This window comes from Rosa rugosa, chromosome 7 (genome assembly GCF_958449725.1).
Source record: "Rosa rugosa chromosome 7, drRosRugo1.1, whole genome shotgun sequence".
Classification (NCBI taxonomy): Eukaryota; Viridiplantae; Streptophyta; class Magnoliopsida; order Rosales; family Rosaceae; genus Rosa; species Rosa rugosa.
In genome coordinates, this window is record NC_084826.1 from 29,205,225 (window position 1) to 29,275,926 (window position 70,702).

Consider the following 70,702-nt stretch of genomic DNA (forward strand, 5'->3'; position numbering starts at 1 on the left):
GAAAGAAGAACGTGTATCACCAAATTTATTAACTTATTCAACATTGATCGATGTGTATTCAAAAGGTGGTTTGTATGTGGAGGCAATGAAAGTTTTCAGAGAGTTTAAGCAGGCAGGGCTGAAGGCTGATGTTGTGCTCTATAGTGAACTTATTAATGCTTTGTGCAAAAATGGGCTGGTGGAATCTGCTGTTTCATTGCTTGATGAGATGACCAAGGAAGGCATCCGACCTAATGTTGTCACTTATAATTGTATAATTGATGCCTTTGGTAGGCCAGCGACAACAGAGTGTGCAGTTGGTACTGGTGCTGGAGGCATTGTGCTACACAATGAATCTCCATCTTCAATTTCTGAAAGGGATGTTGACATTTCTGAAGAGAATGTTCAAATTCAGGTGAGAGATATGGAGGATACCAGAATTATAAAGATGTTCGGGCAGCTTGCAGCTGATAAAGCTGGTTATGCAAAGAAAGATAGGAAGGTTAGACAAGAAATCTTGTGCATTTTGGGTGTTGTTCAGAAGATGCATGAGCTAGACATCAAACCGAATGTTGTCACATTTTCAGCCATTCTAAATGCTTGCAGGTAATCAATCTCTTATCTCCATCTTTTAAGCTTTATTGTACTGAAGATCGTTTTTGTTGAAGATTTGTTTAGTACTTTGCATTGCTAGTTATTTAGATTCATTTGTGGCCTCCCTACATAAGTGTTTCAGTTTCACTCACTTCGGTTGTATGCCTTACATGTCGTGTTATGTGTAAGGCTTTCAAGTGCCTCTGACAATCGTGGCATGCATCTTAAAAGTTTGGATATGGCTCTATGGAGAAGTTGAGCTGTGTATGAATGCTTCTTGTGGGTTGTGAGTGATGTGCTGACTTTCAGTAAATTTTTCAATTTCTGCTTTGACAAAATTTTGATATCAGAAGGTGACTCAAGCTGTAGTAGGGCCTTTGATTGTTGTATTACCAAAGATCACATCCAGTGGAAGATTGAGTAACAGATGAGCACAGGATCCTAGGTCTAGGAAGTTTTCAAGGTGTAGGTGCAGTAGAATAGGCAGACATGAATTTATTGAATATAATGGATTTTATGTGGCTGTTTACTTGTGTATGGTTGTTAGTCCTGGAAAAAAAGCAACTAAAACAGATGATACTCTACCTGCTTAACATCACCTCCAGTAGATTAAGCTGTGAAAGGTGAAAAATGACTATTGCTCCATGGAATGTCATTGTGGCTTTCTCTTCAATGCCTATGATTAGTTGGTTGGTTTCAAAATATAATGTTGAGTACAGTTGAACCTTTATCTCTGCTGCCTTCCCATAATCTTTTGTTTTTCTTTATAATACAGTGTAATAGCCTCAGAATGTTAAGCTAATCTCTGCTTCATTGGCCTTTGAATGCAGCCGCTGTAATTCATTTGAAGATGCTTCCATGTTATTGGAGGAATTGCGGTTGTTTGATAACCAGGTTTATGGTGTTGCCCATGGACTTCTTATGGGCTACAGGGGTAATGTATGGGTGAAAGCTCAGTCCCTGTTTGATGAAGTTAAGCAGATGGACTGTTCAACTGCATCTGCATTCTACAATGCTCTTACCGACATGCTATGGCACTTTGGACAGGTAAGTTTTAGCAATTGTACCCTTTTTCTTCTTTCAGTGTACATGTTCTTCGCTTTTGCCCATACAATTCAATTTCGAAGTGTTCTGTGAGGTTTTTTTTGTTTTTTATATTTTTCATTTATTCTTTCCTGTTTAAATTAATAGGTTAATAATTTTATTTTTATTTTACATATAGAAACAAGGGGCGCAACTGGTTGTGCTTGAAGGGAAGCGCCGAAATGTATGGGAGAATGCATGGGAGAATTCACAGTTAGATTTGCATTTGATGTCTTCTGGGGCTGCCCGAGCAATGGTTCATGCATGGTTGCTCAATATACACTCTATAGTGTATAAAGGCCAACAATTGCCAAACCTATTAAGGTTTGCCCTTTTGTCCCACCAGTAACTTTTTTATTTCTAAAATCATCGTTTTGATAAGAAAGTGGAGTTATACGCTCTTTCTGTACAGCATTTTGACAGGATGGGGCAAGCACAGCAAAGTAGTAGGTGACAGTGCCTTAAGACGAGCAATCGAGGCACTTCTTACCAGCATGGGTGCACCCTTTCAGGTTGCCAAGCCTAACATAGGTAGGTTTATTTCAACGGGATCTGTGGCTGCTGCATGGTTAAAAGAATCTGGCACACTGGAGGTGCTCAAGCTTCATGATGATAGGGCTGATCCAAATAGTGCAAATTTTGGCCAAATATCCAATTTACGAGCGCTCACTTTGTAGCCTTTGTATATTGTATCTTAACATGTTTATAAAGTGTACCATATGTATTATTATTTGAAATTACACTACGACTCTTCCCTGTCCACAGAACTCCCCTTTGTAGTTTTTGAGTTTAATGCAACAAGGTTGAATCGTTATTATTATGTGATTTTTTTTAATCAAGGTATTTCATTCATAAGTTGACAAACTTACAATTAAGGAGTATATAGTGATCTCATTAAATTCAAGCAATGGACTAGCATAGGGAAGAGTACCACAGTCCGGCCCAGTTTGGGATTGATTCCCAACCTGCTTTTGAGCCTAAAAGTGATTTTGGGCCTAAATTTACCAAACACCATGTATGTCCTAAAGCTGATTTTGACGGAATCAATTCTCCGAAAAGCTAGTTTCTGAGAAGCAGCAAATTGCTGCTTTGCAAAATTGCTTCTGCGGAACCTCTCCGAAAAAACACGGAGGGTTTAAATGAAACTTTTGAACTGTCTATTTTGTCCTCATTCTTTCCTAAAAATCACACTGAACCCAGCAGCCTTATCTCTTCCTTTCATTGCAGATGCGATTGTTCCCTCTCTATCGTTCTCCTCTGCTGCTCCTTTCTTTGCCGTCAAATCCCTAACCCTAATCCTCATCGGCACAAATTGGGAGACAAGCCCTCTACTTCTCCTCCCTTCGTCTCTGAGCAGCATCATCAGAAATACGAGAGGAGCTATTTCTGATTGTCTTCCCATCCTTCCCTCTCTACGGTCAACTATTCAAGCATTCTTCTGGTCTTCTTCAAAAACTTGGTAGTGCAGCATCGTTCTCCAATTCTAAAAGGTAAAACCTCATACCAACTCTTTTACAGAACTATCTTTATCTGGTTTTAGATTTGAGATTTTTGTTCTTAGATCTGTTTGGTAGATTTTGGGCGTATGCTCTGATCTATTGAAAACCATTGTTCTTCGATCTCTTGATGCATGTTTTGAATTATTAGATTGTCATAAATCATTTTGCTACGATCCCCATGTGTCAAAAACTGGATATGGATGCTCCAAACCATTTATCAGATTGGTGGTTGTCTGTGTGTCACTTTGGTTGCATCTTACCTTTCTCAAAAGCACGTTTCATTTTTATTTTTTAATTCAACTTAGATGGAATGAGGCTGTGTCATAATCTGAGTGCTATTTGATAAGGCCAATTTCTGCACAAGGAAGATCTTCATCTTATTGTCACTGACGCATTGACATTTTGATTCAAAAAGCAATGATGGGGTCCTTATTAGGAGGAAGCCTTTCCCTTTTTGGCTGGGAGTCAGTTTGAACCAGATTGTATATATGTGTTTGTTTCATGTGAACCACTACTAGAATACCAGATGAAAGAAACGATTACAAATAGAGAAAGAATATTAATTTATTAGTCTTTTGATTACTTTCATTTTGTAGGCCATTTGAGCTTGACTATTGTTCTCACAATCAATGATCTTTCTCACGATATGAGCTCGACAAAGACACAACACATGAATGCATGGCACGAGTATGAACATATATATGCCACAATTTGTGTAAACCTTAAAAGCAAAGCAATAGAGTATTTCAAAGACCATTCCGAATAACAGTTTCATAAATAAAAATTAATCCGATCAATTAATATTTAGTTAACTTTTCTATATTTGTTTTTATAAAGTTGTAAGAAAAATACATTAAAATTTGCAGATTCGTACCATCATTTTTGGGGTTTACCATTATCTTTTTGGCTAACTGGGATACCATCATTTTTGAACTGAAGAATATATAGCTTTCCCCATTTTTGTGTTTACTGCTGTTTCTTCTGTGGGGTGGGTTTCTATTTTTGGCTTGTTGTAATCAATAATCATGAAATCAAACTGGTAAACCACTAATGGCTCTGTTAAAATGAGTAATGGCTATGTTATTTTTTTTTTTTTCTTTTTTTGGTTACCTTGCTAGCAATGAATAGTCTGTATTTGGAGTCTAATGTTTACTTTGTATGTTAATTTTTAGCAGGCAGTACTCGGGTGTAATATATTGATCTCTGTGTCATTGGATTGGTTTGGAATGTTCTTCTTTCATCACAGATTGATATGTATATTGGGACTGATGTTGTTTTCCTATATAATATCAGGTCATGCTGAAGATCAAGTCTGATATATGATAGTGCAGCAATTTGAGAGTTTGAAGAGGAGGCAGTAGTGTGTACTTTTTAGTTCTCATTTGGTTCCCTTTAAGATATGTTTACAGTACTTTTGTAAAACGGTAAATCATGAAGTTTGTAGTTTTTCATAATTGAGACCTTAATCCATGTGCCTTGTGCTATTATTTTTTTTTCCCTTGTATTGCTTGGTTCTCATATCTATGGTTGTTCAGGTGCTCTTTGACCAATAAAGAGCAGCAGAGATGGTAATGGGAAAATAATAAACCTTCAAATGTGATAGAAGGGCTGCTGAATTGGAAAAATTTACATACATTAAAGAAATGTTGTTTTGATTACTAAGCTATGTTGACTGACCTAAACATAGGAAATGGCTATTATGTGCAGTTAAAATCACTGTTGTTTTCAAGTCATCTAAGAGAAAATGATGTGCATTTGCTAGATCATTTGCAGTAACATATAATGAAGGTACATAACAATGATCATAACTTGATTACACAGAACTGTTGAACTATGGTAGGGAAATTAATCCAAATATTCTAGACTTATTTTGTGTAATAGTAAAACATAAAATGCATATTGAAGGGTTTAAAGTAAATCTTTTATTCGGTCCAACCAAGGGTAGAAGAATAATACATGAGAATTTTTTTTATTTGATATGGTTACATAATCAAAAAACAAAATTATGTATTTTAGTAGCATATCTTAGCATGTATGCCCATTTTGGTAATTATACCCAGCCAAAACACTTTTGCCTTGCAACTTACCAAACACCTAGAAATTGCTTTTCGTTCTCACAGCACTTTTCAAAACAGTTTACCAAACACCTCAACTGCTTCTTCTCACAGCAAATTTGGAAGTGCTCCCTCTCACAGCAAGTTCAAAAGTGATTCTCCTCACAGCACAGCAATCCCAAACTAAGCCTCCATTTGATAAACTCAATAACGTCTCTCACTCTTAATGGTTGGCTTGAGCCGGTCTGACGTCAATTGCCAACAAAAAAAGTGAAAGATAACTTCAATGCGGCTTTAGCCACATGATGGGCTGTCTTATTACAAATTCTAGGGGCATATTGCCAATGACAAACCTGAAAATAACTAACAAGCTGTGTAATGACCATTTTGACATGCGTATTTATGAAATTCATGTTTATTTTTTGAATAAAAAAACGGTAACTAAGACACGTACATAACATACAAATATTAAACAACAAGTTTTTGGAGATACATTACTGAAACTCATAATCTTTTGTTATTTTACTCAATATCTCTTGTTTCATTTCAATTACCGCTTCAAATACCCGAATATAAACATATATTTTGAAAAACTCAGTGAAACTTAAATCCTTCAACAACAAAATCTATTAGACGTTTCTGCCATTGATTTTGTAGAGACTAAGTTTTTGATGTCTATTTAGTAGTAACAATTCATGAATTAGATATTAGAGTGGGCTTAATTCAATATTTCAATAATAACTCATCATGTGGTTCTGGGGCTTTCCGCTCCTTAAGAATTCTAGTTCTCTTCAATGCATTCAAGAAAGCAGGTTATGTTAGACTTTTCTTAAGTCGCAAGAACTAACATCTGTGTATCTAGTTCTTAACTTATACTGCTATTTGCTAATAACAGATGAGTGGATAGACAATCTTGTACTTGGGGTACCTACTTAAGGGGGAACACTAGTTAGTAAGAAAACGCCTACTAACTAGATCTACTGCTTAAAAATTAACAACAAACTGAAACAATGGCTCTATACAACTTAAAGTAAAATGTACCGAGATTATTTTAGGAGACTAGTTGGCACATGTTTTGTTGGGTAGGGTATAAAGAAGGTATTCATTATTACACAAGAATTATGTGGGCCGTTGCAAAACAACTAGGTCATGTTATGGTATAACATGCATCCCACCATCTTGAAGCATCTTGGATTAAGAACTCATTCTTGTGCTTGTAAAACTTCTCCTTGAGGTAACAAGTAGGAGTTTAATTTCGAGGGCTGCGAATTGAGCAAACATGCGGTTTTGAAAGGTTTCGAGGGAATGGTGCAGGTCTTCATTCTGGTTTTGGAGGAATTCAATGGTGTTTTGGAAGTTGAGGGCTTGGGTCTCGGATGCGGAGGTGAAGAAGAGGGTTGGTCTAACGAAGGTGAGGTTGGCGGTGGTGGGTCGACGAGGGAGGAGGAGAAGGGGATGGATGGGGTGGGGTTTTGCAGGCCACGGAGGGTCATGCATGGCTCTGGATACCAGATGTTGGGGCTCCACTGTGAAGAACACGAGAAATGCAGAAAAATAGAAATGTAGAGAGAGAAGGAATTCAAAACATATTCATTTCATTCATAACTGCCTCAATGGCTTGGTTCTCATACATATCCTAATTGTTGTGCTAACAGACAAAAGAGATAGCTGGTAGACTAGGACCACATGGAAGCTAAAATATCTACTACTCTCAGCAGCTGGGTTGGACTACTACTACTACTAATTGGGTTAATATGAAGATAGACTGCAAATGCAATGCAACATCTCCATCATATAGCCAAAAAAGAATGTGGCCTCTAATGATCTTCACCAAGTGGAACAAGAGATGAAGAAAAATGATAGGAAAGGAAGAAGTGGGACTCCCAGCTCCTAACCTGGTACCTCAGGAGGAGGAACTCTGAATCATGCTAATGAAGTGGTAAAACACTGAACACCTAGCGCCTCAGGATCAAGATTATCTTGAGGATGAGGGACTATGATTCCGTGTTGATGAAGTAGCAAAACACCTGGCGCCTCAGGATTAGGAATTTAGGATTATCCTGAGGATAAAGGACTACGACTCCATGCTAATGAAGTGGTAGAAGACCTGCCCATGACCAAATTTTGACAGCTCCACACCAGAGATACCCAGGAATCACACGGATGAGGTGAGTCCATGCTGACTGAAATAGTGGTAACAACAATACCATTCAAATTGTAGTAAAGATTTTGCCGAAATAAATGTTGAATGAAATATTTCCATATCCTTCAGTCGTTACCGTTATTAGGACTAGGAATATTGCATCCTCTGTATCATTACCAGTAGTCCTAGCAATCAAAGGTCCAAAGAAGAATGTGGAAAACACTACAATAAGGCATATACATCATTAAGTCTTCTCTGTTAAACAACGACAAGTGTGGCCCGTGGCCCACCATTGTACCGATACTGTCCCAACTTAACCACCCGATAGGTGTTGGGTTTTAATCACAAAAAGCCTCGGTACAATTAGGTAAGAGTCACCCACTTATAAGTTATATTATATTTTGTCACTTTTCCAATGTAGGATCTTTTCTCTCCAACACGCCCCCTCAAGTGCAACCTAGCTCTAGGTATGCACGTGGAATTAATTGACAAACCCAATTCCACATTGGAAATCGGGTCACAAGTCTCACATTAGAGACTTGACCAATCACATAACAATCCAAGGCCCACATCGGACACTTGGCAATAATCCAATCGGAAACTTCCGATGACCAATTTAATGAACCCAAACTAGGTCCATGATTGGAGAGGAGATTGGTGAATCAATTAATGAATGAACCCATATCCGGGTCCATGATGGCGACGTATTGAAGAGCGACCCGCTCTGATACCATGTTAAACAGCGACAAGTGTGGCCCGTGACCCACCATTGTACCGATACTCTCCCAACTTAACCACCCGATAGGTGTTGAGTTTTAATCACAAAAGGCCTCGGTACAATTAGGTAAGAGTCACCCACTTATAAGTTATATTATATTTTGTCACTTTTCCAATGTGAGATCTTTTCTCTCCAACATTCTCTTCCAATCATCAGATAGAGCCATCCACCCCATAGGTATAAAGTGTACCATATGTATTATTATTTGAAATTACACTACGACCCCTCGCTGTCCATAGAACTCCCCTTTTTACTTTTTTAGTTTATTGCGACAAGGTTGAATCGTTATTATTATTTGATTTTTTTTAAAAAGATATTTCATTCATAAGTTGACAAACTTACAATCAAGGAGTATATAGTGGTCTCATTAAACTCAAGCAATAGATTAGCATTGGGACGAGTATCACACTCCATTTTCTAACTCAAGAACGTCTCATTCTCAATGGTTGGATTAAGTCAGTTTGACGTCAATTGCCTCCAAAAAGAAGCGAAAGGTAACTTATTCAATATGGCTTTAGCCACACAATGAGTTGCCTTATTACCAAAGATTCAAATTTTGGTTTCAGTTTGATTTTGGTACTTCAAATTTAAAGAAAGGGTGCGGCTATTGCCACCGTACCATTTTCTTTGTTCACCATACTTGCTCATTACACCCTACATTTTAATTTTAATTATTAAATTTACTTATGTAACCCACTTCTCTTTCCAAGAATATCCTTATATGACATGTCCAATTAAAAGAGATTTTTTAACGAAAATCTATCATTTAATTTATACCAATAAAAAAATGAAAATATATTAAAGTTAACAACTAGGGCTAAATACTGGTTACTACTCTGTGGTTTAGGTTCAAAATCAATTCAGTCCCTGGACTTCTAATTTCATCAAAAACACTCCTGTACTTTCAATTTTGATCTAATAGGTCCAATTCGTTAATATTTTGTTATAGGTTCAAGTTATAGTTGGATTATTTGTTGAAAAACTATTTATTTGATAGATTTCTAATAGTGAGACTCACTCCAAAATTGACTATGCAAGCCACCTCAACATCACATCATAAAACATAGGCCATATATGAGCCACGTCAACAAGTTAATTAAATGACTCAATTGTCGGAAGACTAACAAATTGGATCGATTAGATCAAAATTGAAAGTGCAGGGGTGTTCTTGATGAAATTAGAAGTTCAGGGACTGAATTGATTTTGGACCCAAACTATAGGGTAGTAATCAGTATTTAGCCCTAACAACTATGTGCAATGAAGAACAGATTGAGATTTTTCTTTTATGTTTTAAATTTTTACTTTTGGTGTTTACAAAGGGTATTGCAAAATTTTTGATATAGTTAACACTAATGATTTTGTGAATTGAATAACGAATTCATGATGAGGAGGTAATAAAAAAAAAAGAATAATAAATTCAAATTTGGGTGGAGAAGATGAAGATTAATGTTATCCAATGAGAAATTAAGTAGTCTTTTTAATTAATTCATTGGTTATTTATTTATTTTTCCTTATAAATTTGGATTTTAGAAAATTAATGTACTTAGTAGTCATTTTGCACTTGGGTAATAAAGTCTTTCAATAATTCAAATGTTTGTAGGGTGAACTAAGAAAATTGTAGGATGGCAATAGACGCACCCTTTAAAGAAATTTCAGAGAAAGTTTCGATATTGGTGGAAATTTCGGTTAAAAATAAAGAAATCATATTAATTGCATTTATAAAATGATATTTTTGAATGAAACTTTTACATAGACTAAACCAACTTATAATAAACCTATTTACAATGTAACTTCTCTAAAATTGTATATTTAATATTAGAATTATAATATTTAATATGGATGAGTAATTAACTAGTACTGTAGTAGGGGAAAATTCTAGTATATGTTGACGTATGTCATACATTAAGTTTTTTGAATATTTTAGACCATTGGATTTAATTAAAAGTTTAATATATCTGACGGTCTGAAATATTTAATAGTGGTAACCTGTTTACCCGTTAACCTGTATTAACTTATTTATTTATTTATTTATTTTTTATGATTTCCAATTACATATTGAAAATAAAATTTAGAAAACCCTAAATTGAAAAGGAGAAGAAGAACTCCTTAACTCTCTCTCTCTCTAGATTTCTATTCGATTCTTCCATCTTTTTACACTTTCTTTGACTTTCAATATAGTTTAATCTGGTCCCTAGTCAAATTGTAGTCTTCTACTGAGTTTAATTCTAGTTCTCAGTAGATTTGAAAGTGGGTCATCCATTTACTGAAACTGATGGATGAAGATCCCCCCTGGCATGCCTCCAGTAAAGGGAAGGAGAAGTAATTCCCTATTCCTTTTTCAATTAACCATAATTCTACGTATACTAAAGGTGGTCGCACTGTTCATCACTGTTCATGTAACAGTGAGATGATGGTTTCGCCCTTGGTTTTTGTGGTCATGTAACAGTCAAATGATGGTTTTGCCATTGCTTTTTTGCTTTCTACCTTCGTTTAAGCCTTAAGGGTTCATAAAATAGTTGAATGCCGGTATTGCTCTAGGTTGTTCTACAAGCTTCTCATTCGATTTGTTGCCGGTTGCCGACAAAATAATCTTGAGAGAGAGAAATAGCGTGCGTTTCTTTGAGATCAGTCGTTGCTGCAATCAGGTAATGAATCGCTCCGGTTTCTGAAATTTTCGCTTCCGTATTCGTTTGGCTTCTGATTCAGTGGGTTTTTTTTTTTTTATTTTTTTTTTTATATATTGGTTTTGCAGGAATAATCTGAGGATCATACAGCCAAGGGTTGGGATCGTGTTCCGAACTTCTGGGTAAGGTTTTTTTTTTGCTGATATTGATATGAGTTTGAGTACTGGGTCAATTGGATTTTGATTTCAATTGGGTTTTGAATATTGTTATGCGTGTTTTTTTTTTCCATTAATATTGATATGTTGCTACTTGAGAATGACTTTTGTAAAGAATTCGTTAATAATGGTTCATGTGTGTATTCTCTGTATTTTTGTTGGGTTTTTTTTTTTTGGATGTACTTATTTTATATAGCTCAGATTCTAAATGTCAGAAATCTGATTATAATGTCTTCCTGAAATCAGCTGGAAGGTACTCCGGTCTCATATTTAGATCAAATCTCGGTCATGTCATTATTACGGGTGCCTACTTAGTTTTTCTATGATGTGTTCAATGGGTTTAATTCAACTAGATTTTACCTACCAATTCCAAACTGGTTGTGTAACTTGAATATAATGGAGTGATTAAATTCATTGGGACCCATTTGATGTTTTCAATTTCAGGAGACAATGGCACAATAGATGGTCAACGTGAATTCTGGTGGCAACAGTTCCACAGGAAGAAACTAAAATACAACGGCCCTTACCTGATTGAGATCATAATTGTTCTTATATGCCTCTTCAGCTTCGGCTTCAGTTTTTGTACAACAACAGCTGAAGCAGCCAGTTTTTTGAACCAACTCCAGTAACAACTTTCGCTACGCTAACCTATTTCATACTGCTAAAACTGGAGCAGCTATCCTTTCTGTACTGTTACAATTAGAGCAGCTACATTTTTAAATATACTTTAGCAGCAAGTTTAACTAGGTTAACCTATTTTTGAATAGACTTCATCTGGAATGAAAAATGTAAGAAAAAGCCTCCGTGGTTTGAACTTAATGATTGAAATGTAAGTGATTTGAATGTCTCTGTATTTTCGAATGAAGCCTACATTACATAAGTAACCTTCAGTGCTATTTCAGTACAATGAAGTCATGATTATAATCTCCGTGGAGTTCCTTCTCCTCGTGAAGGGAAACCGTTTGGGCCTTGTCTGAAGGTTGAAATGGATCCTTTTCGTAGGCATCGCTATGGCGGATGGCGCAGAAGGGGGAAAGAAAATTTCCATTTTCTGGTGAACTTCCATTTTCGTTGACTATATAACTGGAAATTGTGAATCACAGACTCAAATATGCATTCTCAGAGACTCAAACATGCATCAGATTCCATTTTCTTCTATTAGTTGTCTAAATTCGAACACAAGATTTCTCTAAATTCAAACACAAGCTAGAGAAACTAAGGATGGAAAGAAACTAAGAATTGCAGCGGAGAAGTGATAGCGGAGTGATGGTCAGGCCGCGCCATGGCTCTGATATACGAGAATTTCAACTACAGACCAAGAAGGAAGAAGAAAGAAAGAAGAAGGAAGGAGAAAGAAGAAAGGAAGAGAAAAGAAAAGAAAGGCAGATAGAACTGATCTTTCGAGAGGAAAAAAAAAAAACTTATTTAACCATATTCTCTTATAAAGTTATAATAGAGGTCAAAAGTAGTAATGAAGGTTGTAATTTTGATAGTGCTTTAATATTCCAATCCTAAGTCATATAAAATTGATGACATAACAAATTATTGTAAAAAGTGACAATCAAGTTGTAATTAGTGTTAATATTTCATTATAACAAGTTTGAGAACCTTTTTACCAATAAAACAACGAATTGTGGTAAAAAGTGGTAATCTAGTTGTAATAAGTGTTAATACTTCACTATTACAAGTTTTCAGAACCATTTTACTAATAAAACAATGAATGTGTTGCTATACTGGTAAAACTTCATATATTTAAGTAAATTCGTGGTGAGTCCTTTATGGTATAATAAGGTTGTCAATCTTGTAACTACTATCCTTTAGGAGTTATTTACTTATTTGACGATGTTTTTTTCCTGATTTTACGATAATTGAGGTCCAAAGTAGTAACCAAGGTTGTATTTGTGGTAATTCTTCAATATTACAAGTTTGAAAACCATTTGACTGATGAGACAACGAATTGTTGTAGAAGTAGTAATCAAGCTCTTATTTGTTGTAATTTTTTATATTACAAGTTTGAGAACCATTTTACTAATTTGACAATGGATTGCTGTCAAAGTGGTAAAACTTTACGTATATATAGTAAATGAGGCGCGAGTTCTTAATTGTATATTAAAGTCCTCTATTTTGTAACTAATACTTTTCTTGTGTAAATCTTATCATCCATGAGATAATTACTCGTCTGACAGTGCATTTTACTATAAATTACAACAATCGAAGTGTAAAGTGGTATTTATGGTTGTTTTTATGATTATTACTTGAAATATGATTCCATTTACAAAAAAGACGATCACTTTACCAACGTTACAACAAATGTTTTGTTTATATGGTAAATGATCATATTAGACCTAAAACTTCTCAAGTCCTTATTCTTGTAATCTAGTTGTTCTTTTTATAATTAGAGTCATTTCTTTTGTAAATTATATCATCGATGAGATACTTTACAATAAACGACCATATTGGACGTACTTAGTAATAATTATAGTTGTAATCAAAGTAATTACTATATTTACGATCTTCATTACAAGTTTTTGAACGATTTACATATAAAACAATAAATGAGTACTTAGTATGGTAATTTTTTTTTTTAAAAGTACACATGTCAAATTATAAGTGGATAACTTGTTGACATGTACAACAGGTTTCACCAATTAATTTAATTTAATATATATTTATTAAAAAGTTGATGTATGACAAACATCAACACACCTTAGACTTCCCCCTGTAGTAGGTTGCTAAACTATTATTTTCATCTATATATAATTATAAATGTGCTGGAAACATAGTTAGTAATTTTTTGTATTATATGTGAATAAAACAAGTACTTACTGCTTTTTCAAAAATACTTCTGTACTTTGTATTTTAAAAGGGACATTAAATTTCCCGTACTTTTAAAGTCAAAAATATTATATACGTACTATACATGATTTTTACGTTTTTTTCTTCTTCGTATTTTACATATATTGTTGAACAAAAATGAATATAAATTAATATTTTTAATTTAAAATATAATTATTTAATTAATTAAAAATATTTTGCCTAACTTTTCAATGAACTATAAACTATTTGATAAATTGTCCGAATAATACATGGACATATTTTTTGCTTACTATACACGTCCCCTTTTTTTACTAACTATGACTAATTTTTTTTTTTGAAATAAAGGTTCATTGTGGTACGAAAAGAAAGCTACTTCCCAGCAAACAAATAGGGGTCAATTCCTCATCCATAATCCGCTTTCTCCAGTCCAACTCGAGATAATTACCAATTCCGTAGAACCATGATCCGAATTGCGATTGGCACTTTAGAGACCATAAAGGCCCAACATCACCCAAGGAGGTCAAAACTCTCGGGCCAGGCCAGCCTAAAGCACTAAGTAATGAATGAGGGTGTCAAGGCACCCTCCAACTTGGTCCAATTCTGAAAAGAATTAGACCTACTCAAATGGACCCAGAGATTAAGGCCATAAGGTTCAGGCCCAGGCCCAGACAAAAATGTTGGCCAGAGCACCACCCCGCTGCCAGCCGACCGCCGCCGCCTCCGCCCAGTCTGGGGGACGTCCGACCCAGGCAACCATCCCTGCATCCATTCCTTCGATCAGCCAACAAACACCACAGATTTGGAGATCAACGTCGACCTCAAAACACGAAAGGCCGACCCTGACTAGATTCCAGTTCCGATGAGATGCAACCTGAGACGTCGACACCACTTTGATGGGGAGCAATCCAAGGTCGATCCTTGAACCTATAACCCAGGTCGACCAATCCGAACACCGATCAACCGTCGCTGATTCAAAGATCAACCTTCGCCAATTCAAAAACACAAACCTTTTCTCACCGATATCCTCGCCTAGGAAGAAACCGAGGAGAGAAAACCACTCAGACAACGCCGGAAGATGGGTATTCGCTGCCGTCTACTTGAACACGGTCGAACACTGCCGCCTTCTGCTCGAACCCTAGGGCTCGCTTCTTTCTTCCTTGAATAGTTTAGTTGGGTCCTCCTTCTATGTAATGTTTTAACGATGACTGTAAATTGATAATGCAAATGTGATATTTAATATGGATGAGGTTAATTATTTTTTTTTTTGTAAACTTGTACTTTTTGTTGTATTCAACTTCATTGCAAATAAATTCAAATTTTCATGTTTTCTCTATGAAAGTGCAAAGTAAAAAACTCATTGTTGGTGACATACAAAATTTCAGACAAAATTTCGGTGTGAATTTTTAAATATATACTGTGTAGATATTTCAGAAATTAAGAATTTCGCGGAAATGAACGTAAAATTTTGGTAAATTTCGGGAAACTCCTTACGAAAATGATATAGCATATGAATTTCGTTTCGGTGTTTCGAAATTACGGAAATTTCAACGGAAATTTTGGCAGTTTTGGAGAAATTTTAATCCTTATTACAAACTCTAGGGGCATATTGCCAATGACAAACGTAAAAATGACTAGCAAGCAAGCGAGCTTCATCCTCATGACTTTTGATCATTTTCCGTAACCGATAACGCTTCAATCACATTCTTGCAGTCTCCCTCAAAAATTAACTTTGAGAACGCAGCCTGCCATTTACTACAGCCAAAGCTTCACAAGCTTGGGGATCAAACACACCAGTTCTAGGTACACCCAAGACACCAATGCACTCCTATTGAATTTTATTGTCTGACATATATTCAAGGAAAATAACCAATTTTTGCACAACTTTGCGTCTTGGTACGTATTGGACGAGAATATAAGAGAGCCTTTTTTATTGGAATAATTTCGCATAGAACTTCCCTGGATGAACAAAACAAGCCTCTAAAAGTAGTAATTTTTATTTTTGTTTGAGTAGAAATGTGAATAAATAGTTAAAAATATTATACTTAAAAAAAAAAAAAATTACATCAATTTCTCATTAAACTCAAGCTAGAACGACACTTTACATACATTTCCACTGCCATGAATAGAGAAATAAGAAACAGTGGTATATAAGATAGTACCACTCATTAAAAAACAATCCGTGGTCACTTATTAAAGTAAGCTTATGAACTATGTAGTAAATACTAAATAGGCAAAGTTTAAAAATAAAAGACTTAAATTTTCTCCTTGCTCTTCAAGCTAGGGCTAGGACTCCTAGGAAGCTTGGTCAGATAAGACAAACACAACTCCTTTGCATCAGTAATCTTCTTCGACTTTGAGTTTAATGTATGATTAACCAGGTTGGTTTCTCAAAAAAGATCTTGGGCTATATATGAGGGCCCGGTTTATGATTAGGTTAGTTCTCATCGATTAAGGCTTAAAAAATTTGAATATACAAAGAGTTGAAGAAATGCTAGCTTTGGGAAGATATTGTGAGAGCTCATGTAGGTATCTGCACATTTTGGAGGCCAGGAAGTTAATATATTGTTAATAAAAACCTAACTAATTAATGCAAAAAATAATGTCTCAATATAAGCTTGGTAACAAAATATAAGCTCCTCATCATATTGGATTATTCTGAAGAAACCTGAAATGGGACATCTTTCAACAAGAACTCCTTCTGACGCTCATAATTGAGGCACCAAACCCAGACGTCAGTCTCGTAGCGGTAATAGAGAGACACTCCAACCCCAAATAACGAGCTGTTTCCTTGCGAGATTTGCTTCACCAGGGCGTCATCACGCTGCAGCAGCGTTGTAAAATTGAAACTGACAGTTGTGTTCCCGGGGTTAAAAGAGATATCCTGCAACCACGTGAATGCAATTTCTCGGTCACCATTGAAGAGAAGCGAGGCCCGGAGGGTGCTACAGAAGATTCGGACATGCTTTGTGTTAGGGTTTAGGGCGAGTAGATTGACGTGCCACTCTAAGGGTGTTAACTCAGGGCGACTAGTGATGTTGAGTAAGGATACGGCAGCTGAGCGGACTTGGAACTCTGGTCGTGGTGGTTTGAATATGTGATCCTCGACGGGGCAGTCAATAACCAAGAACAAGCCTCCCAGAAGCCAGAACCCGACGATTAGCAAGAACAAGCCTCCATCAAAGCTACGTATTGTATTCTGTTTCAACCATGTATTGTCCTTACGGACTTTTTGTTGTTGTTTTTCATTTTTCTTTCTAAAATAGGTTTTAGAACTCCATTTAAGGGTGAGAGACTCGACCGCTGCTTCTTGAACCGGTGGAATTTTATTCCGGAAAACGCACCTCAAAATAATTTTCCGTCTTCAAATGATGAGACAGACCAATTATTAGCTAATCATGCAATCGCGGAAGATCGATTTAGGAGGAGGCATGAATTGCTCGTTGTTTTCTTTTCCTTTGTTATGGGAGTTTCTAGCAAATATTGAGCTCAGTTAGAAAGAAAGATGGGAAACTGAGTTAGGATTACAACTGAGAAAAGGCACTATTTTTCCTGTAAAAGAAGGATTCCAAAATCAAACCCGCTGCATCAATTAGTTGGCAATAGTTGCTTCAAACATGTCAACATTACATACTTGTTCCTGTCGTACAACTTTTTGTTGTCAAAAATGTACAAAATACACGACATTACATGCTCCAAACGCAGCCTTCTTATCTTGTATTCATTAACAATAATACAGGATAGGAGGCCAAGAATTAGGTCATCAAGGGGCAAGTCATGGAGCCAAAAGAATTAGGGCATGAAGAGCCTCAACTGGTGCGAGCTTTTCCTAAGAAAAGAAGCATACTTTATATTACAGAGGACCTCAGCCATGGTGTAAGTTTCTGCTATAAAAAACGTGCCAAAATTTTGATCGCAAAACCGTGCGAGTCTACTGCATCAGGAGGGACGAAATAGCCTGACCAGTTTCCATTTCCTAGAGCTCTTTCTATAACCTTGAAGTAGCAACGGCAAATCAGACTGACAGTTGAAGTTACTCCAGGCATTTCTATCAGGCACAAACAGATATTCAGTACGTCTTTTTTCTCAACATCGGCTTCCTCACTTCCTTCTTTGCAGTTGTAGTGAATCCAGGTGTTGGTGTTCCAATCATGGACTGATACAAATCGTTCAACCTTCAAAAGAGGCAAAAAAGAACGACAGAGATATTTATGAGAGCATGTTCAAGAGCACCAAAGGGTCCACAACCAATAAAAGACGGTATTCTGGAAAGGAAAATAAGGTATTATACCTTGGGATAGTAAGAAATAGAGCAATCACTGAGACTCCTACAATAAGAGGAAAAACTGGTGCCGGAGTCAAATCCTGCAAGCCATGGAAGAAAGAAAGATATCCTTAGTTAGATTTTTTATTTGCTTAATCTACTCCATAGTGTCAAATGCAGAGATGAAATCCTTCTATGCAACAGTAAGCACCATCATTGGAGACATGCCATTTCAGCAGGTGCCATGAAATGAGCAGCATTTAGTCAATGTATGACTTTTTATAACAAGAATAGGTACTGTATAACTTCAGTTAAACCAGTTGTGTATTTACAATTTTGTTTAAAAAAAAAAGAAAAAAAAGAAACTAAAGAGTAAGGTGGAACAAACCTGCTTCTGGTGATCCTCTTCATAAACGTATTTGAGTGGGCCAACATGTATATGAGCATTCTTCTCTAAATCGACCTCAATAATCTCGGATTCAAATTTGTGGCTGCTAGATGGAAGACTAGACCGGAGTTGCAGAAGGTGCTTACCCTTGGGTAAGTCCTTCACCTGGAAAAAGTTCGAAAGTGGAAGAGGGAAGACGGACCCGATCCTAGAATTGTCACTAGATGATTTGATTTCCACCAGTAGATGCGAGTGGAGTTCCTCATTCTTCATTCCTTCAACATGGCAACTTAAAATAGTTGTGTCTGGCTGTTCAAACACCAGAAAGTCTAATCCTTTGATATCTTCATACCCAACCTACAAAATTACCAAAGTTAATTCAAGGTTCACATATTGTAAAACTGGCTTCTTCCTCTTCTTTTTTATTTCTATTTCTATTTTTATTATGTTTTAATATTTATCTGGAGTAATTTGAAAATATGCAACAAACTAACCTTAACTGGAACCGAGTCTGGTGATGCCCTCTCAATTTTACTGCTGCCCAAACCATCCCTTTTTACTACTTTGATTACATAGGTTGTGTCAGGAAGAAGTCCTCTCAAACGATAACTTCCAGATGAGTCAGTCACTGTTTCCTCGTAGAAGCCTTTTGATTCTGATCTGGCCTCGATCAAGACACCTTCTATTGGTTGGCCGGACAACAAAGCGACCATGCCCATGGCACTAGAAAGAAAATAGATTAATTTAGTGTCTTAGAAAGAAGCATAAATTAATAGCAAAAATGTATTGCATACAAATTACATGAAGTTAAGGGGGTCTATTTAGTGTTTGCTCATTCTTGACAAAGGGCAACGCCCCTGCTACAATTGGGTGCGTAAGGAACATTTTAATCATTTAATGCACATAGATCCTGCCAAAATTTCTGACAATTTTCTTAGTTCTAAAAATAGTAATGAACTCTGTACAAGAGAATGGCTAGTCAATGTTTATACGTTTGCGGGCAGTCAAATGAACTTACGTATGATCACATTGTAAACATAAGGCTTTATTACAGACCAAATATAAGAGAAGTCTGATGAAAAACCTGTAAGCAACGCGAGTGGCCTGGAAAATAGCTGCTTTAGACTCCCCGGAGCCAAGATCAATAGCCTGTGCTGGAGGCGAGAAGGCAAACTCCTACAGGATGCCAAGAACAAGAAAGGTCAATTATTTAGCGGAGTGATTAATTAAAACCTTAACCTGTGCAGGTCACTAGCTATTTATCAGTTACAACCATTCTCATATAATGGCAGACCTAGGATGAGATTATACTGTAATATACAAGAAATTACAAAATACAGAGACAGATTTAATCAACTGCTGTTGCAATAGAACTATAAAATTAGAAAAGAGATGCTAAGAAAACAAGCTGCCAAGTGATTTCCTTCTTTGGAGTAATGGGAGTTTCAAATGCAAGGAACTAGGATCCCTATATGACAACTCTTTGGGTGATGAGAAGTTGAACGAAATCAAACCAAAGAGACGAAGTGAAGACTATTAAAGACATGGTCAAGTCGCTTAGACTTTTGTGTCTTCGTGTTTCGTCTTACTATCGGACATATATTTCGGAGAACTCAAGTGTTAGTATGACTATGCGTAAAAAAAAAATAAAAAACAGGCTTCACGAAAAAGGCCAGTTTACCAGAAACCTACAAGAAAGTTTTTGTTAGTACAGACTTTATGAAAAAGAAAAAGAAAAAGCTTAAACATTCCTTTTCCCTATAAGTTGTACAGTTTCAATCCAAATCCAAGTTTACCTTTTCAACCTGAATAACTAATCCTATCCACCGTCAGTCAAAAATTCCACTAAGGCCCAAAATCAGTTTATAAAACAAATAGGTTCACAAAACATATTCAATGTATTACCAACACTTTTATTTTCTAATTTAATTTGAAAAATACAAGCTTTTATTTTGGGACAGACCGTTGTCTTGGATTTCGTTTGAAACGAACTCAAAACTCAAATATCAGATACATAAGATAGACATGTACAATGTTCTGTCAGCTGTCAGCGAGGAACCAAAGTAAGACACCTATGTAAGGAAAGATGATGGAGTGATGGACTGTGACTTACCTATTGGACTTGGATCCTGGAACTTTGGACCAATAAAAACTATATCAAACAAACAATTAATAGACATGAAATGCATGTGAAAGTGTGTATTTCGATATACACGTATAACTGACTAGCCCATGTCAACTTGTCAAAGGATCTGACTAATGTCATTTTACTTTATAATGAAAATTTTCTCAGAGTTGACTCTATCTTTTTTAAATAAAAAATAAATAAAAAGAATACAATTTAAATGATTGCTTTTAATTAGAATTTACATAATAGAACTGTACCTTTAGCAGAGGACGCAAATAGAAAGTTCCAGGAAATAAGTTATTAAAGAGGAATGCTCCACCAGCTCCAGATATTGAGTTGTTTCTGTAGCCATCGTCGCCACTCAAAGATAACAACACGGAAGGAATGGGCTCTTTGGCGTCATCTTTCGAATATATTTCTATAGAAATTTGGCCAAGCTTCTGACAAGAAAAGGAATGGGGCCCAACTTGTTTTAAATGGTAGCCAGGCTGCACAAAATCCGACATTATGGTGGCATCAATAATTGCAGTCTTATGTCCCCATTAATTTCAAAAGTGCAGATAATACTAGCCATTCAACTCTTTGATTAAAAGCCACAAACATCAAATATATAGCCAAGTATTTATTAAAATTATACGTAGTTTGACCATCTTAAGGTATTAGCAATTTGATTGTACTCAGCCAAAAAGAGTATCTTAACATGGGAATAAGGGGAAAGATATATCAACCAGTGCATTGTTCATGATTCAATTTATCTGTATGATGGAAAAAAAAATGTAATATAAACACAGAAATCAAAATGATATTAGGTGGCTGGCTTGTGCCGGTTTAACTAGTGAAAAAGTTACTGTGTATAGATGAGCACATAAATAAAGATACTTACTAAATCTCTTGCAAACTTATTCATGAAAAAGTTATATTTTGATATAATATTAGCAGAGAACTGCATATTTTTGATTAGTTTTAATTGTATGTCTTTTTAAGTTGCTTTTATACTTTCTTTGCTGGAACAACATTTTTCTTAATAAAAAACATACTCTAGTATAAATTATATGTCCTAGTCTACATCACAAATGGCACACTAAAACGATAAGCAGAACATAGTTGCAAAAGTTATTGCATAAATAGTGCCAACTGATGTTCCGAACCTTTGAAGCCTCAACATTGTATGTTATATCATCATATAAAGGCCCCCCAACAAACAAGCCATCCATAGCTGTGGTAGTTTCAATAACTAATTCCCCTTCCTTAAGTTGCGCAATGTGGCTATCCCCAGCAGCAATAATCTTAATATGAACATCAGAAAGAGGGGGAGACACTGATCCTTTAATATATAAACCCAATCGACCATTAAATGCAGGGATCATAGCTTGACAACCATCATTTTTAACCAAGACCTGACAAAGCAAAGTTTCAATAAAGAGACACTAATAGTTAAATCAATAAATCAACACATAGAGATACTTATCCATACATGATGTTGTCTGGGATAAAACAATATCTTCCCCATCTCATTATTTCTGCAAACATCAATAGCTCAAGTCATAAACAAAAGTAATAATGTAAAACCAAATCAAAAACACTTATCCACCTACGTTAAAACCAAGTCTGTTTTGCATGATGAGGAAGTAGAACTTTGAAAATGATGAGTAAAAGGCATACCAACTCAGTGCAGTAGCTAATTAAAGAATAAAGATATAGAATGAAAAAAGATTTAAAAATGCACCTTGGATCCCGAGGAACAAAGGTAAGTTTCTCTCCAAGATTGGCCCATACAGAGAATTCATACACAGAATAACTTGCTTGCTCATTCCCAGTGGAAGTAAGTCCAGCTGTTGTACTATCTATAATACTTCCCCCAGTATTCAGAATGTCCACAATGAAATTCTCAGATAACTTGTTCCCACCATCAAATGAGCTTGATGCAACATTGATTTGTCCTTTAAGAAGGTACTTTTCACCTTTTAGATGAATAGGCTGCCAAAAAAAAAAAAAGTTAACAGAGAGAAGGAGATTGTACTTGAGGAAGGTCACCAAAAAAAAAAAAAAGAATCAACTTAAGCACTATACCGATGGGTTTGATGTATCAATCTGAATTGCTGAGCTCCCAAAGAAAATACAAGAGTTGACAAAGTGAAGTTGATGTACTCCAGGATGTTCTACACATATATTCTGGGAACCTTTCTGCAGACCACAAAGAGGAGAAAGAAAGATGAATATCACGTGATGGTGCCTGTATCTTTATTTAATTCATCTAACCTTATAAAGAGACAATGGGGCAAACCTTAATTTTTAATTTCATGGATGAACCATCTGGATGAACCATAGAAGCATCTACATCATGGGTGGAAATGACATGGAACCAATAACCTTTCTGGACAAATTCAATTCCTTCTACGTCGTCAACACCAACATCCACATCAATCAAGCTTTTTTCCCAGCACCAATTATCTTCTCCACTAACGGATTCTCGGGAATTGCGTTTAACCTAAAATAATACCAAAGTAAACGCATATAAGTGAACAAACCACCATCAAATATTTATATAAAACCATTGTTAACTAAGTGTCCAGAATTTAAACAAGAACTCTACCTCAACTCTGTATTTTCCAGGGATGACGTTATGAAAGACAAATTCACTACTCTCATCAGTCAAACTAACTGTTTTCCTCTCTTCATTACGCTTACCACCTATACTGTTAAGGGCAACAGAAACAGATGTGCCACACTTCTCCTTGCAGGCTACAGTACCGCTCACTGTAACTAGTGCCTTATTGAGAGGAAAAAAGAGAAGACAAATCAGGAAGAAGTATTTATCATAAAATGCTTCAAAATCTTTTGTAGAAAACATAGATGTAAAAATGCTTCAGAACTTCTATATTGATCAACAAGCAGTTTTGATATTCAAATTATCTGGCTAATAAATTATTGGCAAATTAAAATAACTAGACCAGCCAAATCAAGCCGAGTTTGATGCAAAAATATTGTATTCTTCCTATAAGAGCTTTGAATACAAATTATATGAGGAAGTGTTTGAAGATCCAAAATAGACTATTATATTTGATGAAAAGACCATGTCCATATATTGGTTTACCTGAGAAAATTTGACGTTCAATAACGGACTTTTGACAACAACATCGATATGAGATGGCAAAAACAGTAGACCAGAAGCACTCTCAGGTGAAGCTGCTAAAGCAGATAAACGATATTCACCAGTTGGAACCTGGCAACATAAGAGAAAAAGAAGATGGGAAAAGCATCAGAAATGAGTAATTGTGATATCGATGCATATGTCAATGAATGAACAGTTGAAAACCTACAGAAAGAAGAAACAAAAACGAAATACAGCAGAACAATTTAACATATTGAATCCTAGATTACTTCTCATTTGGAAAATACTTCTATATTGCAGATTAAGCTAACATACCTCGAAGCAGAAATTTCCGTTTCCATTGGTCTGTTTCACTTGCGGTTTGACATTTTCAGGTCCATGAGTCAAAGCTACCTAGAATTCAAATGAGACATATAAAGCCTGCATATAACAAAAAAAGAATGTAAAAAACAGGAATTCTGATTTTACCTTTGCCTTGTAACCAGCACTAACCATCTGCACCGTACCGCAGACATCATAGGAAACTGCTTTAATATCCACTATAGACGCCATGTTTGGTAATACCTAGATTACCAAGCAAAGTGAGAGAACAAAACAGATTAAAGCATCATTCAATGTAACATAGAAAACATATATAATTCACCTAGTTGCAAAAATTTGAACAGTGCAATATCTAATAAACCATGGAAGACGGCAACCTTGTGAATCAATATAAAAGTACAGAAAGGAATTTTTAATAAAGGCTCTTACCAAATAATCGGTCAGTTTACTGAACTTGTAATGCTCCTTTGTGGCTTCTATTATATAGCGATTGGAAGTAACCTGAAACATTCAACATCAGCAAGCTAAAGGCAAAAGCAAGGACAATAAAAATAGAAGGCCCTACTTTGGATAGGTTTGGAATTTGGAATCATCAGGGGTGTTTCAACATCTTTTGCAAGAGGTTTGTTTGGAAACACATTTCTTATTTTCATGCTGCTCCTTTTATTTAAGTACCACCCAAGGTATATTTCTAGCTTGGATAACTCATGGTAGCACCTACTCTTTTCCTTTCTTCTTAATGGTGTAACATGTGTAACGGTAACTGCTGAGGCTAAAAGTGCAGACCATTTGTTGCTTTATTACCCAACTACAGTTGAGTAATAGTGAATGCTAAAACTTGTCTTGGTGTTCATCAAGGTTGTAGCTCTAGTGGTTAATAGCATTTACACCTACACTCTAGGTCCCTAATTGAAATCCCTCCCCCAATATCACTTATTATCAAAAACTTAGTTATTGGGATCATGCATTATTATACCTGGTCAAGCTTGTAATAACCTTGTTTGTCAGTGACAGACCTTTCATGACCATCAACTATAATTTTAACACCTTCAACCCCCATGTCGTTTCCGTCAACCACACGCCCTCCAACAGAGAATCCAGTGACCTGCACAACAGAGTATAATGCAGTTGAGTATACCTAAAATCAATACATATAAACAAGACAACAGTTTCAAATGGATGGATGGGCTCACAAGTGTTTAATCCAGATATAGTCTCCTACAATATAGACTTCAAAATATGATAGTTTCTCATTAATGGACGGGCAACCAATAGATTTGATCTAAATGAATTCAGGCTAGACATTTCAGTTTCGTTTACTTTCACAATTGTACAAAAATATCTGGAGAGTTAAATGGTGAAAAAAAATATCACTACGTCACCTAGTCATTTGAGTTCTGATCTTGTAGGCCACTATGCACCTTACCTGGAACTTTTGCAGAACTGTCACATGTTGATGCTCAACAGTTACTGACATGACAGGAGGTGAAACATCAAAGACTGTGTTTTCTCCCTTGTAGTAAGGTATGAGCTCATAAGTTCCTGCCAGTGATTCAAAGAAACTGAGCAACATATTCAATTTGAAAAACATTAAAACTGCTGAGCTGCATAAGATGACCATGTTCCATGCAACTTAGACGGCTTAAAACAAGATGAAACTTAAAGTTTGACCAACATATAAGGTGGCTAAGCAAAGATGACGCATGCACAAAAACAAGATTGAACTCATGGATCAACCCAACTACCCCTCCCCAAAAGAGTAACAGGTATGTTTTGCCCAAAGACCAGACTTCGATATACCCATGGGCCAAGGCAAAACTAAATCATGGTTGTCACAAAGGCCGCAGGCACCTAACCAGCTGACATACTATTTCATTTAACAGCTTATAGAGAATACAATCCACCTAGTTATAAAAATGAAATGCTAGATGCAGTTTCTCTATGGTTTGTTGATAAAAAATAAAAAAAAAATAAAAAAGGAACAATCATAAACAGTCTAAACAACAAGCAATCAGCTAGCACTGCAACATCTACGACTAGTAACCAACCAAATATATTATATCCATGCAAGTTCTAAACAAGAAAATGAGTAACAACCAAAGAGAAAGAAAATAGGGGAAAGAAGATTACTGAGAAAACAGAACAAAGAAGCAGAAAATACATATAATTACCACAAGGTAGCGACTTGAACATGAATTTTCCTTGTGCATCAGATACGGCGTGGCAAAGAGCCTTCTTCATTTCAGAGCCTGTACCAGAACCTTGGGGACAATCTACCTCTAAGACATCATCTGAGTGTAAATAAACATGAACTCCCAATATCGGATTTCCCTAAGTAAACAAAAAAAAAAAAATTTAATTTATATTGGGAAAACTAAGTGAGCTAAAGTCCAGTTTCACCTGATCATCATGTTATTGTAGAGCTAACATCAATTATGACAAAATATCAATAAATAATAAAGAAAGATCTCTTGCCAATGGATGGATTTTCCTCAATCTATTATTACACCAGATTTAACAAAGAGATATATTTACAAAGCAAATTCCTTGCACAACTGTCATCTCTAAAGTAATAACTTTACCTGAGAAACAACAAATCCACTTATGTCATAGCCAGGAACAAAGAAAATGTCGTCAACCACGCTGTTTCCAAATCCCACATTCACCTGCAAGAATCATTTACACATGAGCATTATTTAAACCTGTGAAGGCTCATCACTACTAACAAACCTCTACCTTATAAACAATAAAATGAAATAAAAGAAAATTGTTGCATGAAATGCAAGGGAAGAAAACACAACAGAACTGCAAAACATAAAAGTAACTCAATGTGGGGGAAGAAAGAAGAACACTGAACCTCTGTTGAACCTCTTAATTCAACTTTCAAGTCAGGATGTGAAGCACGTATTTCATATTTTCCTGCACCCATTGAAGGCTGTTGGTAAGAAAGACATTCAACTGCTGTAAAAACTAGATAAACTAAAGACAGATGGTTACAAGGAAATCTTAATAAACCAGATCATAGAGAATGCATATTTAAAATGAATTTTCACAAGGAAATTAAAATCAAAACATCCGGTGAAGTTTGACATATCAAAAAAAAGTTCGTAATGATGTGTATAACCTGGAATAATATTCTTGAATAAGTAACTTCCCCCTGACGATGTTGAAACAGAAGAAACAACATCACCACTGTCTGACAAAAGTTCAACTTTGATGTCTGAGGGACCTCCATTTTGAAGGGCACAGCTCTCTCCACCAACAGCTCCCAGAACTCTACCAGACACGGAGAACCTGCCACACATAAACAAACAAGGTAACTTGTACTGAAAATCCAAAGTGCTCGCAAGGGTCTACTGTAAATGGTGACAGTAAATAACAGAAACTGAAAGAAAAACAAAAATCTATTAAAACTCACCCAGTAAACCGAAAATTAATATCTTCACTGCCATTGCAGCCAGTGTGATCAACAACAACAGGAACCTGCAAGACACTAGAGCTATCAGATTGCATGCTAAATCATATTGGGAGTGTACCAGCGGCAATATATTGAGAATATATAGACTGAAATTGTGGAAAATGAGGAAGACTGCCTAAGTAACAAAAGAATAAACAAACCTTATCAGGGTCCAATGACCATCCATCTGGTCCGTTGATTTTAATCACAAAAGAACCCTGCATTGGAAATAATGGTAATGAGAAGCACTGAAGATAAAACGGAAACAGTTTAAGCACGTAAGCAAGCAAGTCATATAAAGCCTGCAAGCTTTTATAAACAACATCCACTCATATATCTAACAAACCGCGAGCATGGAATATCAAGATTAAAACAAACAGGACGGTATCCTCGGCAATGCTAGTAATAGATTTGCACAGATAGCAAAGGCACACAGAGTAAGGTAATATTTATGTATTGGCAGAAATAGTTTAGTTAGAGTATGAAGAGAATGAAGCAAAACCTTGTCATAGACGGGGATGAAGTAGTAGCCATTGGGAGAGCACTGAGTACTCTCCTTCAACAAACCGTCAACTGTGCGAAGCTCAACCTAAAAATCACAACCACCAAGTCAAAAGCTGGCAAGATAGATCACCTAACAAATTGAATTGAATGGAAGAAATGGAAAACTAGTTTTTACCGCGATGTGAGAATAGTCGAATTTAGCATCGGCGGGCTTCCTGGCCTTGATCAAAGAAGAGCTCGCCTGCAAATTAGAGTGAGCGAATCAGTTTCAAGTGCAAAACCCTAAGTCCAACTGTAAATTAGGAAATGAAGTGAAACAGAGTGATTTATTTACCTCGACGAAGCCACCGCAACCGTGGATTGAATCGGCGAAGGCGGCGGTGGAGATCAGTGAGGTTGCGGCGAAGACGAAGAGTAAGAGTTTGAGGCCCATTTTTGGAGGGCGAAGAATCCACAGTGAAAAACAGATCTCTCTGCTTCTGCTTCTGCTTCTTTTATTAACAACACTCTCAGCGTCTCCCCTTCAAAACAAGAGAGAGAGAGAGAGAGAGAGGACCAGAGTCCTCAGAAAAAATAAAAAAATAAATAAATGACCCGACCCGGAAAACAGAAGTCGGGTTAACCCGACCTGGATTACAGGAACACAACCCAAAATCTCTCTCTCTAAAACCCTGAACCCTAATCCAGCAACCAAAAGCCGAGAAATTGAAGCAATAGAGATGCTAATTCAGGTGAGTTTGGTGTTTGTTTAACGACAAGTTTAGCTTTTTTTTTGGGTTTGGGTCTCTGGGTTTGGTTGTTTTTCCTCTTTCTCTCTCTCTCATGGCTACTGTAGTATTGTTGGTAATGGTGGATTCGCTTCTTTTAGATTTCATAGCTTCTCCGGAAGAATTTATTCTCACATTTAAAGACCCATGAATTAATTATATCTATACATAATTGTTCTATATTTGCATTATCAGAATTTGTACAATTCTGGTCTCTGGGCAAAGTTTTGCAAACAGATAGGAACTCCCATTATCATTATTGCTTGAAATCTCAATTGGTAATAACGAGGGTCATCCTCATTTTGATATATACTAGTATCTTCCAAAACTGATTTTTGCACTCACTTAAGGCAATGGTGTGTTTTCGTTTAATGCCGTAATGCTGTTCTGCAAACATCAAGTTCTAAGCTCTCTAGCTTTACTTGATTTTTTTTTGTTTGTTTGTTCTTTGAACATTTCAGAGTAATGGAGTAGTACAAGGAGTCAAGACAGAGAAGCTACTTTAATTTTATTATCATATTGTGTGCTTCATCCCAACCGGTTTAATGGCTACCGATGGGTACAAACGTTCACAAGTTTCATCAGCTCCGCCCCGAAAATTAAGTGTCCAAAAGTTTGCGGAAGCGCGAGCTTCAGAACTTGAGACGCTCCACACAGTTGTATCGGACCGGCTGAACAATGATTTCCGGTCTCAAAGAAGCAAGAGAAGAAGAACCACTGCTTATGACAATCAAGCCGCAAAAAAGAGATGTCGAAAAAAGCAAAAGCACGGAGTAGGTGATCAAAGCCATGCTTTGCCTGCAGAGAAAGATGACAAGAATGTTCCTCGTCGCATTCGTCGGAGAGCTGAGCTTAAAAAGAACCTTCATACGGGTTTTTGTACCTCAGGGGATGGAACAAAGAGGCTTAGAACACATGTTTGGCATGCGAAGCGGTTCACAATGACAAAGCTCTGGGGTTATTATCTTCCCCTAGGATTGCAGGGCAGGTAATGCATCATTATTTGTATTTTTCATTTTCTCTTGTTGATTACTCTCTTTTTTGTTCATAACACAGACTTCTTTTTTCATTTTCCTTATTTCCTTTTTTATTTAGGGGAAGGGGTTCCAGAGCTGTCCTGAAATGGTTCAAAGATGGAGTGTTTGCCCATGATGCAAGCTATCATGTAGCTATGCAATTGGAGGGTACAGAGGCAAGGCATTTACTTTGTATCTTATCAATATCTTAATATTATCTTCTTCTTTTTTTTTTTTTACACTCAAAAATGAAATGATGCAGCAAAAATAGTTGTCGTCCGTTGCTAAATTGGTGGTTTAAACTTATTTCATATGGTTCCAGGAATCATTACTATCAGTGTTAAGAATGGTATTGGTGCCTTCTCCATCAGCTCGTTCCGAAGATATTTCCCGTTCCATTATTTCAGGGGCCATATATGATACTGCTATGGTAATTTGTCTTATTGCACTTTTATTTGTGTGGAATCAGTGACTTAAGATATTAACTTTTTTTATACATTTTGGCAGCTTCATCAGTTGGGAGCCCCATGTTCAACCCCAATTGCACCTGCAACCTATATGTGGCGACCCTCTTGCCAACGGGATAGAGATAATGATGCTTCTGCTGTCTATGATGGTGGTGCATGTAATGGTCTAGAGGTTAAAGAGCGCTCGTCTACCTTTCGCCAGCTTTGGGTGTGGATACATGCTTCTGCTTTCGCTGCAGGATATGATGCTCTCAAATTAGCTTGCCAAAAAGAGGTAAGCATGCTTTCTCTTTGCTCACATTTGAGCTTTATACAGTAAGGTCCTATGGTAGACGAGATTAGTAATTGGAGCTTGGGAAGCCATCTGAATTCTACCATTTTTTTTGTTATATATTTTTGTTCTCTTACTTTTAACTTTTTTAACTGTTACGGTGAAATAATGCAGTAGTACTTGTCAGGAATTTTATTTTGAGTATTGTGTTAGTGATACCCTCAAGTTCTGCTTATATGATGATTCAAGGAAGATCGTACGCGTCAATAATTTTGTGTATATGGTACTCATAGTCATTAGAGGTGACGGACTTTTTAAATGCGACCTTGGTTGTTTTTGTTATGTGCTTGTTGGCAATAGATATTTCTCTTGTTAAGAGTTTTAGATGTTAGAAAACCAAACTCAAATTGTTGGATGCTTAGATTACATCTTCATATGTTATCTCAGATGGAAGAGAGCGGCAGCATGATGAATTTTTTCTCACTTGAGGGCCAACTCGCGAAATTAGAAGTTATGGGATCAAAAGCATTTCAACTGCTCCAAAGGACATTGTGCCCTGTTACAAGGTGAGCTACAGATAGGTATGATTCTTTTAATCATGCATGAAGTTGAAGATCGCTTATTATATTCTCTGGCTACACAGAAGAAAGGATCATACTTCGGCATTGAAGAGACATTCAGCTGCTGAAGCTCCAGATGATTCCCAATCTAAGACTATACTTGAAAATGAGGAAGACATTCCTTCTCATGCAGTGTTGTCTCTTAGAGTCAAGGATCCTCGCATGTTCATAGAGAAACGAAAGACTGCATGTGCTTCAGACTCAGGTTCTGCTAGTATAGTAGCTGATGTACAAGGAACTGAAGACAAAGAGCATGCTGTCCATGGAATTATTTCAGAGAAGAAAAAAGAGTTGCTTTCCTTGATGGGGTCAGAACTCGAAGGTACTAGCATGCTTGCAGAAAAGCATTTGTGGGATGTTAACAGTGGTATAAGTCCTCCAGTGGAAGAGATGGTTCTTTGCCAGGAAAGATATGACCAGAATAAAAAAAATTTCTGCCTTGATGAATCAAGTTCGAGGGTACTAAATACTTCAACCAATTTGCAGTGCAGATCTTGTCCTGTTCTGCTTTTGAAAAATGACAACGGAAGGGGCTTGCATATTGGGTAAACTTCTCTTTCCCTTGTTTATGCTTCTGTTGTAGCATTACTTGGTTTAATAATCCATGCATCACACTGAATCCTTATATTTATGGTTAGATCTTAAGTATGGCCTTTATGGTCACTATATCTTCTGAGTTTCATGCTTATGATTTCAATTATAATGAGTTTAATGTTTCTATTAAATCAATTTCTCCAGGATCTCATTGTTTTGCTTGTAATTTGATTATACAAACTAGCTCTATATTTCTTCTCTGAAACATGAAATTCATCACTTCAATGTTTACTAATCGCTCTTTGCACCCTAATTGGTAACTGTGTTTTCTAAGTTTGTGCAATAATCGCATCAATGTTCACTACTCCCTCCAACATACTTATATAGAACATATATATGTTTCAAACTTCCAGAGTTATTTATTTATATGTACCATTAAACTCTATCTCTTATTTCCTTACAGATGGTCTGTAATTCTACCCTTGAGCTGGGTCAGGGCATTTTGGATTCCTCTCGTCTCCAAGGGGGCTCACGTGATAGGTTTGAGAGAGAGGCACTGGATTTCATGTGACGTAAGCATTTGCACTTCAAATCTACAATCTTTAATATCGGTTTCTAGAATGTTGCAAGTAAGTCTTTTCTTCTTTTGCAGGTAGGATTGCCATGTTTTCCTTCGGATTTCCCTGATTGCAGTGCATATTTATGCCTTAAGGAAACTGAAAGTGCCGCCTCCAATGTTAAAGAGGAACTTCGTCCTCCAGCACAAAGACCTTTGAGGGTTCCCATTTTACCCCCATGGAATAGCATCCAAGTTTCTTTTAGGGAAGGACCCACCAAAATGCGAAATGCTGAAACTTTTAGACTGGAAAACGGGATCAGAAGCAATTCATCATCTAACTCGGAGTGTGACAATTATGATGTTACATTCTGTCCTGGTAATTTGTTTGATGGTTTTGTAGCACGGACATCTTTTTCACTGACAAATTTCTTGAATGAATTCCAAGGCTGTAATTTGCGCCTATGTCCTCATGTGACCGATAAGCCGACTAGCTTTACTAGGTTTATGAGGGATGAAAGCAAGCTTGGGCCGGGCCAAAATGGGATCACTAAATTTAGTTACAACCACAAGTTATGCTTTGTAAGGGTATTTCTCCATGCTTACAAGGAAGGGTTTTTTGAAGAGGGAGCAGTTGTTTGTGCACCTCAAGTGACTGACATCTCACTCTGGACAAGGTAGTAACTTATTCTTCTTCTTCTTTTTGCCGTAATTGATATTTTATTAGTAAGCTTCTAATCTTTGTATCCTTACTTGGTGGTACTTGGAACTCTGTTCTAGTCTTTTCCTTCCTAACATAGGTGTCTTCATTTTCTGGTTGTAATAAAGTTGATTGAATGTCTGTGCTCTCATGTGCATGGACAATGATAAAGGTCGTATAGTTCAAGGGAAATATATAAACTTTTACTTGGCCATGCTTAATTACCTTCAGAACTTTTCCTTGATGTTTCGTGAAATGTAATGTCATTAGTGACAATAGGGGATGAACTGTAAATATCATTGCTATTATTGAAAGATATGTCTTTCGTAGTAATAATCATGTTGGTGCATGTCTTGCAGATCAGAGAGTTTTGATGCAGGACTTCAAGTTCCTCAATCTGCTGTGACATCTTATTTCAAAGAGCAATCTTCTGGTAAGTGGGAACTCCAATTACCGGAGGACACTGTCAGTAGAGAATCTCATCGTTGGCCTATAGGCTTTGTGACCACTGGTTTTGTTCGAGGGAGGTTAGTCTGTAGGCCTCTTGCTACATCACAACTACAATCTTTTGATTCCATTTTACTGTATGTTCATTATTTGCCTTATGCTATGTTGCATGCAATTATGATTATTGTAATTATTATTATTTTTACAGCAAGAAGACAGTGGCACAAGCTTTTTGTGAGGCAGTACTACTTGCTCATATTAGAGGGGAACAATGGGATATGATGCCAGTTAAACGGAGACGGAAGGAAATATATGTCCTCGTGAGGAATTTGAGATCCTCAGCATATAGACTAGCTCTTGCCACTATCGTCCTGGAAGATCAGGAAGAAGATGTTGAATTTCTGTGAAGTGCGACTTGTTGGCTGTGGTACATTTAACGGACAACATGCTATGGGTCATCTAACTTGAACATTCGTAGATCAAGTTTTGATGCGGAAGGATAGTAAAGCAGAAGGAAACAGTGGTTCAAAAATTTCTTTGTTAGTGCTTTTGCTCTTCCTTCTCTCCGTCTAACCCTTTCCTCCATGCAGAGTGTATCTTATGGAAAATTTTGTTTTTGATTCTGTATATGTAAATATGTATATCAACCACTTGAGCAGAATCTTCTATTTTTAATTCTTATTGAATATCTTTTTACTGATGAAATATGTACGATATCTGAAGGCATATAACCAAATATATTTCAGTACAAGTGAGACCAGAAAGAAGGCGGGGAATACTTGTATGAATAAAATTCTGGCAGTTAAAAGAGTTGAAGCCTAAATAATAGCCTTGCTCCTCTTTTCAGTTTTCACACATCAAATTGACCTCTGAAAGAAAGAACTGAGCTATGGTAAGTAAAGAAAAGCCCTTCCAAAAACTAAAATCTGCTTCACTGATGAGATGCCCCTTGACAAATCATAATTTCATCATAACAACGATGCTATAGATAATTGAAAAAAAAAGGACAAAAAAAATATAGATAGACAGAATCAGATCAACCAAGTTGCATGTTTTTCTTTGATACAGTGGAGACTAAAAGCCCAGAAAGAAACAAAAAACAAAAAAAACAAAAGAAGCTAAAAAAGCCAGCCTAGCTGGTCATAATTCTCCTAGGCCTACAAAAACACCAATATCATGAAGTAATGCTTCAGTAAATATCAAGAGGCCGGTGGAAATTGAAAAACCTTCAGAGTTGGTCAAACTTGCTTTGGAGAGGATATAAGCTACCATGTTCTCTCTCCCTGTGAAGGTGGATAGTTTGAACAAAACTGAACATCTACATCATTTGCCAACAATTCTCAATCAAGAGGATATCCGCTACCATGTTCTCTCTCCTTGTGTTTCCAGTCTGTATCAGGTCTACAAGAACAAGGTTGCACGTTTATAAACAAAGAAACTCTACTCATAATTGAACAAAACACTTCCAAGTACCCTGGAAATCATTGAATAGCAATTTCTACCTTCTATGCTCCTCAAATTAGGTTTCTGATGGAAGCTAATTAGTTGGCGAGGAAAACTAAAAACAAAAATTAACAGTTGAAGACAAACTGAGGGAATTGACGTATGTAAGCCGGTGAAAAAAGAGTGAAACTCAATCAATTGGTTAAGAGGTAGTTTAGTTTCTACCTCGTTTTACAAAATTGCACTTGTTTATGCAGACCAAAAATTCTGCTCCCTTAACTTGCAGTAGAGAGGAAAAAAAATTTCTTTTAAAAAAAAATGATTCATAGGAAAACTAACAAGAAGACAATATATATGTATATAGGGCAACGTAAGGCAACTAAACAACAAAACCCATCATGCATAGATTATTGATTTCTCCAAGGAAGTGACATGGAGAAATTGAAGTCTTTGAGGCAGTTCATACCGGAGACTATTATAATAGTATCAGTCAACCATTCAAAAAAAAAAATATATATATCAATCAAAGCTCTTTATATCTAATTCTTATATGTGTATTAGTATAAAATATATGTGATTTGCTAAAAGGAACTCATCTTTCAACTTTACATTCCACAATTTAATGGGATACCTATTGACGTCCTAATAAGAGTTCTTTGTGTGTTCGGTTCAGTCTCAAATTAAGAAAGAAATAATACCAGCAATTATCAAGAAGAAAAAAAAAATCAAAGTATGTGAAAATACTCACATATACACAAAAACACACACAATTCAAATATGCTCCTGCTATTGCAAGCCAACTCTAACAAACAATCCATAATGGTGCCTAAGAACCTAAGAAGTAAGAACCATTTAATCAAACCATAAGACAATAACTTTAGGTTAGAGAGGAATGATATTCTAACTCACAACAGGATTACCAAAACCATCCTGTGTCCATCTCTCCCCAGTCAACACCTCTGGTCTTTTAAAAGCACAGCCATCCGGAGAAAGAAAAAAAGAAAAAGAAAAACGCAGACACAGATTTACGTTTATTTCTACAAATCCAGCAAAACTCATCATCAGACCAAAAAATAAAAAAAGCAAAACTCATCAAGAATCTCAATGGTAAAAACGCACATTTATTTTCGTACATTCTGGACAAAAAAAAATCAAATAAGAAAAGGATTTTGTGAGTTTCATCAAAGTCTAACACGATTACCACTGATGACTTTCTAATATGAGGTTGCATCTTACATCAATACACCATAAAGGCCAAGCACAACGAACTGCGGCCCAAAACAAATATTACATGAGCAATCATCAAAGAGACGGTCAAGATACAAAAATAAAAGACCAAATACCTGAAACCACAATCTGAGAGTTATCGAAAGACCTTGGATCCCAAGATGTTTGTGAAGACAATTTTGAGTAGATGCTTGATAGCACAAATATGAAATCAGATTGAGATTGAATTTTGGAAAGCCGAAAACCAATACAACCAGCCTTTAACAATCTTGAGTTCAGAAAACTACAGAGGTTCCCGTGTATAAGTTAAAGGAATTACAAAATGCCAAAACCTGTCAAAACTAGGGGACTGCTATGCTGTTGATCTACTTGGGGAAACCCTCTCCACCAATTCCTCAAGCTCGGGGCTTATTTGAATGTTGTCTTCCTTCAATCTCTGACATATCTCAGGAAGCAACTCACCAGCAGCTAGATAAACCTTAAGCAACAAAGAATACTCATTGGAACTGAGACAATTTAGACGCTTCAGAATCTTACGAAAGTTTTCAGCGCTATCAACATCTTTTGTTTCCTCAAAATACTTAAAAAATGCACCAATGGTTTCTGGAGACGGATGCCAATTCTCATCCTTGGTTTCTGAAATCGCCTCTCCCAAATAGCTAATGGCCGAATCAACCTGGCGGGCATCCAAGAAGTAAACCATGAACATTTCTCGAGCCTTGAAGAAAGGCCCTTTAGACCTCTTAGTAGCATCCTTAAAGATCAACAGCGCTTCTTCATACATGTCCTGACTAAGATAAGCACGTATAACAACATTTGCTAACCTCATATCATAACTGGAGCAATTGGACTGCCACTCCTCAAAGCATTGTTTCAAACCCTCAACATCTTTTAGCTTACATAGAGCTTGAAGCACAAGTATATAGCTCATATTGGTGGTTTCTGGGAAAGCTAACTTGAGGGATTCCCATATTCTTTTGACCTCACCTAGATTACCAGTGTTGGCGTAGAGGGTAATCAAGAAATGGTACGTCTGGCGCTGCTTCAGCGGTATCATCATTTTCTCCGACATTTTAAGCGCTAGCTCAGCCTTCTCAAAAAGCTGCGCCTTTACATAGATGGAAGCCAGGTTACTATATGTTGACCAGTTGCATTTGTCTTGATCTTGGCTTTGCATCTCTTCCACAACTCTCTCCACGCCTTCAATATCATTCAAAGAGGCATAGCTCTGCATCCAGATATTGTAACTAAACGTATCTAAAGATATCTCCCTCTGCTTCATTTGCTCTACGAAAGGCGCCACTTTCTCCGGCCGCTCCTTTCTCATGTACAAAGACATGAGATTGTTAAAAACCAGAGTCGAGTTAGCATAGTCCAACTCATCCATCTTCTGATAAAGCGCCAACGCCTTCTCTTCCATCACTTCCTTGCAATAACAGTTCAAAAGGGATCCGTAAGTCAATTTGTTCTTGGCAGACGGTGCTAAATTGCTGAAGTAACTCTCAGCTGCCTCTATCCCTTTGGCTTTCGCCGTAAGATCCAACCGTACGGCATAGTCAGGCAAAGCATAATGAATTTTCCTAAACTCCATCCATTCCATTATCTGCACTAATCAAGCAAATCAACAGAGCATTAACTCCGAAATCCATCATCAAACCAATTTCATTTCATTTCATTGCAATCCATCAAAACGAAGCAAATAGTAAAAGAAAGGATGGGAGTGGAAACCTCGAGAGCATTCTGGTACTGGCCGTACTTGCGGAGCTCCTTGATGCAGCGCTCGAGCTCATATTTCTTGACCGTTCTGCCCTCCATGATGTAATCATTCAAGGCCGTGGCCGCGCTCCTCCCGCTTCCTCCCAAAGCCGATAGCCTCCGGTAAAGCCTATCCGGATTGTCACGCCGACCCCCCGCCGCCGCCGCCGCCGTACAGAGCTTCCTCACCAGCTCCCCCGCTCCCGGCGACATCATCCAACGGCTACGATTCATTCTCTCTCTCTCTCTCTCTCTCTCTCAAAAAAAAGGGTTTAAAGTAACTATTGTGTTTCTGTTAGGGTTTAAGAGGATACCCGCCATGTTTCAGAACGGGTCTGGTTTTACCCGGAAGAGACCCGACCCGACCCGTTTGACTTTTGGAATTTGAACCAAGTGTTTTAAAGGGATATTTGAGTTCATGTGATTCCTGCGCAAAAAAATGAAGGCTTTGGCTGTTGTTTGCCCCCCAAGAATTTCCTTCTCATGGCAACAACAACGACACCTTCGGTTTCGGTCCAAACCGAAATCCCAGCTCCGAATTAGCTCACTGTTTCGGGTCTCGTCGTGTTTGGTGAGAATGTTTTGGAATTCTGAGTTACGTCTTTTTTTGGTTGAAATTCAGTTATGTGTGTTTATTTATGCAAGTGATTTCAGATAAAAGAAGGAGAAAGCGAATCAGAAAGGCAGAAATACAAAGGTGGTGGAGTGGTGGATGAGTTGTTGCTGAATGTGTTCAGGAACAAAATGGTTAAACAAGTGGGATGGGATTCCGATAAGCCGGGATACGATGGACTAATTGAAGTTGCCAACCGGATGATGCTCAACAACCCAACAAATTCTGATACTAAACAAGCTGCCGTACTCTTTCTCTCTCTCTCTCTCTCTCAAATTTCTATGCTTCAGAATACAATGCATGTACATATCTTGCATTCCTACTCATTATAGTAGGACCCAGGTTTAGATCTAAATTGCTTAAAATTAACCTATGCTGAAAACATTGAATCTATTTAAGCAGAGGCTAGATATTTCCCAACTAGGGGCTTCAACTTTCCCACAAATAAAAATGTGGAGTTTCCGAGTCTGTTTCAAACACCACATCTTGAGTGACTTAGCCTAGTCAACCCCTAATAATCTGCAAAAGCTTCAGCAGAATGAGCAACAATAGCCTAGATCATTCCATCAATCACTTTTAAGGCTATAATATCTTGCAATAGAAGCAATCTCAGCCTTATTATCGCAGCTACTCCATCGACATTGACTTTTATCATATCTGCATAAGCAGGGTTCCATCAGCCTTATGCACAGGTTGACAGGTTTTTTAGCCAAAAGTATCACACCCTTTCTGAACATAGGTAGCCGAAAATTCAGACACGGCAGCAGAAACCCTTTCCTTAATTGCGGCCATTAAATTTGGATCGACAACACTTCACACTTAGCCATCCAAGTCATCCATAGCTCCTTTCTGGCTCTTGTCTGAGCATAATCCTTTGGTTCAAAGGGATCCCAATCATAGTCCACGGACAAAGGAAGATTACAGATTACTGTGGGAAGTCTAAAGAGCAGGGATTAAATGATGAACCCCAAATCCATGCTAAAGTGTTCCAATCCACCAGATCAGATCATTTCTATTAAGGATCAAACTCTGAAGATAGGGAAAGATTTGCAGATAGCTTCCACTTCTGTACCTGGAACGCATCTATTGCTCTATGTCTTAGTTGATTCTCCATTTAACTCTTGCCAGAGAGCATGGTTATTGAAAATGTACCTACCTTCCAATATGCAGCTCCAATCCCAAGTTTCTGTTGAACCCTTATAAGCTGATATGGAGTCTGAATTTGGGAAATTAAGTCCATTGTAGAATCTTAACCCACAGAGCTTCAGAATATTGTAGAATTCTCCTACTCAATTTAGCCAAGACAGCTAAATTAAAGTCTGTTAGACACTGGGAACTGCTCCCACTTCTCTTTAGCAATCTCACCTTATCCCAACTTAACCAATTAATATTTCCACCATTGTTTGAATAACCGCCTCACAAATTAGAGAGACCAATATATAGCTCTTAACAAACACCACCATTAAATCTGAACATTGTTCTTGGATTAGCAGGAATTGAGCTGAGAACAGTCTTGATGAGGACTTCCCTACCTGCAGGGAATATTACTTACAACCCTGTCTTTCACAAAGGCCAGGCCTGCTCTTGAATCGATCCTCATTATTGCAAGCCTCAAATACTTCCCAGAATCTTCAACACCATTCAAACCCAACACAGTACTCATTTCCATATCTAGCTCAATTGGAGTTTTGCAGTAAAAAATAAACTTCATTTACTCAAGTTAACCAATAATCTTTAAGGATGGACTTCATTAAAGTACAATTTGATGTTCTGGACTTCATTCATGCCATTCAATGAACAATTTAATCATCTTGGTACTGAATTACCATCAGACCAAAAACCAAAATTTTTTTTAGAGAATTGCATTTACTAGTTGGTGCACATCAGTGAATGCTTTGTTCTTGGCAGGTCCGAGTTCTGATATCTTTGTTTCCACCATTCCTGTTAGAACTGTATAAACTGCTTATAGCTCCTATACAAGGCGGAAAAATAGCCGCCCTCATGGTTGGTCAGTATTTTCTATGCCACATTTTCAACCCCACTATGGATATTTAATGGATATGCATAAGCCTAGTTATGTTCCTATAACTATTCAAGTGGATCATTAACTGTAACTTGTATGGCATTTGTTTTAAACTAAAGCAAGGGTGACTGCAATCAGCTGTCAATGGCTCATGGGCCCCTGCACTGTTAATTCTGTCGACCTACCCGATGGGAATTCATGGACTAGTGGGGTAATCATCTCTTTAATTTTCTTAATCAAAATTGAATGGAAGTGTTTGACTGTACTTCCAAGCTTAGATAATAGCTGACAGTGTTGGGAGATTGGCATTCATGCAGGTGTTTGTCGAGAAATGCAAGTACTTGGAGGAAAGCAAATGTGTAGGGATCTGTGTCAATACTTGTAAGCTTCCAACTCAGGTTAGTGATGCTTTTGTAAAATGTTAGTTGACTGCCCAACATGACATGAGTTCTTTGATGCTAATTCCATCGAAGTTGTTACTCCAGTCTTTTTTCAAGGATTACATGGGTGTCCCTTTACTGATGGAACCGAACTTCAACGACTATAGCTGCCAGGTTAACCCAATACTTATAGCCGAATTGACCCATTTCAACAATTTATTGTCCTTAAAATGACTCACTATTTATCTCAAACTCCGCAGTTTAAATTCGGGGTCCTTCCTCCACTTTCCCAAGACGACGCCGCTCTCAAGGAGCCTTGCTTAGCCATATGCCCTAATGCTACCCGAAGAAGAGAAAGAAACATTAATATGGAGCAGTGTCCCAAGGCATAAATACAGTAAAACTGCTTTGCCACCGGAGACATCATACTATCTAATAGTCTGTTGTGTATATAACTAGTTCAGCAGCTTGTTGTATTCCTATACTCTCTCGATAGTCACCTTCCCTTAGGACTTTGTCACTTTATTTGTTAACTTGTTACTGTTGTGTATAGACAAACTTCATCTCTTATATACAGAATATCTGCTGTCAATGATGATAATTAGTTGCAGGTGTAGTGAAGGTGACTTACCTAGCAGTAGCTTTGTTATTCACTGTTTTCAAGTGTTCTCTCCAAAACAGTGTAAGCCTTGGGCCCTAAGCACGATACAGAAGGTACTTCAATAAAAGGAAATGAACCATTCGTCTTGTTTTTGTTCACAACTCATTTTTCGTGGTATTGTTGTGTTTTTTTTTTACCAATTTTGACAAAATGACTGAGAAGTACTTGGCTACGATAGAGATCCACAAGGTACTTCCGTAAAATAAAATGAAACATATATGTTCTTTTTTTGCAGGCAAAAAATCACAAATGATGCATTTGTTTCGGTCCACATATGGAGAACATCACATTAGTTCTCCAGGATTGACTGCCTGTGGTCACGCAGAACATCACATTGCTACCAGAAGAAGAATCAACTGTAAGATGGAGTTGAGCCAAACATGCCTTGCCTTGTGCTGAAGCTCAATTTCATACTCAGCAGATAATAACAAAGATCTAACTTCCTCCATATCAATATTATTCTTCCCTGAAATAATTTGCGTAGTATGACCATATTCACTAGGAAGCCCAGCAAGAATGAGAACTTTGACATTCTTGATCTGACATTCGAACTCCTACTGCAGCTAACTGATCTCTAAATGATTTGAAGCGCAACAAAAACTTTTATATATTCAAATCCTTTTTGAATGGTTTGTAAGCTATACTTTAATTGCATAGTATGATACTCAGAAGTTGTTGCATAAATTTGCTTAGGAGTAGCCCTACCTCCACTGAAGTTTGACATCCAGTGAGAACATGTCCACGAAGATAAGCCTACATCTGAAACACGCAGGTCGGATAATTAGTTTCATCGAGTAGTACTGACTACTGAGATTATGTTGCAGGTTTGATTTGAGATTGCCACTGAAATCTTCGAAATTAACTTTGGATTTTGAGAAGGAACTGCTATGAGAACGATCAAGCTTGAATCCCTACGAACAAAAGAACTTTGGATCTTGAAACAAGTATGAAATCTCTGATTTCTTGAACTGGTAATTGTTGTACAAATCTTTGATTTCTTTGGTGATTGAACCGGTAATTGTAGAGGTATTTTGATTTCATGATTAAACTTGTAATTTTACAGCTAATTTTAGGGTTTAAAGAGGAAATTGCAGGAGAAGACATTGGTGAAAGCAATGGTCAGACCTCCATGGGCTGTCATACAGTGCAAAAATTTCTGGTAATGGTAATGAAGGCTAAGAACAAACAAACTGCAGAAGAAGAAAATCAATACACAGAAACTGAATACATGAAATGACCAAGCTTGCAGAGAGCTTACCCGAAGCCATTTTATTTGAAATTGCCGGCTACAAAGTACACCCCAGTTTGATCATTAAGAAAAAGAAAAAAAAGTACACCCAAGTACAATGGAAGCAAATCCTGCAACCAGATTTGCTGCTGGTCAATGAACAAAGAAAACAATGGGGCATGCATACATGCATAGACAACCTATTACAAATGATCATCAACTATTTGTGCATCGAGTCGATCAAAGTGTACTAAATTAATGTGTTTTTAATCCAGAAACAGTAAAGCAAGAAATTGATCAAAATTTTAATCTGCTGTAAGAACCAAATCTATGAAATGAAATATAGAAGGTACATGTACAATCAGGAACTAGGCAAAGCCATAGAGCATACCAGACCTACAACAATACAGATATAGAAGGACTCTTGATCTGCAAGGAAAATAAAATTTCTTGTTCATTTGAGTGGTCTTCAACTGTATCATCAACAGTCCCAACCAGAGCGCCTCCGCCTTTCTCTAGGTTTATCTCTAGAACTGCAATAGGACAACATATGAACCTAATAAGCATTACAAAGAGACATAAATTAATAACTCTAGCTCAAGTCCAGACCAGAGCATGAAATTAACCTTTCCGTCGGCTTCTGGCTCGAATTTTCTCCAGAATTCTGAGAAGATATGTTTGCCACTGGTGCAGGAGCTGGAGAAACTGTATTGGTTGTCTGAGATCTATGTATGTCTCCACCAATAGAACCACCGGCTACAAATCCTCGTAATGCAGGCCTCTTGTTGGCATGCGCACTCGAACTGTTACCAGAACCCTGACTTGGAGAGTTTGATGAAGCAGAAACAAACTTACTCTTGAATTGAGACATCATTCCTGTTCTTAGAGAAGTAACTGCAGCAGATCGACTAGTAACAGCAGGTGATGGAGAACTATTGGATTCCGGATTATATCCGATACCCAGACCAAAATCCACCCCACGCACACCTCGACCACTGCTGCCACCGCCTCCACCACCACCTCTCCCCCTACCCTTCTTTCCACCTGTGGAACCCATACATAAGATCATTTGAAACATTAGAAAAGAGTATTTATTTAATATATCATGGGCTGCCTCAACAAAATGCTGCCACATGAGTATCCTCTGCAAAAGCACCTAAAGAAAATAACAGTTATAGCATGATTCAAAGTCATACCTCCTTTTCTTGAATCACGTTTAGACCTGAATCTTCCATCCTGCAATTTGCAAGGTAAATTTCATTAGAATAAAGCATGTAAGATCTGAAATCCAAGATTTCATACTAACTCCTACTGATGTCAAACAGAAGAAGGGATAGCAAACAAGCTCCTCACACGAGATACTTGCTTTTGAGAAGAAACCTTTTGTTCTCACTTTGTTTTTGGTTACTTTTCATTTGAAGAGAAACACAACTACACAAATGAAAAGAAAAGGTACAATACATATGAAAGTGAACAAGGAGTTGATCACCTTACAAATAAGTACAAAAGCTTCTACAGAACAACTATATATCAAGCATCAATTAATGGACAGCTCCTATAAATTTGATTTAATATTAAAATCCAGAAGGTTTTTTAAAGGAGTATCAGCTCTTATAAATTGTCGGCCAATATGATGTATAACAGGATAAGAATGAAAGTCATTAAATGGAAAACCAAGTGTTTTATTATAAACCCAACGAGACCTAAAATATTCTCTTCATAGGAGTGATTGGAGCTTTCAGTTGATCTCTACACTACATCCAACCCAACAAGCCAAAATACATCACCAGCAATTGTTTTACATGTAGAACATGGTATACAAATAGAGATGAACATTCAACATGTTGAACAAAACTACTAACTAGCACCTTTTTCAGAAATAAAAATCGTCATTATAAGGTGCTTGCTTTGCCCTAAAGTTACCACTATAATCCCAATGACATAGTAAAACATTTTATTTTTTTCTAAAAATGACCGCAACTGACAAAATAAGTCCATCTCAAAGTGCAGTACAAATGAGGAGCAACCTATGGAGCGTATGGACCTATAAACCAGTGTGCACATAACACAAGCCCATTCATGAGCCAAACAGTTGAGTATACTTATCCGGTAATATCATTGAAAGAGAGCATCTCAGTAGATGCTAGGAGCACTAAAAACATAACACGATTGGACAACTTTTATATGTCCGGATAGAAAGGAGTACGAAAACTAAAATACAACAAGATTGGATACATGCATAAACTCAATATATAAACTATAAGAATATTTGAACAGTAGCGCACAGTTACCTTCATCGCAAGGTCCATGAGCTCTGCGGGAACATTCTGACCAGCACCAACTAAGCTATTAACCAATTCTCCAGCAAACCGTGCCTCTTTCTGCGTGATAAGAGTGTATGCAGTCCCATCTTTATCACCGGCACGACCCGTTCTACCAATACGATGAACATGCATGTCCATGTCTTTTGCAATATCAAAGTTCACAACTGACTTAATTGACTTGATGTTAAGACCACGAGCAGCAACATCAGTTGCAATCAGAACATGGTAGATGCCAGATTTATATTTTTGCATAATATCCATCCTAGTAGCCTGGTCCTTATCACCATGAATAGCTGCAACTTTAAAACCTTTCTGAGAAAGCTGTGTTTCGATCTCATCCACTGCAGCTTTTTTAGAAGCAAATACGAGAACATCACCGTCATCAATCATACCAGGTAATCTTTCAAGAAGCCACGGCAATTTCTCAGCTTCAGAAGGAAGTACATGAACAACTTGAGTGATATCCTCATTGGCCATTCCCACCTCACCCACTGTAACTCTTACAGGGTCAGAAAGAATTTCTCTAGCCAGCTTTTCAACTTTACGTGGCATTGTAGCAGAAAAGAGTAGCGTTTGCCGGTCTGGCCTAATCTGACCAACTATAGACCTAATTTGAGGCTCAAAACCAAGGTCAAACATCCGATCAGCCTCATCAAGCACTAGGTAAGTTACACGTAGCATCGTCAGTGCCTTCATTTTAATCATGTCTATTAATCTCCCAGGAGTAGCTACAACTATCTCGCATCCTGCCTTAAGTTCTTTGAACTGATCAAGCTTCGACATCCCACCATATACAGCACAGACACGGATGCCATGTGATTTAGCAAATTTCTTGGCCTCTAAGTGTATTTGTTGCGCCAGTTCTCTGGTAGGTGCACATATGACTCCTATAGGACCTTCTTCTTTCTGAAGTTCTGGCTGATCCATAATATGGCAAATCATGGGAAGTACAAAAGCGGCAGTCTTTCCGGAGCCAGTTTTTGCTATACCAATGATATCCCTCCCAGAAAGAACTATGGGCAAAGCTTGGCACTGTATAGGTGTAGGCTTTTCATACTCTTGTTTTTTAATTGCATTCATGAGTTGCGGAGAAAACGCAGAGTCATCAAATGTCTTAATTGGCCTTGGTACATCAAAGCCAGACACTCGGATGGCCAAGCTCTTCCGGTACTCAGCAACATCCTGCTCACTCATCCCTAAACAAGCAAAAGTATGTCCATTTAACTCGAAAGTTTAACAACTCCTGCCAATCTATTTTCTATAGGGAGCCTAGCATGCAATTGATTTGAACTACCGAAATCGAATGAAAACCAAAACGATTTTGAATGGAATGTACCTGAAATCGACTCTTTCTCCTCGTAGAAGTCCTTGGTGAATGGCTCGTAGTCAATGGAAGTATGATCCAGAGCTGAAATTGGCTCGATCTTCCTCCTGTCCACAACAACGGGATTGTCATCGGAATCATACTCCAACATTCCGGCATCCACAGCCTTGGCAGCGGCATAGACCTCCTCGTCGGAATCATAGCCGGCGTGGAGCGCGTCGGAGGCCAGAGTCAGCGTGGCGTCCTTCTTGGCCCTCAAGAAACTCTCCAGATGATCCTCCTCGTCATCGTCCTGGTACTTGTCGGCCTTCTCCTTGGGCTTGGGCGGCGGAGCTGACCTCACCTCCTGGTGAATCCCCTCCATGAAAGCATCGAGAGGATCGACTTCTTCGTCACCGCCGTCTCCTCCGCCGTTACCGTGAGTGTTTCCGGCTTCAATGTCGTCGTAATCGATGTTGTCAAGGTCGGTGTCTTCGTAATTGTCGTGGCCGTGAGCGCGGGAGGAGGAAGGAGGGACGTAGAGTCGCTGAGGGTCTTGTTGCGACTGCTCGAAGTTGTAGGTCGATTGCCGGTTTATGCCGAACCCTTCGAATCCGAACTTCCTCTTCGACATCTTCAATTTTTTTTTTTTTGAAGGAAAGGATTGGAATAGATAAACCCTAGACCTAGGGTTTGGAACTAATTTGGGGACGATAGAGAAAGAGGGAAAAAGAGAAAGTAAGCCGGAGAGGGCCAACGGTCACCGACTATCAACTGGATGGTATCGGGTCGGAATTGCTTTGGGTCCTTCTATTCCACATTTTTGTCTTGGATCGGACCGAATAAAAGGCCCAATAGGTAGAAATTTGAAAAACCAGTGCAATGAGTTGGTGCCAGTTGTTCAAGATACACGAGAGGTTGACGAAGTGGTGTTAGCTCACTGATTAGAGCACCCACTACTTAAGATTAAGGTTCTGGGTTTGAGTCAGCATGGAGGTATGAGTGAAATCATATGATCCTCTTAAAAAAAAAAAATGATACACGAGAGGCTACTCTTCTCACAACCTAATAGTGTAGTTTGCTCCCAACTCATTACATTGGTTTTGCGACTTGCACACAGTAGTTTCTTGTGTCCAACCCCTCATAATTATGATTTAGTTTTAGATGAACTATGATTTAGTTATATAGGAAAAGAGGGCCTAAAGAGATTTCGTTTAGCTGTAGTCCCTCGATTTATAATCGCATCTATACAGGTAATTGTGAATAAATTTTTAGGGTTACATGATACAAAGTAAGAGGAGTTAAGGTTGGAGTTAAGCAATGACAGAGTTAGTGTTATTACTAATACATGGGTATAAAATGTCATGGGGATGAAATATGCGTAAAAGAATCTTGAAGTTTGCGTCATTTCCAATCACAGGGGCAGAATCATTTGAAAAATTGTAGTTGGTTCAATGGAGGATAAATAAGGTTGTGACAATCACAGTGGACTATGTTGCAACAAATAAGGGTGCAATTGATTATCTTAGGAGAAACATTGCTGATTAGACAATCTTCCCTGTTTTGGGAGACAAGCATTTGCATGTCAGATGGTTAGCATAGATTCTAAACCTGATTGTGAGATCAGGTTTGAATATTTTGGATAGGTTAGTGCAATCATTAGAAATGCAGTCAAATATGTTAGGCCTTCTTCATCTAGATAAGAGATTTCAAGCACTGTGTTGGAAATTGGATCGGAAGAAAGTGTATGTGCTTGATGTTCCTACTAGGTGTAACTCCATATTTCTTCTGTTAGAAATTGTAATTGAGTTAAAGAAATTTTTTAAAAGAATGGCAGAAGAGAAAGAGCATAAATATTATACCTACTTTAATGAGGATGCATGAGGATGAGGATGAGGGAGAGATAGATGAAGAGATAAAGCCAAGGTATTAAAGAAAAGGGTAGAGCCACCCCATGAAGCTGACTAACAAAGTAGCAGTGTTTGTGAAGTTTATGAGGGTATATTTGATGTAATATTCAGGATCAGTGCATCAATGGATCCTACTATACACAGATAACTTTCCATGACATTGTAGCAAAAGATGCAGAGATCAATTGCCTACATGTGAGGCTTGAGATGGTAGATAGACGTGAAACATAGAGGATTTTTGTTCTGATGGTTGTTAAGATGAGAAACAAGTTCAAGAAATACTTTGGCAACATTATCGCTGACATCAATCAGCGTTGCTTTAGTTGGATCCTAGGTATAATTGCACAATTTCAGCCATGTCTAGTACCAGAATGCTTCATTTTAATGAACAAACTGTAAAAAAGAGGGCTGCAAAAGTCAAAAATATGTTAGTTTCAATGATAGATCTATCTGTTAAATGCAGGTGTTCAACCACTCGAAGGACTGAAAAGATGATAGATCTATATGTTAAATGCAGCTGTTCAAACACTCAAGGACTAAAAAGATTAGAAGTAGTACTCTTGGTGGGAAAAATATGTTACTAGTGTACTACTTCTACCACCAAGAATGTGAGTGGGAAAATGGCAAAGATGCTTAATGATTTAGAGAGAGACCTTGAAGACTATTGTGAAGATGTGGTTGAGAGTGTAGTAGACAAGATATCTACTTGATCCTAATGAAAGCCTCTAATAGAGACTGCATTCAACATTTATTGTGGTGGAAACTTAATAGAGTCAAGTACCTCAATTTAATAGTTGTTGCAATAGATTGTGCTATTGTAGTGAAATTGTAAGAAATTGAAGTGATATTGAACTACATGAATTTTTCGTTATTGGTTTTTGTTTCTTAAGTAAGAAGTCACTGATGGAATTATATAATAATGTATGCCAAGTCAAGAAATTTTCTATGAAGTTTTCAAAAATGTGATTGCTTTATTGGATTTGTAATCATGTAGAAAACTAAGGATCAAGTACGTAGCAGACATGTTTAAACAACAACTGAACTGGCAATGAAAAATGAATAAGGAACTTATGTTCTAATGTTGTGATTTTTTTAGGGCTAATTACTGTTTAGTACCCTGTGGTATGGGTCGAACATCAATTCAGTCCCTCGACTTTTAATTTCATCAAAAACACCCCTACACTATCATTTCTCGTCCAATAGGTCCATCCGTTATGATTCCGTCAATTTCAGCCGTTTAGCTGATGACGTGGCGTTCCAAGTCAGCACATGTGGGGCCCACACGGAAGTGAAATTCCCAAACTGACCCTGGCCAACCAAATATGAAAAAATCCAAAATAAATTCCAGTCTTTGAGGTTGGGGAGACTCAAACCCACACTAACACATATGTAAATGAAACGCCCAACCACCAGACCACTTGCATGGTATTGCAATATTACAAACAAAAATAATATATGTATAATAGTTTTAAAAACTCTCCTTCTCCACCCACCTCTCTCCTCCTCTCCTCTTCTTCTTCCTCTGTGCCTTCCCAGTTTGCCGGACTACAGCCCAGACCGGCCTCACTGCCTAAGGAAGCAATCCCAGCGCGCTGCTGCTCACCTTCGCCTCCGCCTACAGCCCAAACCGGCCTCGCTACCCAGACCGCCTGCAGCACTAGACCCGATCTGCTCCAAATCGAATTCCGGCAACCTCCAGCCTCTGCCCAGCGCTGCACACCAGACGCAGAAGCAACGGCGACATGAAAGAAGGAACTAAAGCAAGTCCGGCAAACTGGGAATGCACAGAGGAAGAAGAAGAGGAGAGGAGGAGAGAGGTGGGTGGAGAAGGAGGATGACATAGTGTTTTTTAAACTATTATACATATGTTATTTTTGTTTATAATATTGCAATACCATGCAAGTGGTCTGGTGGTTGGGCCTTTCATTTGCATATATGTTGGTGTGGGTTCAAGTCTCCCTAACCTCAAATACAGGAATTTATTTTGGATTTTTCATATTTGGTTGGCCAGGGTCAGTTTGGGAATTTCACTTCCGTGTGGGCCCCACCTGTGCTGACTTGGAACGCCACGTCATCAGCTAAACGGCTGAAATTGACGGAATCATAACGGATGGACCTATTGGACGAGAAATGATAGTGTATGGGTGTTTTTGATGAAATTGAAAGTCGAGGGACTGAATTGATGTTCGACCCATACCACATGGTACTAAACAGTAATCAGCCCTTTTTTTTAACTCCCCTGCTGAGTGTTTGAGAGTTAAGAGGAATGAGTGAATGACGTACAGTAGACATTTTGTGTAGTAATATTGTATTATTTCCCCAGTTCTTGAAAGTTTGGTTTGAAACATGGAAATTGAAATTTTGAAACTACAAGAGAAAATGTCATCAGCGACAATCCAAAGTTGTCGTAAAAAGTCTAAATTTGTCGCTTAATTGAAAATGCGATGACTTTGGGTTGTCACAACCAATTATTGCCTAATGTGTTTTACTGATTGTTAAAAGTGACAAAATTACAGGGTTGTCGCATTTTCAATATGCGACGCAATTGGTTCCTCGCATATCACAAATTGTGAGACACACAAATGTGTTACCAAAAACTATATGGGAGACTTTATATTTGTTACTATTTTTAATATGTGGGGCTCCGTATACGTTGCATATTCCAACTGCGGGGCTTGTACGTTTGTCACATTTGAAATATGCAACGCAATTCGTTCCTCACATATGACATCTTGTGAGAAGCGTAAGTGTTACAGAATGCTATATGCGGAACTTTATGTTTGTTACAATTTCTAATACACGAGGCTTCGTTTACGTTGCATATTACGTTTGCGAAACTTATATGTTTGATCAAAAATTTATATGCGAGACTTTTTTTGTGGCAAAAAATAACTGTGAGGTTTCATTTTTGTTGCATATATTAATGTGTGACACATATGTATTTTTTGTTGAAAATTATATGCGAGACTTCTTATTTGTCTCATATAAATTCGTCGAGGAACTAATTGCCTCGCATGTTAAAAAAAGGTCAATCGTATAATTTCGTCGCTTTTGACAATCAGTTAACACATTAAGCAACAACTTGTTGCGACAATTCAAAGTCGTCGATAAAGCGAGAAATTTAGAATTTTTACGACAACTTTGAGTTGTTGCCAATATCTTTATAAAGATATGCAACATCAGCATATATAGTTGTCGAAAATATAAAATGTATGATTATATATTTGTTGAAGAAAATAATAGGCGAGCACTAGGCCAAAAATGCTAACAGACAACGGGCCAAAATCATTGTGTGATTTGGATGATCTTCGTTGTGTATCGGAGCGTTGTGTGATGAAAAATGACACAACGGTGGAAAGCCGTTGTATGAAACACAAACAGTCAACGGTTTATTTGTTATGAGCGTTGTACCTTCCCTCGGCAGATGCCAGGCACAGCTGCTGCGCAGCCATGCTATGCGTGGCAGGTGCATGCTTCAGACAACAAAACTTGTTTTCAAGCTGTTGTTGGTTAAGCTTGTCAGACAACATGTCTTTGAACTTTACTGTTGTGTGATTGCTCCTCCCACTTCAATTTTTAGACTATGACTATTGTATGATTTAATTTCAGACAACTGAATTTTAGTGTTATAAGAAATCTGTTGTGTGAATTGTTGCTTGATTTTTATGTGCATAATTAATACTCCATTGTTATCTAAATAACAGTACTGATCCATATTAAAAAGAAATTTGAATGCAATTCATCAATTCAAATACTCCAATCCATACATTAAAGCATCAAATGTACCATAAACATAGTATTTCTCAATTATTCATACATTAAAACACAAGAACAACATTGAGAACAATATTACTAAAGGCTGCATAGCTACTCTTCCTTGAACCTCTTCTTCACTTCATCCAAGCTTTCAATATCCTTGTAAGCACAGACAAATTGAAAACAAGTAGAGCATCCAAGCTTTCAATATCCTTGCAACGAAAATCAACATTCAGCATGGTATTCACATGAGCATGCAAGTGTACCAGGAAGATGAAGTACAAATCATTTACTTGTCAAAACAAGCCATAACCACTGAGAGAATATATTACTTAGGTGCTTGAGACTAGTACTAGTCTATGGTACTAGACTATGGTTTCATAGAAAATGCAAGGTTTCCACTACCTGTCATCACCAAAACATGAACAACAGCTTACAAATAGTGTCAAATTCAAATAGTACTAGTACAAATCACAAATTAAACCACAACAACATTGAAACAAACCCAAGAAAATAAAACTTTGAATCTAGCAACTTACGTCCACCAAGGTAATGAAACTTAGCAATTGAACATAATAATAAGTGGAGGACCAGAGGGAGGTAATTAAATGAGTGAGAATTAAAGCAACCCCCATTGGTATTATCTATTGAGCTTTTAACCAAAAACAGTGTTCAACGATTGACAAGATTACATGTCTCCATGTATTGATAAGGTACCATATCAATTCCTAGTATAAATACCAACCATACATGAACTTTGAAATGAAAGGTTCACAAACCTGTGCATTGTCAGTTACAACAATTTCCACATATGATGTGTACCTGAATTTAATGATGGAAGAAGAAATTAAAAAAAAAAGATAGAAGTACAATAGCATAGACATGATCGACAAGTAATAATTGAGATAACTATGACAATACAATTTCCTATTCACGCTGCATAGAAATGTTGAAGAGTTTGAAACCAGAAAACTCACTTGAACAAAGTCTACATGCCCTGAACCAGAAACAAAGTGGTTGAACTTATCAAATCGATCAAATCAACATACCCCTGCATTACAAGGAGCATTCAATACACAGAAATGAAAACATTCAAATGTCCATTTACAGAACAATTACATGAACGATTAAAAGCACAGTTTAAAAGCTTATTATAAATATGATTAACATGACAATTACATGAACGATTTCGCAACATCTCATATTCATGTGTACTTTTTTTTTTTTGGGTCTGAATATTCTTGTGTACTTAGTAATACAATCACTAAAAAATGAAATAAAATTGAAAGGAAAAAAAAAGTACTTGAGAATGTGTAATTGACTACCATTTGTCATCAACTCTCCACATCTTTGCAAACTCGAAACACCAGATCGGCATCCTACATCGAAACGAACACAAATCACACAATTTGCTGTTGGATTATAATAATAATCATACTCACCTCTAGCTGAATTAATATATTAAATAACGAAACAGAAATGACCTTCCCATCATACTTAAAATGATGTCCAATCTAGCTAGTCTGCTTATCAACTTAAGAGAAAATAACTTGAAACAAAATCAAAACCCAAACTTGAAGCAGCACTAACTATTAAGCATGATTATTGACCAATCGTTTCTGAACGGATACAAAATCGATGAGGTAGCTAGAGTTATAGAAGACGTAGCAATGGGTTACCTTCTTTTCGAGCACCGGCGATTGCAGATTCTACGGCAATTGTTGCGGCTGACTTCCGGCCTAGGTGATGGGCTCGCCGCTTGAACACCTCCTGCGTGTTCATCCTCAGATCTAAAAGAAACCCGAGAATCAAACTCAGAAAGAAACTACAAGTTAGTTTTACCCAATTACCTACTGATTAAAAAGGAAAGAAGGATTACCCATTCGGCAGAAAGAGGAGGCCATTAGGGAGGATTAAGGTTAGGGTTTGAAAGGGGCTGATGAGGTCGGAGAAGAAGAAAGAAGAAGAGAGAAATTGAGAGAAGAGAGGGTGTGACTTGCCCGAAAAATAAAATAAAAAGGAAAATTGAATGTGAAGAGAACGTTCTGCCCACAAATTGACTAAGAAGTTTTTGTTTAATAAAATGGTGGGAAGTTCAAGTTTCAGCCCAAAAATTGAGCGGGGCACGGGGGCAGAAAACCTTTTACTGCATGTACTAGATTTTTTTTGAATTACTGCATGTACTAGATGTGCGAAGTACAAGTTTTTGCTATTGGAAAGTTCCCGCTATGTGCACAATGGTTTTGGCGCTAGGATAGACATGTTTCATTCAGACAACACTAATAAAAAATTTTATGTTGTAGGATCCTTAAATCATGATATATATGTTTTTCAAAATTGTAGGTTTTTAGGAGGAATGAGTAGCATTTGGGGGTGCATCCAAAATTGCCAATATATCTGATCTAATCATACAACATAAAGTCAAAAACTGTAGTGTGATAATTTGCAAGCTAGTATCATACAACAGGTATAACTATGATGTTGTACAATGTAGTACATATTTGGACCCAAATTTGTGTCAAGCTAGGAGAGAAATCTGCCCCTTTTTTTTTTTATCATTCATACAACAAAATATTCTTGTCAGTGTTGTGCAATCACCTTCTAGATATAAACTTCAAAATTTTTATGGCATCATACAATGTAAGGTTCTTAAACGTGTTGTATGACTAACTTTTCATCATCACACAACAACTTTTTTTTTGTTGTGTAAAAAGTGTTGTATATTGAGGTTATTGGCCTAGTGGAGGTCGCATATAATGTTGCATATAATGATTTGCAACATATGCAAAAGAATCATCATTTGATGCAAATTATTTTAAATGAGGCTGTATTATTTCTCTCACATAATAATTATTTATTTAAAAATTCCAAAATAATTTGAATATTAAAAAAAGTTAATTTGTTAATAATATTCGAGGAATTATGATGTTCGCAGGGTGAACAAAGGGAAAAACCTACGAAGACCATCATCGCCTCTACCTGGTTTCCATAACCTCGCAAAAGTTTAATCTCGTCCGGCGGCGGCACCCCATCGTCGGAGGTGGCCTTGGCCATGCTGATGATGTGCGGCTTCGCGTGTTTCTCTCTATTGCAGGCCTAAGGCCTTATGGGAGTGTCGGGCTTGGAGATTGCAGCAGAGAAGTCGACATGAGTTTCAGACCTGAGGCTTCGTGTCTATGGAGGTTGCAGGCACTGATTCACAGAGCGGTTTTCGGTGCCTTTCCAAATTCTGGCGGCGACATCGATTGGAGTTATGGCGGTTTGGGACTGAGAAGTCCGAACCCTTTGGGTTTCGGATCTAATTTAGTTTGCCCGATTCTGTGCCTCGTGGGTGGCGGCGCCGTAGCTGTTTTTTGGTTTTGGTGGTGGCGAATGTGGTGGTGGCAGTGATCGAGGGTGTCTGGGTCTGTTTTGGGCCTGTTTTGCTGGGTCTTGGGCTGGTTTTCTTCCAGTTGGGCTTTAGCGCTTTGCTTAGTCATTTGGGCCAGGTGTTAGACCTAGGCCTATAGAATGTTAGTAGTTTTTTACTTTCAATAACCCTATTTTAGGGATCTATGCTTGTTAGTTCCTTAATGAGCGCTAACGGGTGTAGTTAGGTGGTTTTTTTTGCCTACAGATTATGATGTTTCTTTTACATCTTGATAATGGAAGCTTCTGGCGCACCGCAATTGAGCGCATTGGCAAAAGAAGTTTTCACACAAAATTATCTCTTTGTAGGATAACGTTGTAGTTTGCCAGGCTCCTGATTAAGTGAGCTTCGATGTCTTGAGCGAATTGTGCATGCTTCCCGTTTCTGAAAAATTTGTAAGTGCCATTCTGGCCTGCGTTTATTAATGAAATCCTCATTTACTCAAAAAAAAAAAATATTTGAGGAATTATTGAATCAAAAACCAAATAGGGTCTACAAATATTCTACCCAAAAATAATAATAGCTAATAAAAAGAAGGGTCCTTGACCCAAAACACCAAAATAAGGAAAAATTATCCCACTGACCCCAGCAACAGATTTTTGTTCTTACATACACAATTTAACCGCAAATGACCATTTTGCCCTGAAATCAATTAAAGAATTACAATCACTGCCATCAACATCAATCTCTCTCTCTCTCTCTCTCTCTCTCCCCCCCCCCCCCCCACCCTGCAAAGCCCCGACGCCGACTGCACCTACTACCTGACCCGGGCCGCCCACCATGGCGTCGTCACCAGCACCTAGCTCGCCCAGGCCCAAGCCGTCATCGGAGCTTGGAGCTTTCTTTGCAGCTAGCATCGTAGGCGACGAAGCTTTTCTCCGGCGGCGAAGAGACTCGACGGAGACTACACAACGTAAGATCGGAGCTTTCTCCTGCATCTCCATATTCGGATCCATTTCTCCTCGTCTCTTTGATCTGCGTCTCCATAGTCGGATCCATATCCGAAGCTCCACGCGCCAGTAGTTCCGTTCAGGCTTTGCTCCGAGTCGAGCCTGGACGCCATCGTTCAAGCTGTATTTTTTGTTTTTTTGGGTAAAATGGTTTTTCTGTGTGCCCAATTTTTTTTTTTTTTTTTTTCATAAAATGGGGGCAAAAAGGCTCCAAAAAAAAAATTTCTATTGGAGGGCAATAAAGGCCTATTGGGGGGTAATATAGGTTTATTAAAAGTCTATTGGAGGCAGTAGGCATTTTGAATTTATGTAATCTCCTCATTTTTTTTGTTTACTCAAAGTTTTATATGTCTAATTTTAGGAAGATTAGTTCCTATTTCAATGGCCGAAAGTTCTATTGGGATGCAATAGACGTCTATTGGGGGGCAATAGACTATCTATTGCCCCCAATAGTCTATTGCCCTCTATTGGGGGCAATAGACGTCCATTGGGGGCAATAAACCTTTCCGGCGACCTATGAGAGCTCCGACGACCTCTTTAGGGACCTCCGGCGAGGTTTTCAGAAAAGTCCGGTATGCGGCGACCGATGACCGGAATCCGGTGATCGGTGACGGGGCTCCGGCGAAGTCTCCTATGGTTTCTCTCTCTCTCTCTCTAAGTAACAAAGGGGTGAGGGTAAAATAGTCTAAAAAAAAATAAAAAATAAAAAAAAATAAAAACTTAATGGGGAAGACTTCCTTAGAGTGTTTTGGGTAAGGGAGAATTAAAAAAACTTAATGGGGTAAGTGGGAAAAAAATCCCTAGAAATGGGATAAATGGACAAAAACCCTAAAAAGAAATATTGTTTACCAAGACTAGCTAAAACCTAAACTAAATATTACTAAAAACAACTTTATGAATCACAAATCTTCCTCTAGATCCTCTGTTTTCGAATTGTCTCCATTGTTTTGGACACCATCTTTATCTCTTCCAAAGACATCATCTTCTTCACTGTTGGGTACTACGATGTTCATATCAATGTCTTCTGTATCAGCAAAACAGTCTTGGTTATTCATCATAAACTTCTTCAACATTGTTATTAGCCGTGCATTTTGTGACCGCATAGTATCCACAGTTGATTCAAGCTTCTTCACTTTTTCTTGCATTACATTCATTTCAGAACTCACGGTTGTTAAAGATGTAGCAATTAGCTCCATACGAGGAAACGAGCCTAAACCACGAACTCTTTTTCCTTTCCTTCCACACTCTTCGGCCATTATTGAATCTCATCACGCGCAGTAACGATTTTGGTGGAGTACCCTCCATTGCCTCAAGGGTTAGTTTCTCCTTATGCTATTCTCTCTTACTTTTCAACCAATCCTACAAAAATAAAATTTAAAAACTAAAATAAATATGTTATTTACTTGTATATTTAAACAGTAATTATTTTCCAAAAACTAATACGACCTTGATAAAATTGATAACAAGACTTACATATTTATCATGTGCAGCATCACTAACCCAATTTTTTTTTTAGGAAATAGATAACTTCATTAATTTATCCATGGCCAGAAGGCACGTACATCAAATGCTGTCTCATACCAAACTCATAAATGACACAAGCTACCGAGCAAAGGACAAGTGACCCTCACTGTTAACACATACGCTCACTTATTGAGCCTAGCTACAAGAAAATAAATCCTCACTACTAACCTCTCTTTGAATAGTAAACCTAGTCGCCTAGAGACCTCAATTGGTGTACAACTAGAGAAAACCAAGATGAAAGTAGTAGAAGACCGACTTTCTAGTAATAGGCAAGAAGACCAGGAAAACCTAAGGCTTTCCTTTGCCCTTATCTCAAGCCTCCAGCTACAAGGTAGTGATCCTCCGGGGTCCCAAATACGAAACCCTGAAGAGATAGAGCTTATTAGCATGGTCCACCAAAGAGCCCAATTCCACCAGGAACTCAGAGCAGGTTGGAACCCTCTAGACCCATTTGATTTTAACTTCAAAACTGATTTGGGCCACCACACACTTTTGAGCTTCCGAAATGATTTGGATACCCACACTGACATGGGCCACCCAATCCATTTGGGCCCCCGAACTGATCTGGGCACCCCACTTGCCGCTCATTTGCCAATCACGCCCCCAATTAATTTTTGAATCTTGATACATATCTGTCCAATTGTCTATGAAAGACAGAGGACTCCTCCCAATTAATTTTTGAATCTTGATACATATCTGCCCAATTGTCTATGAAAGACAAAGGATTCCTCCCAATTAATTTTTGAATCTTGATATATATCTGCCCAATTGTCTATGAAAGACAAAGGATTCCTCCTGCAGTTTAAAAAAAATCTCTCAAATTAACTACTATTTAAGAGAACATTTAAATTAACTCACTTGAAACTCATTAATTTTACCTTGACTGTCCTCAAAGCATGTTGAATTAAAGGCATAGCTTTACCACGATGCGTACTCCTTTGTCTCTTTCGGCTAGCTGAATTTCTTCTCACATTTATCCTTTATAAATATTGTGAGGTTAACTATATATGTATTCTAAGATTTTTAATCTAAGCATAAAACTGTAATATTATTTATTTAAAAAAATATATAGGAGTAAAGAATAGATACAATATATTTTGGATCGGTGTAGAGTTTTTCACTTAGCCAATGTCACTCCTCTATCGGTCTATAACGTCATAGATCCGGTGGAGGAAGCATGGCTCGTCCCCGAGCAGGTGTGCCACATTTTTGGTAGTGATCATGCAACTTCCACTTGAATTGAGTATACGCTAAGCGCATTTTATCATCCACAAAATTGATAATTTTCAGATGTTCTATTTTCACATCAAAGTGTACCTAATTAAGAATCAAAACAATCTACTATGTAATGAACAAGATATATTAATTTTGCATTAAAACACTTTGACTTAAACTTACCGTCAATCCCTCTCTCAGTGTCCTCTTAATACGTGCCGGAATCTTATCCATCCGTGGTAACATACCGGAGCTCGACTTCGAACCTTAATCCCTATAGTGGTAGTGAACTTCTTATTACTGTACTCAATATTAGGGACTCAATGCTCCTGGTCAAATATTATCTCCACCTTCTTGTTGCCACTGCTAGCAATCATCTCAATCATACATTTCCCAGTTGTATTTCCACGTGTTTTTTTTCAATTCATCAAGGGTCGAGGAAGTCTCTGCATGGTCAGATAAAATGAACGGAAAATTTCATTTGACCTCCGTGATCTTTATACCTTAAATCATTTGTGCCCCTGCAGTTTTAATTTCATCACGTGTGCCCCTGTACTTACCAATTTCAATTAATCTTGTCTAACCCTTGGCTTTTTCACCAACTATTGTGTGATGTATTTTGAAATTCTAGTCACATACAATATAATTTTGCATGCCACATTAGTGAATCATCATCATACAAAGGAGCCCATTGGAGCTACATTTTCAATTTACAAAAACTTGACAAAAAAATGAATTATTGGACATAATTGATTAAATTGGACAGCACAGGGGTACATGTGATGAAATCAAAAGTGCAGGGCCACAACTGATTTAACATGTAAATGTCAGGGAGGTAAAATGAAATTAGCCCTAAAAAGAATGAGAAGAAAAAAACTGAAACTAATATCTTATAAACGATAACAAGTGACTTATGTATTCACATCTTTACCTGAGTTGTGAGCTGTAAGATGCTGATCGACTTGTGGCTCTTTGTCATGCCCCTGATTTTTCTTACACAAAGAAAATCGATATATAATCTCATAATTATACATGCGTGATGGTTCAGCCATCAATACAAAATACCTGGAAAACTTTTTCCTTTAAACCAAGTACATATTGATGCCCTGAAACTCATTATGTCAATATTGACCCTCTCCACAGAGTCATATATTACATATGCATACGAATTAAATTGTTACCACAAAATAAAACGTAAATGCTCCTCAGAGCTTACTACAAAGCGGAACACCTCGACAAGGATCTCCTCGAGGAGAAACGCCATAAGGCCCATTTGCACAACTTGCAAAACAAACAGCGGGTATCGCGCTTCTACAACGCCAGAGTCAAAGCCCGGAACCTCCAACTTGGGGACTGGGTCATAAAGGAAGTCATTCCCTTGCCAACGGCACTCCGTCCCACTTGGGAAGGACCATACAAAATAGTGCAAGTTGTCCGCCCCGACACCTTCTACTTAATGGACAAGGATGGTGTCATAACGACCCACCCTTGGAATACCGAACACCTCCGGTATTATTACAAATTGTCATGCCGCTACCCAAGAGCATCTTGACTTAGCTAAATTTTTGTTCAACATTTAGCTAAGGGAAGCTACCCAACGGGTACAACCCCTCTTTTGTAAACGCTAATCTCTCAGCTATTAATGAAACGAGGAATTATATATTCAAACCATTGTTCTCCATAGCACAAGTTAACTGGCAACGCCAACAACAGTCAGCGGACAATGTCCGCTACAGCGTGCACTTGGAACAATTTTAATTCCTTTAATGTTTCATTGATTAACAAAAGCACAAGTCAAAACTCTAGCGGTGTATCAACATTCAAACAACACAATCATGTTATCAGCAACAATCCCACACAGCAAAATTTCAGAGACAAGAAAACGATACTTCATATATTTAGGGTCGGGACTCCCCACCCAAAAATATTGTCAAAGTTACATATGACAAAACGCCTCAGTGGCAACAACAAAAAGAAAAAGCTACGGAGCTAGGGCAGGCTTCAGGGATTGTTGGTAGCAGCAGCAACATCTTCACCGTCAACCGACGGCTGTCAGACGGCCAGGCGGCTTGTTTGATCGGAGCCATGAGCGGTAGGACTCGGCGTCACCATAGTATGATGCGGCTGAAATTGCCTCACAATTTAACCCTGCAAAATGTAGTTATCAGTATAGGATAAGCAAGGATCGTTCAGTCCGGGGATTGTAGGGTACACCTACACAAAAAGGTTAGTTAACAAATAAAAGAATAAAATGGGGGGTTTTGGAATTTGGTTCCTAATCTACTTAAAATAAAAACGAAACAAATAAAACTATCTACAATGATCGACTTCTTCACACTTAAATCAGAATTTTCAAACCATATCAACATGCAACAAGTTGTTTCAATCTATACAACCTAAAATCATGCCAACACTAAATATAAAAAATGAATTCGAAGTACAAGTCTGAAGAGATCGAGTACCACTTTAATTCTTCTTTTTAATCTCCTAAGTTAGGAAAAGTCCATAACTTAAAATATTTCATATAAAACATTATGTTAATACTGAAGAGCATCCGTCAACATTAAATATGAATCATTAATTGCAATTAGAATTCTGAATTCAAACATGTATGCATCCATAAGAAGTTACAAACGCACAAACATGTAGCATATAACCTCGACCATTGTACATAGCCTTTACCACTTCAATTTCTGCCCTAAAATGATTAGGTGAATTAGAACACAAATTTGGCTTTATTAACCTGCAGATTAACATCATTGTTCAACCAAGATCATATGCTTTAAGATATAAAAGGATGACACAAAATCAGATTGTAGAGATATCATAAACAACTCAAGAACATAAAGAAACAAATCTGAAAATTACTAACATAAACTCGTTCTTAACAAACATCCAACTCCAATAACAAAGTTCATAATCGAAATCTGAAATTCAATACTAAAGAGTATGAAAACAGAAATAAGGGTCATGGATTACACTTTTTGATCTTCAAGGAAGCTTGGAGAACGTCAAGAGAACACAGGGCTAGGCCTTCAAGAACACGAATAGCCTTGGAGAAGTCCTAAAGCTCTTCACGGCAAGAGGCTTTTTCTGAATTTTGGAGAGGGTTTTGGAGAGAAGAGAGCTAGGCTAATGAACTGAATTTTGCGTGAAGAAGTGATGGTTTTGGCTTCAAGAATTACTGCTATTTATAGTGGAATCCTCCTCTCTTGTGATGCAATCATAGCCATTCATCTAGAGGTGATTTCTCCTCCAAATTTCCTTGATCTTCTCATGACAAAGTCATGAAATTTCTGATCTCTTTTCCCTTAATATATTCCCTGGATATCTCTGGAGTTAATCATGCAATGCTCCTTCTTTTCCTTGAATAGTGACCAGATACATCCCTTATTCCTCTCCTTTGAATTGCACTAATTTCTTCTTCCAAGGGTGTGCACACAACGAACTCCTATAATCAAGAAAAATCAGAATTTAATTAGAGTCTATAATCAATTAGAAATAAGATAATTAGGAATAAATATTGACTATAAAAACTCCCCTTTTATCTCCCCTTGAATTCCTCCTTATTTTTTTGCTTCATCTTATCCTTCATGTTTCCTTGATTTCATCACTCAAGAGTTCTTAATGGGATGAACTCTCTTTAAAACAAGAAAATCAGAAATAGGAAAGTTCAAAAGAAGAAAGTTCCCTAAAACAAAATAGGAAATATTTCCTAAAATGAAAGAGGAAAGTTTCTAAAATGACTTATCCTTCATTTACACTCATTTCTGTTCTTTTTCACCTCTTTTCTCCATTTCCGACCTTTTTTACCTAAAAACAGAAACTATGTTAGAGTTAGTAATTTTAAGAGAATAACTTAGCCAAATGAGGGAAAATATATATTAAAAACGTCACACTTTGTGCTCTTATCAAACTCCCCCACACTTAGCTTTTGCTAGTCCCTTAGCAAAATCAAAACGAAAGACTCAACCAAAAGAAACAAGTCACTACTAGACTCTACACAAGTTACACACAAAGACTATATTGCCCTTAACATTTGTCTCAGAAATCCTAACTCTCATGGCATCAAAATTAGCACTTAATCAAGAATCAATATTTAGATATTCGAGAGTTAATTGAAGCATATAATCCACATATAAATAAGTAGGACTTGGTTGTAACAATGGTGATGGGTGGAGCTCAACATGTTTCAGACAAGTATGATTCATATCCTCACAAGGTATATCCACTCTTTCTTCACTCAGATCAAGGCAATGCTTAAAAGCTTAAAATCACTCAATTATATGTGAGAGAAAATATTTTGAGGCAATCAAATAGCTCACATATATAAGAAATGAAAAGCACTTTGTGGATATAATATTTCAAGATCTCATGAAAGATATCAACTACTTGCACAAATGGACCCAAGCCATAGGTTCAACTCTTATAACTCATCTCCACAGATCAAAGGCTGTCTCATCTTAAGGATCAAAAAGGTCTTATAAAGGGTTGTAATGGAGCCAAGGCTCATGGTTTTAAGAAACAAAGGGTAAGGAATCACAAAAAGATCCTAAAGACCTAGCAGAGCATTTACAATTCACCTTATGTCTCCATATTAAAGGTCATATTTCATTTTGTTGGGCCCAACCATCATTTTCAACTCCTTGCATCATTGTGAAAAAGAACAAAGGCCTCATATTATGATTTTAAGCCTTCAACATACACAAACTCAAAAAAAAAAAAAAATGTTTGAGAGTCGACGACGGTTTGTTTGGCGTTCAACCCATCGGCGTACATGCCCTCAAGGAAGTTCTATAGCTCCGCACGGTCCATGGCCTTATCAAACGCGTCGCGGCTGGCTTTGTTATCGGGAACGGGATCTGAACGAACAAGCACACAACGCAGGTTAGCGTGGGACAGGTTAAAAAAAAAAAACACAAGTTGGCGGGAGACACTTACCAAGGGCGCGAGTCAATTTCAAATCGACCAACAGCTCCGAGCAGGCGAAGGTCAAGAAGGTTGCGGACCTGCGGTTCTTCCAATACCCAGTAATCCTCGCAATACGACACCGCTCGTCATGAGTCAATGTGAACCGCAATCTCGCTGCACAAAGAAGAAAACAGGGACGATGTAAAAAAAAAAAAGGGAAGATATTTATAAAGATAACCGCCAAAATGGCTCAGCGGAGACTAGCGACAACCTCGGATAGGTTGGAATTCCGATTTAATCCTAAACGACGGGGTTTGTGTGTTCGCCCCCACATCGTACTCCCACCCTGTGGTCGCAACGCAGAAGGTTGACCGCCAGGGGGACATCGAATCCTTCAAATTCTCGATCAACTTAGGCGCCCCCTGGCGACGAGTGAGATTCACCTGGCCTCTACAGCCCTGGCGCCTCACGTAAACCAGCTCGTAGAAGTGCAGCACCTTCGCCACAGTCGGACCTTCGCAGCCAGACAACCGCCAGACTGAGTTGAGCGCCATTAGCAATCTCCACATATTAGGGCAAATTTTCCTAAAGGCAAGGTCGAACTCGCAAACCAAAATCTGAAGATTATGTAGTAGAGGAAGCATCACCCCCTGGCGGAAGATAGCCTCGTGAACGGTGGCATACCGTGCTGACAGAATTGATGCTCTCTCATCCCTCGTCGGCTGACGCAACTTCACTACGCCAAGAAGGCGAAACGCCCGCTTCAGACGATTCACGGCCGACACAGTCATCGGACCCCCCGCCTCATCAACAAGGGTACCATCACGGAGAACCCAGGCTGACTCTATCTCCTCCCTGCCAGCCTCTCCTCGCGCTGCTTACGGGCGGCAGTTTCTTCCCTTGCCGTCGAACTCTCTGGACGCCCACCGCGAGCCATGGCTACTTCCCAAGGTATGGTTTGTAATGGTTCGATGTCTAGCAGTTCCGGCAGTGAGGTTTCTGAAGGAGCAGACGGACGCAACGAGTCAACAAAAATCCTATCCACAACGCTGAGCGACACGTCAGACCCGTAATCCTCACTGCTCAAGATCTCTACGACGCTAGCCATCACAAACACCCTAAAACCCAAGTTAGTCAGTTCCAGGAAGATCTAAGCTAACCCTATGTCAGATTTCATCCAAGAACACCAAGAACAGTTACCTAGAATACCCAGAAACAACCAAAATAAGAAAATAACATGTACACACCCAAAAATCCAGATTTGACCATCTAGCAAAACCACAACCTTCAATCCTCTGCCAAAAACACCCAAACCAATCCCTAAACCGTTCTAGACCCTCAGACACACCATAGAGTGGCAGCAATTACTTCGCATAACAAAAGTATCAACTGACAGAAACAAGGAGCAACCAAATAAATAGAGGGCTCGGATCACCAACCTGAAATATGGGAACACTGGTGCGCTTGGAGATGTTTGCCTTCACTTCGGCGAATTACTTTCTTCAAAGGACAACACTCTCACTCGATTTGCAGAACATACTCCTCAACTCTCAGAAAATAAAGCTTGAAGACGACGAGTTTGGTTCGAAGTGCAGAAGATGTCAAAACCCCCTTGGTTTCCCTCTCTTTTATGTCAACATCAAACAAATCCAGGCCAGCCGCTGAAAAACGACATCAAACGAGAACCGTCCACGTGCCCTATGATTGCACCCACTATCCGGATCAACCGAGGCGTCGCCTCGGTTACAAAAACAATAATTACTCGCATTAATGGCGAAGAGACGGCCGTGCTAAGGAGGCGTACACCCGCACGCCAGCCCAATGCATGACAGCCACGTGTCGGGAGTTGTCAGACGAAGCGTCTATCCGAAGTAACCGTAAAAAAGCAGGCATACCAATTGGCAGGCGAGACAGTCTCCGCTATGCGCAACACCGCTCGCGGAACTTCTCTTTTTCACCTTGCAAGCGAGACAGTCTCCGCTACGAACAACACCGCTCACGAAACTTCTCACTTTCACCTTGCAAGTGAGACAGTCTCCGCTAAGCGCAACACTGCTCGCAGAACTTCTCCCTTTCACCTTGCAAGCGAGACAGTCTCCGCTAAGCGCAACACCGCTCGCGGAACTTCTCCCTTTCACCTTGCAAGAGAGATAGTCTTCTCTAAGCGCAACACCGCTAGCAGAACTTCTCCCTTTAACCTTACAAGGGAGACAATCTCCGCTAGCGGAACTTCTCCCTTTCATCTTGCAAGGAGACAATCTCCGCTACGCGCAACACCGCTCGCTGAACTGTTCCCTTTCATCTTGCAAGCGAGACAGTCTCCGCTAAGCGCAACACCGCTAGCGGAACTTCTCCCTCACATCTTACAAGAGAGAAGGTCCCCGTGACACTTCTTACCGCTTACTCCCAGCGGAGGGACTTCCGCCAACGGCGATTCCCGAGGCAACGCCGCATATGGACAACGACCGCCACACGGCGTTGCAGTCAAGCTATGCTCCTCTGGAACAAGTAAGGGGACGCGTCAACACAGTCTTCGACGGCCCTGATCAGGCACGTTGACCCCCGCCACTCGAGTATCAAAGATTGGGCTCGCTACCCAACACCCTCTGCTTAGCGCAGCTCCCCCTCAACAAACAATATGCCAGCCAAACGGAGGCCTATCTTAGCCGGGGAGTGGGGGACTCCCTGGGGGCCCACCTAAAAGGGTATAAAGTGTTTGCTCATAATAAAACCTTGGTCGACAACGCACTGACGTTAATTATGCTTTCGCAAGTCTAGCAGAAGTAACGCTTCAAACCGCTAGGCAACTCCCCAACCAAGATTGCCCTCCTTGACTGGGGACTTAGGGAACTTGTACTTACATGAGCATTTGCCAAGCATAATTAGCTATAATGAGCTACGCTCATATTACCGCCAGCGGTACCGACAACTATCAACGATGTGACCTACGGAAACACAGCCAAGCAGGCTATCGCCTGAGCCCCGGCTCACCCCCAGATCATTGCTGACGCGCCGCCACGCGCCGTGCCAAGATCACCTCACTGAAGCATCAGAAGCTGGGAACTGAAGCATATCAGTCCCACATCGAAAACAAGGAAGAGATCAGTCTCTTCCCCACCTATAAAAGGTCCACTCCTCTCTCCTCATTAATTACACAATTACTACTTACCTACTGTTATTCTGTCAACATAAATACATTGACTAACTTAGGCATCGGAGAAGAGAAGACCACCCAGCGCGGTCTCCCTCTGACGCCCCTTTGTATTTTACTTGACAGATAGCGGAAGCTCTGAGAATATCACAAGTAGCGGTCCGCCCACCGGACCAGCGTTAACCGAGATTTGGCCACCGCCCAATCTCAAACATTAACAATTACCGTCTTCCACCACCATAAACTCCATCACCGCCACTACTACTCCATCACTACCACTCAAAGTTAGCCAAAGAAGCATCATATCTTTATCACCATTTCATTCATCCACCATCATCAAGAAGTCCATCATCCATCCATTCCACAGTCAAGAAAGATCCAAGGATCAATCAAGGAGAACAAGGGGGAGCTAGCCATTGATTGTCCAGCTTCAACTAGTTGATTCTTTCCTTAACTCTTTAAATTTACCTTGATGTACTTTATAGATTTGATGCTAATTTGTATGATTATGAGTGAGTAGTTACTTTGTTGGGGCTAGGGTTGAGTGCCCTAGCCAAACTTGTATGAATTGATGTTTTAATTTACATTTGATGTTATTTGTGATTTTCATCTTCATATGCTAATTCAAGAAGTGAATGCATTCATTCAAACTTAACTACTTTGAATGTGTTGTGTTTGTCATCTCATGAAAAAATGTTTAGGGAGTAGTTAACCTCAAGCATTGATAGCATGATAGCATCCTCTATGTGCATGTGAAGGTTGTGAGTTAAAATCACCTAGATATAGGATTGGTTTACTTGCATGATTATCTAAACTCAAAACTTTATGCATCTAGGAACAATGAATTGAGACTTAACCGATAATAGGAATTGTTCTTAGGTAGTTAATTCTAGACTTATCTGGTTGGAATTGATAACATTAAAGGAGTTTAAGCCTTTGTAGTCTTATCCGGATGCAAAGAGGGTTATTGGGAAATTAGAATAGCATCACTTGTATTTGAACTTCAATACTTCCAAGGGAGGTTAGTGGTAGACAATCCAACCCCTAACTTCATCCATTATATTATTAGTTTAGTTTAGAGTAGTTTAGTTTACATTTGAGCATTTATTTTTTGGTTCACCACTCTATCCAACAAACAATTTCACTACCACCACAATGCACATACTCACCATGAGCCTAGATTTCCTTGTGAATTTAGGTTTGTGATTGTACATTTGCATATTCTAGCTCTCCTTAGGTTAACACTCTAGCTAGTGAAAGGAATCCAATCCTCGTGGGTTCGACAACCTTTCTTAAATCCCTATACTATTACTTGTACCCCTTATACTTGAGGGTGGCTATTTGGCTAACAGTCTTCTCTCACAGTCGAGATAACGTACAAAACACTCTCCGTCAACCACCTAAGTAAATTCAAGCCTCAACTTAGTACTCAACCAAAAACGAAAACAGTTAGAGTTTGAACCGAGCACTTGAACCAAAAACTGAAGATTTCGTCAATTGAGACAAAACTTCCTCTGAGACCTCCCAAGGTCTCCGAATCACTTCTAGGATCAATTTCTCAAAATTATACAACGATCCAACGGTCAGATCCTTACGGATCGCAAACCGAGAAAATTGAAACTACGTTAAACCTAGCATGCTTCAAATGATCACAACATGACCCCATAATATATCAACATGCTCGTATGGATGAGTAGGACACAACAAAGGAAACATAAGCATAAAAAGTGGTCGGACGCACTGCTACGGGCCGCCACAGGCGGTTGCGCTTGGGCCCCACGCGCCGCCAGAAACCCCCGAATTGGGTCATGAAACCTATGCCAAAATCTTCACAACTGACGCGGCTAGAAGCAAGCGCGCAATTTAACCCTGCAAAATATAGTTGTCAGTATAGAATAAGTAGGGATCGTTCTAGCTGGGGATTGAGGGTACACCTGTAATTGTAAAAACAAATAAATAATTAATACAAGTACAAAGTATTATTTACAAAAATAAAACAAAGACTATAAATATATACAAGTAAACACAAAGAGGGGGGGATTAGGATTATAAAATTAAAAATTAAAATAAATAAAATAAAGAAAACGTAAAAACATATATACAAGGGTGGAACGCAAGGAACAAAGATCAAAACCACATCCATATGCAAGAAATCCAATTACGATTCCTATAGTTGATTATCTATGTCATGAGAAAGAAGTTGACCATGTGAAACGTTAATAAGCAAACGATTTCCCATATTTTACTTTCCTTGAATATTTAATCTAACTGAAAGCACCTAAATTAAACCTATTGAACATGCAATCATAGTCTAGAAAGCTAGCTAATCAAGAACACATTCAACGCATGAAGAACAAAGAAAGGATGTCAACCAAAGTGCACAACCTAGTATGAAAAAGTTCATCTATTTGCAATCCTCCTTAATTGATTTCGACTTTTGTCCAAAGCCTTTACTACTTATGAAATAGGTTCACAAAACTATTAGGTGAATTGTTTACCTAAATCTAGCTCCAATTACATGCATATATCCTAAGTTGGCCACCAAAGAACACAAACATGCAAAAGTTTTCTGTAATCCAAAATCAATTAAGCAATCTCACATAAGCAACATATAAATCAACACATAGAAATCACAACTTTATTTCAAAACATATAAACAGGCTTTAAACTTTGCCCTTAACGTCATGTTAACTAGAATTCATAACTCTACGAATCAAACAAAGGAAAACAAAAGAAAGTATGTGAAAGATGAATGACAAGCCTTGAGACGAAGAACTTGAAGATCCTTGAAAGCAAGCAATCTTCTAGGGACGACACAAGGGTGGATGGCGGCTAGGATTTTGATGTATTGCATGACTTCTTCTCCTTCTTGCTTGAAATGCAGAGCTTCTGAAGACTAGAGAATGGAGATAATTTTTGGTGTTTAGAATTGTGGGAGAAGTGGTGTTGTTGCTCCTATTTATAGGAGGATGGCAACTTAGTCTCCAAATCTTCATGAATCTTCTATTAATTTCCTAGGAATTATCTGCTCATGCCACACAGCTTCAACCAATCAAATAATGTCACGTCAGTTCTGCTATGTCATCCAACCAATCAAAAGTCTTCAAATTATCACCTTGATTCTAGGGAGATTATTTTTTCATTAATTACATGATTATTTTCTGATTTATCTCCTTAATTTCGGCCAAGGATGGAGTGTGGACATCAAGGAATGTATCTGGACCTGTTTTCAACCTTTCTACTTGTTGCAATCCCTTGAAATTCTCCTTCCTTATCTGTCGAAATCTCCCTTTGGTCATAATCATGTCTAGATGCATTTAGGATTTAATTGAGATGTCATTATCCATATATATTCTTGAAATTCGGCCAAAATCAGTTTGTGTCTAATACGGACCCAAAATCTGATTTTTAACCATCTTTTCTTGCCAAAAATGACTCTCAATCCATATCACCTTTGTAGAGGACGTTTTGAGCTTATTCTTGGGCTCTCCTAGTCCACCCAGGTATCCTATTGTCATCAAGACTCCTAGTCCAACGAGGACTCTTCACATGAAATGTTCTTGAACCTTTCGGAATCTTCTTTT

General features: G+C 38.0%; 6 protein-coding genes and 1 long non-coding RNA gene across 13 annotated transcripts in view; 4 read left to right on the forward strand and 3 right to left on the reverse strand.

Moving 5' to 3' along the window:
• The window catches only part of LOC133720700 (pentatricopeptide repeat-containing protein GUN1, chloroplastic), a 4,026-nt gene extending 1,550 nt beyond the window's left edge, over positions 1-2,476 (forward strand). The window contains exons 1-4 of the mRNA XM_062147129.1: positions 1-585; positions 1,404-1,620; positions 1,796-1,980; positions 2,069-2,476. The exon at positions 1-585 is cut by the window's left edge and continues 1,550 nt beyond it. Of these exons, the coding sequence (XP_062003113.1) occupies positions 1-585; positions 1,404-1,620; positions 1,796-1,980; positions 2,069-2,333 (1,252 nt within the window). The 3' untranslated portion in view covers positions 2,334-2,476. The remainder of the gene's footprint in view (positions 586-1,403; positions 1,621-1,795; positions 1,981-2,068) is intronic.
• Positions 2,477-2,700: 224 nt separating this feature from the next.
• Positions 2,701-4,621, forward strand: LOC133719711 (uncharacterized). The gene is made up of 2 exons (XR_009851400.1): positions 2,701-3,146; positions 4,449-4,621. It is a non-coding gene; the product is annotated as an uncharacterized LOC133719711 (long non-coding RNA).
• Positions 4,622-17,446: 12,825 nt separating this feature from the next.
• On the reverse strand, positions 17,447-28,503 carry LOC133723403 (uncharacterized). Its single transcript, XM_062150231.1, has 27 exons — positions 28,292-28,503; positions 28,133-28,198; positions 27,956-28,042; positions 27,615-27,671; positions 27,415-27,479; positions 27,121-27,290; positions 26,854-26,915; positions 26,579-26,662; positions 26,168-26,327; positions 25,423-25,538; positions 24,973-25,101; positions 24,426-24,497; positions 24,144-24,239; positions 23,991-24,068; positions 23,658-23,786; positions 23,157-23,333; positions 22,848-23,051; positions 22,634-22,747; positions 22,290-22,540; positions 22,038-22,083; positions 21,712-21,960; positions 20,821-21,051; positions 19,520-19,611; positions 18,930-19,158; positions 18,436-18,792; positions 18,075-18,148; positions 17,447-17,958 (listed from the first exon to the last, which is right to left on the reverse strand). Exons 1-27 carry the CDS (start codon positions 28,388-28,390, stop codon positions 17,853-17,855), a joined length of 3,600 nt encoding a protein of 1,199 aa, XP_062006215.1. The 5' UTR covers positions 28,391-28,503; the 3' UTR covers positions 17,447-17,852.
• A 43-nt stretch (positions 28,504-28,546) lies between these two features.
• LOC133723404 (ribonucleases P/MRP protein subunit POP1) lies at positions 28,547-34,071 on the forward strand. The gene is made up of 11 exons (XM_062150232.1): positions 28,547-28,688; positions 29,186-29,712; positions 29,820-29,916; positions 30,063-30,170; positions 30,248-30,481; positions 30,926-31,044; positions 31,122-31,643; positions 32,096-32,204; positions 32,285-32,865; positions 33,248-33,415; positions 33,544-34,071. The coding sequence occupies exons 2-11, from the start codon at positions 29,270-29,272 to the stop codon at positions 33,740-33,742; spliced, it is 2,580 nt and encodes an 859-aa protein (XP_062006216.1). The 5' UTR covers positions 28,547-28,688; positions 29,186-29,269; the 3' UTR covers positions 33,743-34,071.
• Positions 34,072-36,031: 1,960 nt separating this feature from the next.
• Positions 36,032-38,028, reverse strand: LOC133722059 (pentatricopeptide repeat-containing protein At1g02370, mitochondrial-like). Of its 2 annotated transcripts, none has more exons than XM_062148866.1 (2): positions 37,734-38,028; positions 36,032-37,608 (listed from the first exon to the last, which is right to left on the reverse strand). In XM_062148866.1, the coding sequence occupies exons 1-2, from the start codon at positions 37,992-37,994 to the stop codon at positions 36,358-36,360; spliced, it is 1,512 nt and encodes a 503-aa protein (XP_062004850.1). In that variant the 5' UTR covers positions 37,995-38,028; the 3' UTR covers positions 36,032-36,357. The 2 variants fall into 2 exon arrangements, with proteins under 2 accessions (XP_062004850.1, XP_062004852.1); XM_062148868.1 differs by having other exon boundaries at positions 36,032-37,613; positions 37,734-37,873.
• A 141-nt stretch (positions 38,029-38,169) lies between these two features.
• Positions 38,170-41,525, forward strand: LOC133722060 (beta-carotene isomerase D27, chloroplastic). Of its 2 annotated transcripts, none has more exons than XM_062148870.1 (7): positions 38,170-38,331; positions 38,415-38,618; positions 40,282-40,381; positions 40,516-40,607; positions 40,714-40,777; positions 40,882-40,950; positions 41,037-41,174. In XM_062148870.1, exons 1-6 carry the CDS (start codon positions 38,200-38,202, stop codon positions 40,941-40,943), a joined length of 654 nt encoding a protein of 217 aa, XP_062004854.1. In that variant the 5' UTR covers positions 38,170-38,199; the 3' UTR covers positions 40,944-40,950; positions 41,037-41,174. The 2 variants fall into 2 exon arrangements, with proteins under 2 accessions (XP_062004854.1, XP_062004853.1); XM_062148869.1 differs by having other exon boundaries at positions 38,171-38,331; positions 40,714-40,794; positions 41,037-41,525.
• A 163-nt stretch (positions 41,526-41,688) lies between these two features.
• Positions 41,689-47,091, reverse strand: LOC133722058 (DEAD-box ATP-dependent RNA helicase 24). 5 transcript variants are annotated; one of them, XR_009852449.1, is made up of 7 exons: positions 46,326-47,091; positions 44,957-46,185; positions 43,862-43,901; positions 43,292-43,709; positions 43,062-43,198; positions 42,696-42,796; positions 41,689-42,196 (listed from the first exon to the last, which is right to left on the reverse strand). XR_009852449.1 is itself a non-coding variant. In XM_062148865.1 (5 exons), the coding sequence occupies exons 1-5, from the start codon at positions 46,924-46,926 to the stop codon at positions 43,147-43,149; spliced, it is 2,340 nt and encodes a 779-aa protein (XP_062004849.1). In that variant the 5' UTR covers positions 46,927-47,091; the 3' UTR covers positions 42,876-43,146. The 5 variants fall into 5 exon arrangements, 1 of the variants encoding a protein (XP_062004849.1); XR_009852447.1 differs by having other exon boundaries at positions 41,690-42,196; positions 43,057-43,198; XR_009852450.1 differs by lacking the exon at positions 41,689-42,196 and having other exon boundaries at positions 42,629-42,796.
• Between the last annotated feature and the right edge of the window lie 23,611 nt (positions 47,092-70,702).

Coding starts and splice junctions, on each gene's coding strand:
- LOC133722058 (XM_062148865.1), bottom strand. CDS start 46,926: ATGTCGAAGAGGAAGTTCGGATTCGAAGGGTTCGGCATAAACCGGCAA. Junction 46,186..46,325: donor GGAGAAAGAGTCGATTTCAG/GTACATTCCATT, acceptor TTGCTTGTTTAG/GGATGAGTGAGCAGGATGTT. Junction 43,199..43,291: donor AGCCAGAAGCCGACGGAAAG/GTTAATTTCATG, acceptor GTCCTATTGCAG/TTCTAGAGATAAACCTAGAG.
- LOC133723404 (XM_062150232.1), top strand. CDS start 29,270: ATGGCTACCGATGGGTACAAACGTTCACAAGTTTCATCAGCTCCGCCC. Junction 31,045..31,121: donor ACATTGTGCCCTGTTACAAG/GTGAGCTACAGA, acceptor CTGGCTACACAG/AAGAAAGGATCATACTTCGG. Junction 32,866..33,247: donor GACATCTCACTCTGGACAAG/GTAGTAACTTAT, acceptor CATGTCTTGCAG/ATCAGAGAGTTTTGATGCAG.
- LOC133722059 (XM_062148866.1), bottom strand. CDS start 37,994: ATGAATCGTAGCCGTTGGATGATGTCGCCGGGAGCGGGGGAGCTGGTG. Junction 37,609..37,733: donor AGTACCAGAATGCTCTCGAG/GTTTCCACTCCC, acceptor TGATTAGTGCAG/ATAATGGAATGGATGGAGTT.
- LOC133723403 (XM_062150231.1), bottom strand. CDS start 28,390: ATGGGCCTCAAACTCTTACTCTTCGTCTTCGCCGCAACCTCACTGATC. Junction 25,102..25,422: donor CAGTTCTGCAAAAGTTCCAG/GTAAGGTGCATA, acceptor TCTGTTGTGCAG/GTCACTGGATTCTCTGTTGG. Junction 22,541..22,633: donor TTGATACATCAAACCCATCG/GTATAGTGCTTA, acceptor TTTTTTTGGCAG/CCTATTCATCTAAAAGGTGA.
- LOC133722060 (XM_062148869.1), top strand. CDS start 38,200: ATGAAGGCTTTGGCTGTTGTTTGCCCCCCAAGAATTTCCTTCTCATGG. Junction 38,332..38,414: donor TTCGGGTCTCGTCGTGTTTG/GTGAGAATGTTT, acceptor AAGTGATTTCAG/ATAAAAGAAGGAGAAAGCGA. Junction 38,619..40,281: donor CTGATACTAAACAAGCTGCC/GTACTCTTTCTC, acceptor TGTTCTTGGCAG/GTCCGAGTTCTGATATCTTT.